The 59,016-nt window shown below is 38.4% G+C and overlaps 3 protein-coding genes across 3 annotated transcripts; all 3 read left to right on the top strand.

The window, feature by feature from the left end:
• The first annotated feature begins 4,369 nt into the window (after nucleotides 1-4,369).
• Nucleotides 4,370-8,007, top strand: LOC112180835. Its single transcript, XM_024319394.2, has 2 exons — nucleotides 4,370-5,869; nucleotides 7,532-8,007. Exons 1-2 carry the CDS (start codon nucleotides 4,445-4,447, stop codon nucleotides 7,835-7,837), a joined length of 1,731 nt encoding a protein of 576 aa, XP_024175162.1. The 5' UTR covers nucleotides 4,370-4,444; the 3' UTR covers nucleotides 7,838-8,007.
• A 43,813-nt stretch (nucleotides 8,008-51,820) lies between these two features.
• LOC112178113 lies at nucleotides 51,821-52,474 on the top strand. The gene has a single exon (XM_024316317.1). It carries the CDS (start codon nucleotides 51,821-51,823, stop codon nucleotides 52,472-52,474), a length of 654 nt encoding a protein of 217 aa, XP_024172085.1.
• A 308-nt stretch (nucleotides 52,475-52,782) lies between these two features.
• Nucleotides 52,783-54,434, top strand: LOC112177051 (UDP-glycosyltransferase 88F3). The gene has a single exon (XM_024315232.2). It carries the CDS (start codon nucleotides 52,866-52,868, stop codon nucleotides 54,297-54,299), a length of 1,434 nt encoding a protein of 477 aa, XP_024171000.1. The 5' UTR covers nucleotides 52,783-52,865; the 3' UTR covers nucleotides 54,300-54,434.
• The last annotated feature ends 4,582 nt before the right edge of the window (nucleotides 54,435-59,016 follow it).

Here is a 59,016-nt window from a genome sequence, read left to right as displayed (position 1 = left end):
CTCCAGAAAAATAAGAGTGGATTGTTTAGAAGTGTATTTTCATTCTACAGGTTTGGGTAGTCCTTTTTAGAAGAAGTTCGGCTAAATTTTGGTATAATTTCTTCTAAGATGGGCCCAGCAGGGCCACTTTGAATTTCAGGGTGAAATCTGGGGTGAGTCCTGTCAAAACTAGTAATAGAACACTGATAACTAATAGTTTTTCCATTCTACACCAATGATTATGCAAGCAACCCAAATCCAAATTCAAAATTAATGTTGATCTGAAACAAGTAGATACCAAATAAAAACAAAAACAAAAACAAAAACTAAAGTCTCTTGACAACTTGACATATGCACTATATTCAACAAAAGCTTCAATAGAGAAACTTGTATTTTGCGATGGCCCACACGCCCTGGGTTGCGCATGTAACGACGTCATTTGGATCTGAGTAGAGGTGGCAAACTGGCCGGGCAGGCCCGACCAGGCCCATTTTAAGCGGGCCTAGTTGTGCTTCGTGCCGTGTCTGAGCCGGCCCATTTATTATCGTGTCGGGCTCGTGCCGGCCCATTTACTTAAACATCAAGCCCGGTCCGGCCCATGGCCCGAGCCCATATCGTGTCGAGCCGGGTTAATAAACGGGCCGTGCTCGTGCCTACTCACTAAAAGCACGATTTTCAAATCTTAATTTGAACAAATAAAAATTAATTTTATTTAACTATTTAGAAGATTAAAATAAATTGTTTCTACAACGTTTTTCTTAATCTTAGCTTTTTAAGATTAGTTTTCTAATAATTTTTTATATTCCACCATAAGAAAGAAAGAAAGAAAAAAATAACTCAAAATATATTGTTTTTAGTATATTATTGTGAGATTAATCTTTATTAATATAATGAAGATTTAGTATCATATTATTCTTTAATTCCTTCATTCTATAGTTGTATTATAATGAGATTAGTCACACCTAATAATAAAAAATTATTAATTGAGAATATTGAGGCCGAACTTTATTTTTTATTTTTTTAATTCAAGTACGTTACCAAACTAGATTTTACATTGTCAAATAAAAAAAATAAAACTAGATTGAACGGTTGAGGCTAATTTTTTGGGCTTTTTTTCCCACCCTTTCAAATTACCGCTATCTATTTTGACATTAAGTACTCGGATGAGCAGAGCCGGCCCTGAGAATTCAGAGGCTCAAGACGAACTAATTCACAGAGCTTAGGAATCATAACATTTTAGTACATTTAACCATTTAATTTTTAACTAAGGAAGATAAAATGTTACTTAAAATAAGAATTTACAACATATGATCAAATGAGGTCAATCAATATACCCTACAAAAGAAAGGAAAAAAACACCAATATCCCGAACAAATATATATACTATGAGCAAACATATTCCAAACTAAAATTGAAATACGACTTGCATGTCTTATACTTTTATATGCGAAGGTGCTTATTGAACTTCCATAATCAATAAATAAATTAAAGCAAAACACAATCTTTCTTATTGTAACAACTTGATAAGGAAATAAATTGATTAAGACCATAAACTAGTTGGACCTCCAAATTTATTAGTTGGACCTCTATCTTTTTTCAAATAGTTATTGGATTTTGTCAACTCATATGAAAAGATAGATAAGGACACAGAGAGAAAGAGAAACAAAAAAAAAAATACTCTTCTTACATCCCATGACAAACTGACGACGTTTTTCTTTTTACTTTCAAAGTATATTCTCTCTTCAATCTCTCATCCTTGGATGAGAGAGATACCTTTGTAGAAATTTTTAAATTTTTATTGTTTTCGATTAAAGTCCCATGTTTTCATAAACATTTAACTTGATGCTCATCTTCTTTAACGTTAAACTCTAAAATAGCATTCAAATTATTGTAACCCTAAAATAACATTCTATGTTAATCACTATGGAATAAGTGAAGATGCACTAATCGAAAGTCAAATCATCTTGATTGAGCCTCAGTATGAGATATGGCTAAGAATTTTTCAGATTTCAGAGAAACTTATGCTCCAAATGTTTTGAGTAGATAAGATCATTTGATAGAGAAAATGGTCAATCATGTGTTCAGTCAAGTTTGAAATTGCTCCCTCTTACACAACGAATTGTTAATGAAGGGTGGAAACTTGAGTTTAAAGAAACATAACCATGAATTTGAAGCACTTTGGAGAACTTATTAATTTGTTATTTTTGGTCAATGAGTAGTAAAAGTATTGTGAGAAAGAGCAAAAATGGTGGAAGAATAAACTCTTGTACTGAGAACCTTAAACCAAAGATACCGGCCATGCCACCATAATTCATGAATAGATTTATGCACATGATTGACATTTTGAAGATGGAATTAGATAACTTTGGCCTTTATACTTGTACCAAGAAAAACTACTTATTTATTTCAACGTTAGAAAGGAATGGATGAATGCAATAGTAACATAAAATAGAACAAAAGATTGCTGCAGAATAAATTTAATTGTTTAAGGATATTTTAGTAAAATTAAGGAAGTGTGCTTAGCTATTTAAGTATTAAAAAAAGTGAGTTTGAGGTCTATTAAGTAGGAGAGGTCTAAATAGCAAATTTAGAGGTCCAACTAGAACCACCCTATTTAGCTAGGTAACTTAATTTTTTTTTCGAGGCCCATTAAAGTTGGAGGCCAAAGGCCTCGGCCTAGTTTGCCTAGTCTCAAGGCTGGGTCTGCGGATGAGTACCTCTTCAAGATTACTGGAAGTGAAGCAAGGTACTCAAGATCATAGTGTTTTATTTAGGCCCAATTTGGCCCGCTGGGATTATGGATTGTCAGCTTTTTTATTAAGTTAAGTTGGTTGAGGTAGAGGTCATCATGGGCTGGGCTAGGGCATGCTCTACCCTAAATTTTAGGGCTTACGGTCGGGCCGGGGCTTAAATATGCTAACCCTTACCAACCCGAAAGGCCCGAGCCACTAGAGTCGAAAGGGCTGGGTTGGGCTGGCCTTTCGAATAGGGCCGAAATGGGCCTTAATTTATTTAACAAAAAGAAATATATTATTTTTATCTTTTTATCTCAAAATGTGGCTCAATGGTTATATAGGTAATACAAAACTCATTATTTTTTGTTGATCATATTTAATATAAATATATATATTGGAATTAACTTATAAGTTATAACATTTATAAATATTAGTTAAAATGGTTATATTCAATTAACTATCTCTCTAAATCTCCCAAAATTAATTGTTGTTTAACAAAGGAAACAAAAATTAAAGAAAATAAAGCTTAGAAAAACCAATTACAAAAAAGAGATAAGTTGTATGTTATAGACTAAAAAGAAACATATTTAAAAAATAGAAAAAATAGAAAATTATTATGACTTAATTGGGCGGGCTTAAAGGGCTGGGCCGGACTTGGCCCTAACGGGGTCAAACAGGGCGGGCCGTAGGGTAGGGCCGGTCCGCCCTAATACAAGGGCAGGGTAGGGCTTCGGCCCTATAGGCCGGGTGGGCCTAGGGCGGGCTTAGGGCCGAAGGGTTAAATGATGAGGCCTAGGTTGAGGTGTTTGGTGAAGTAAGAAACTGCAGCTTATTTTTTCAAGTTCACAACTTTCAATGCAGAATATAGAAGTTGGCTAAACCGTGCTTTTCGAAGCAGCTAGTGGAGTTTAAAATATATATCAAAAGAGTCCTCATCTACTCATAATCTCATATGTTGTGCCTTTCTCAGTTCCTCTATTCCCTTTATCTCACCAAACACTCAATAACTTAAGTTCACAGCTGATTATTCTAACAGTACAACAGAAGTCGGTTTTATTTTTTATTTTTTTTTATAATCACAGCTGTACCAAACTCGACTTTAGTGAGTAAATTTAAAAAACTACATGTTGGTGGTTAAAGTAGAAATTGACAGGTGTTGGTGAGGTAGATTGGGATAAAGTCATAAACAAGTGTGAAAACATGCATGAAACCCATATCAACATGTGGCAGGAATTGGAACACAGCGGTGACGATGCGGTGGTGAAGATTAGATTAATCTTCCGTGTCGAAGAAACAGATTGGACTAGAAGAGATATACACCCAACAAAGAAAAAGGCACCGAGTATATCTTATCAAAGGAAAAGCCACCGAGTATATGGTAAATCAAGATAGACATCAGACATGCACCAGGAGAGCCAGGCATGGCCAATGGTTGAGCCACCCACCGAGCGCGACTCACACAAAAAGCCCTAGCCAATAACAAGGTCTTACTATCTTGACACGCAAGCTAGACTCTGACATGGCCATGCAGCTAAACATCTGTCCAATTCACACACGCGTGCGCGTCCGCCAACCAACACGTAGCAGACAAGTACACGCTAAGTACTACCTTGTACGACTATCAAAGGCTCACAGTTCTGCCTTTACATTCTTCACTGACCGCCGAGGTTCAGATTACACCTAGACTTCAAGTAGAGATATTACAGGGAGAAGAAATTTAGGAGAGAAAAATGATGAATGTTGTCGCTTTGTTCCTCGTTGTGACTTCACTAGTCAGCGCGGGAATTTGGTCCCCGAGCCCAGATCAACAGAACCAAAAGAAGCAAGGAGAGGAAGTCATAGTGAAAAACGGGCACAGATTGGTTGTTGTTGAGTACGAGGATCAACAAGGCCACAACCCCAACACCAAGGTCTCCATCTCGGCGGATCAAGATGGCCGCCGCAAATCCAGCTCCGCTATTTCCAACAATGACATTTCGACGCCTTCCAAGGTGACGAGGGCCTTGGACAATGCTATGGAGAACATCAAAGAAGCCGCCGCGTCGGTTATTCCAAATCGAGGCCAGGGACAAGGCCAAGGCCTTTCGAAATCGAAAACTGATGAAGATGGCCACCACTATAGTAGCCCGAAAGAGCTGATATGCGACGCGTATGGGAAATGCAAGCACAAGATTGCCGGTGCTTTGGAGACCAAGAAAGATATTTTGAAGGAGACTGCACATGAAGCCAAAGAGACAGCACACAAGGTTATAGAGATCAAGAAGGATATTGACAAGCGGACTGCACATGAAGTCAAGGAGACGGCTCAGAAGGTCGGAGAGGCGGTGGAAGATGCATACGACGCCGTTTCCGAGAGAGCTCAGGAGGTTGGAGAGCGTGCCAAGGAGGCTGCACACAAGGCCAAAGATACAGTAGGAGGTGCATATGGAAGAGCCAAGGATACAGTAGAAGATGCCTATCAGAGAGCCAAAGAGACGGTTTCGGATACAACACATGAGGTTGAAGAACGAGCCAAAGAGTCGGTGGACAAAGCAATGAACACAGCCAAGACAGCAAAGGAAATGGGAAAGACCTTAAGTGGCGACCTACAAAGAAATGTGTCCAAATTGAAAACAGCTCCGGAACATGTTAAAGAGAAAGCAAAAGAGGCCAAAGAGACAGTGGAGAATGCAGCAGAAAGAGCCAAAGAGACCATGGAGCACGCTGCTGATAAGGTTAAGGCCGGGGCAGAGGATATAAAGGATGTGACCGATTGGAGGCTGAATCGAGTGTTTAAGAAAGGAAGAGATATCTTGTATGGTGTGTTAAGGTCTATGGGGTCATTGTTTCCAGCGGTTGATCCTTTGTTATCCGGGCTGAGTTTGTTTGGGTTTGCCACTGCTTATGGCATGTCTATGTGGATAACATTTATTTCAAGCCATGTGTTGTCTCGGGTGCTTTCCCCGCACCAGTTTGGGATGGTGCAGAGCAAGATTTACAAGGTTTATTTCGCGGCGATGGCCAGTACTGTTGGGATGGCATTGTTGGGCCATCTATTGAACCATTGGAAGAAGTTGACAGGGAGGAATGTTGACGCCTTACAGAACTACAATCTTTTGCTTGCCGAGTTGATGGTTCTGTTCAATATGCTATACTTGGAGCCAAGATCCACTAAGGTAAGTAACCTTATCTAACTAATGCTGTTGCGCGCAGTTGTTTGCAAGTTGTCTTGTTTGTGTTTCTTTGTGCCAAAGCCGCCTAGTGAAGATGAACTATATATCAACTATTCAATTGTCAGCATTATAGTTCTTTTACTTCTACCTCCTACTGACTATTTGATGTTTGATAAAAATTTGTGTAAAACTTTTACCCTGATGAAAAGATTCCCCAGACATAAATGTATTTTTCCTAGCAGTAGTTGCATGTGGCCGTAATTCATTACATTAGACATCGTTCTCATAGGGCTTTTTAATTCATTACATTAGAAATTGTGCAAACTGAGTAAATATTATTTTTCCTTTGTTCTGGCTAAAAGAAAGCTGTATACTATGATTACTATCCAGGGCGTAACCGAGGCGTTTTTGAGAGACCCTTGTTAAGGCGTAAGCCGTGCATCATAAAGAATATACATATATTTCTATATATAACAATACTATTATAGATTGTTCTTTGGTATTCAGCCAAATTTTACAGCTGTGAACTTTATACTAGACACTTGTACGAGAGATTGTGTTCTTTTGATAGCGTCACTGGTACAAATATGGAGTCATCCCATAACCTTTATTTCATTTTGATTCACAGTGTATCTCCTTGAAAATCTGAAAACATCTTTAGTAGTACATGCAGCAAGAAATACTACACCCAAAATTCTGTATTTTCTGCTAGAAAGTATTACAGACAGATGCATTCAAGACTAAAACGAACTTTCTTAATGATGCTTTCAGTGATGCTATTTGTAATGCAGACAGTAACATCAATCAAAACACTGAAAAAGATCTTCTGAAAAATTGTGTGATAAATAGTAAGATGATGCTTTCAGTGTTGCTGTTTGTAATGCATACAGTAACATCAATCACAACAATGAAAAAGATCGCCTAATAAATAGTAAGCAAAAGAGAAACATAACATAAACACATTGAAGTAAGAAGATAAGCACTACCATTTCGAAGATATTCAGGAGGGGTATAAGCGTGATTAGTGCTCTAACTTTTTCCATCCCTACTATTTTTTATCGACCCAAAACATGCAAAATGACCATCGATAGTTCTATACTATATAGAAAACCTAGAAAGGATTGATTTTTCACTCGTTTACTTTAAGAATGACTCTTACAGGATAATATTGATTGTATTTAGGATGATAGAGTCCCTGATTTGTTGAGGCGCACTTTTTAATTCATTACTATCTACGGTGCTTAATCCTACTTCAAAGAAATACAAAATAAAAAGGTCCTAGAGCAAATCCTGCTTCAAAAAGATACAAAATAAAAAGGTCCTAGAGCAATGTATTTATTTTGAAGAAACTGAAAATACCGTATTGTGGTGAGCTCTGCATTCTTGTTGCGTCTGATTCCACTTTGTTTTAAGCTGTACCAACAACTAATAATATGACAACTATTTGACTTATATGCCCGATGGAACTTTGGAACCCTTTTAGAAAGGTATCATACTAGGATACCTCAGCATTGTAGGATTGCAGGATTCTGCGAGCTTGTTTCGAGTTTATTCAGTTCAGGTAGTTGAGGAGCTCTAGGTTTGGGAAGTTGTGCTTAGGTACATGAATATTATGTTTTATTATTCTCTCTCTGTATCCTCTGATTGCAAATACCATATACGCAGGTGATGTTTGAGAAACTGAAGTTGGAGAAAGAAGAAGGAAGAGGAAGAGAGCATGTTGGTGCCGAAACCAGCACCGAGGCTGAGCGGCATTCACTTACTGCTGAACCCTCAACAACAACTCCCTCAGAAGTCCCAGAAGGGAGGGAGCGTGAGGTAGTTCAGCCTCAGGTTGACAGACCTAACGAGGCACATCAGAGGCTCAAGAAGCTGAATTCCTACTCATCTATCCTCAACATCTTGTCATTAATGGCTCTTACTTGGCATCTAGTATACCTTGCTAAGCGACTGCAAAGTTCTTGCTGCTGACCGACAAGGATATTGTTCCTATCCTTGGATGTTGTTGAACAATGATAGTCTTTGTTTTCCCTCTTTTTCTTTGTGATGTTTTGTAAATTTGCTACTTTTCGGACCATAGCACGTCTACACGTGGATTTTTATACATGTAAATTAGTAGCAAGCAGCTAATGCTTTTACTCTGCCTTGTGTTCTTGCAGCAGGAACTTGTGTATCAGAGACGTTAGTTGCACGTTCTTCTTTTAGGTGCATCTGAAATCTTTTGAAAAAGCTATAGGTACCAGGAATGATTGCTCTTAACTTGGTTTTTTTCTTTTTTTTTGGTTTTTTTTTTTTTTTTGGTTTTTTATGTTTTTTGTTTTTATTTTGAGTAGTGCTACATACACTAAAAAATTATACAAAAATTTAATACCAAATGATGTGGCATCTTAAGTGGCATTTATTAAGTCATCGATTATCTTCAATTGAATAATTTCTAACATACAGCCTAACATAGACATAGATAAGATTTACAACAATACCAAACCAATGTCGCTCCTAATGCATCCCTTTTCTGTAAATCATTTGAATAGCTTAGTTGCAGTTGCTCTAGAAAAAAAACAACAACAAACAAATTAACAAATATAGATATAGATATATAGAGAGAAAGAGAGAGGAAGAGAGAGGCGTAAAGAAACAAAAAGAATAGCAGCAAGCAACAAAATCATGATCACGCGGCGTGCTTTAGTAATTCATTTGATATCATCATCATAGCCTCAAGATCGAACTCAACCATTTCCAAGATTTGCAACAAAACCATGATCCAATCCCTTTGTTTGAGCCCAAAAGTAATTTTAGCAAGATCCTTTAGTGGATTTAGCATAGCAGGCCGATACCTGCGGCCCAAAAATAAGTCTACGTACTTGGAATTGGGTTACAGCTTCGCCCATTCTGAAACCTATAAGGAAAACGAGCCCTTATTGGAGTCAGGTAGCGGAGATTGAATAGGAAACTTCAATCAATAATCCTTCTATGGCAAGGAACAGTCGAAACCCTAGGTATAAATACTAGGTTTCAAGGACTAATCAAGGACAACTCTCAAATCAATCAATCCCTCAGATTATCAAGCCTCCCCGGAGCAAACCTTCAACCTAGTTGAAACCCAGCGACCTTACTTCCAGTCCTAGTCTCTCCAAGAGTCGACTGTTAGTGCTACTGCCACCGATACTACCAGCGAAGCAAGGGTAACGCCCTCGCAACCACCGCGAAGCTAAAGTCACACTTTAGCAAAACCCTGTGCTTTCTCCAAACTTCCCAGTGATTGCTCTGCTCAACCTCCAATGTTGAGTATCGATTCGGTATCGCAAAGAGATCACAACCAAAGCCCTTATCCGTATGGCAAGAAGTCCTTTCTCGGAAGGCAGGAAAAGAGCCTTATGACGAGGTTGGTGCTCTCCTCGTCCACAACGCTTGATCAAGAAGTTAGGTCAAGGGATGCCCCGATGACTGCACCCCACGGTGCTGGCACGCTCGGGCATTCAAAAGAGACAGTTTGTACCATACTAGATTTCCGTGTCAAACACCCCTAACACAATAAAAGCAAAGGTTTAAGTCATGAAAGTTAACCATACAACCTGATTCACAGTTGTATCCTGCACCTAACTAGCATAGTGTCACTCGGAAGTGATGATGGAGATGGGATTAATTAGAATGAAACTAAAAAGATTGATCAAAAGACTCGCTTAATTCTCCAACTTCTAAACATACAAACAAAACAAACACTGAAATTGCACCATTGGCTGAATTTCTTTGGTGGGATATTGGAGTTGCCTCAAAGCACGCCATGATTTGCAAACAGTGGCATGAGGCTAATGAGCGAGGTGAAATTGAATCCGATGCTCTCCCTGTCAAGATACTATCAATTAAGACTTCCAATGAAAACCCTATAGGCAGTGCCTTGATCTCAGATTCTCATTGTGTTTGCAGAAAATCAAAAAATTTCTTTTATTTTAATTGATGATTTTTATTTTAAATAAAAAAGAATTTAATAGAAAGATATGCTGGAAATTATTAGGATTAAGATGATGATATGGCATATGCCACATTATTTGGTATATGTTTTTTGTATAATTTTTTAGTGTCGTAAGTATTTTCCTTTTGTTTTTGTTTTTGTATTTTCCTTCTAATCCTTGTTTGTCCTGAACTCCTAATACCAATATATGTCGACTCCTCTTTTCATGGATTCAAAAGAAGAGACAAACTAGTGTATTGGTGGGTATGAGATACCCTCATTTACAACTATTTGAACAAAAATTTACAAGTATTTGAACCAAAATTACAACATTGAAAACAAAAGTTACCATATTCATTTACACTATTTACATATAGTTAAACAAAAATATCGTAAGAGGTGTAATTACCATTATTAGAACTAAGATTACAACATTGACAACGAATTTGTTCAAAAGCTTGTAAAAATGTCGTAAGAGGTGTAATTACCATTATTAGAACTAAGATTACAACATTGACAACGAATTTGTTCAAAAACTTGTAAAATGTCGTAAGAGGTGTAATTATCATTATTAGAACTAAGATTACACAAAGTAGGACTCAAATTACAACTTTGACAACAAAATTTGTTCTCAATTTTGTAAATGTGGGTATGAGATACCCACCACTACACTAGAATTTCCCTCAAAAGAAGAAAGAAAAAAAAATTCAGTTTATTGGCACTTCATGGAAAAAAAAAAAAATTTGAAAGGAGTGCTTCAAAATGCATATGGCCCCTGTCAGAACATGCAATTTGAATCGTTTAATGGTGCTTTGGCCTTTGATCATTCTTACACAGAAGATTATCCGACATGGTGGACTAGGAGGCTCATAAGGACTATCACAGAAGGGATGAAAGGGCATACATATGAAGGGATTAAACGGCATACAGATAATTCATATAAAAATCAGCCATTCATTTTGAAACCCCATCCAAAGCAGAAGAAGTCGAGACATTCGTCCGATAAGGTCAACACTACCATTTTGATAACTATGCAATTCGTAGTTGAAAAAAATAAAATAAAATCAATTGCAAAGCAACCATTATAATATTTCATAGTAAATGCATTTTTTATTTATTAAGGTAATGAGAAACAGAGTTGTACATTCCAACACCGGGGAGTTTGCAACCTGTTCGGCGGCGCCTCTGAGTCGAGCGTGGCTCCTCCCCTCATCGACGAATGGTGGGTGTTGCCGAACGGGTCCTTGGGGTCTCAGGGCCTATCTTTGTCTTCGTTTTGTCGATCTGGGCTGGGTATAATTCTTCGCTTTTCTCAGACGATGGCGTTGGTGTGGATGATGGTTGATGGGCGTTCGGTGACGGCGCAGATGGCCAGAGGTCAGATCATGGCGGCGGCATGCCGTGGATCATATGGTGCTGGGTTCTTCTCTGTTCTGGGTCACTAGGCGGAGCCTGCTGTGGGGGTTTCGAGCTCTCAAGTTGACGATCTCAGATGCTGGCAGGGCACATGGATGACTTGTTGCTAGGATTGGGCATCTTCGGCGAGGTGAGTTTGAAGGGATAGAGTTGAGGTGGTGGTTTGCCGGAGGCGCATCTGGGGAAAGGGAAGAGGAGTATGGCGGCTCTGTTTTTATTTTGTTTAGAGGCTTGTTTCTGGTTATGTTTTTTGTTAGGTTTTTTTGGTCATTGGTATGTCCCTACTCTTTTGAGCTAGGGTTGGGTCAATTTGAGGTGCCATGGCTGTGGTGTTTTTCCTGGGGACAAATTGGATTATTTTCTGTTTTATCTTATGGTCAATGTGCCGACGAGCGATCCTTGCACGTGGTCTGGTATTTTTGGGACACGGTGTGGAAGAGGACATTGGTTTTTTTGGCGGTTATCTATGAGGTGGTATCGATATTCTCGGGATTTTCTGTAGCCCGAGAGGTTGGGCGATATAGGTGGTTAGGGGTTGGGCCATTTCGACTCATGAAAGTCATTCATGACGGACCGTAACTAGTTTAGATTTTAGGGAGGAGAGTGGGGAATTCTTGTCCACCACCGGTCATTCCCGTGTTATGTAACTTTGTTTCATTCAATAAAGGATCTTATTTTCAAAAAATGCAAAATCAAGCACAAAAATTGAAGTGATTTGTGGTCAGAGGGCCATCAATCATCTATAACCCAATTTTCTTCTTCTATAGAATTAAAAAAAAAATCTTCCACTCAATTTCAATTCTACCATCGATTGTAGAAACAAATAAAGTTCGGATGTTTCCCAACTTCTAAAGAAACAAAGAAAAATGGGAAGAGAGATAGAGAGAGGCAAAGATAGAAGAAGAAGAAGAAGAGGAAGAGGAAGAGAATTACCAAAGTAAAATAAAAAATAATTGAAAAATAGTTTTTTGTGTAAAATATTATTATAACCCCACAAAACATTGCACCATACGGGATCAATTTTAACAAAAAGTTACAAAAAATTAAACTGATGTATTAAATTGATTTGTTTTTAAAACTTTAGGTATCATTTTGATCACTTTTGAAAGTTGGGTATCAAGTTGATTCGTTTTTAAAAATTTAGGTATCATTTTGATCACTTTTAAAAATTTAGGTATCATTTTGATCACTTTTGAAAGTTAGGTATCATTTTGTCCGGTGCAAGAAAGTTTTGACCCTAGTGGTGGGTTTTACTCTTTTTTTAGAAGATCCAAGGACGACATCAGATGGGCTGAATCAAACTAAGTTATCTGTTTGAAGGAAAAAACAAATTCACTAATCAGTTTTATGACATTTCCTTGATGAAAATCTAAATTAGATCCTATATTAGAATTCAATGCTAAACTTTTAATTGAAAAAATGATAAAATTGGAGAATTCATTTATTTTGTTTTGGTCTGATAGAGAAGTCTATCTTCGATGAACTAGAAAGGACTAAATACACAAGGAAAGAAAAAAGTAAGAAAAGAATCACAAAAGAGAAGAATAGAAGAAAACGAATTAGAGATGAGAGAGAGGGAAATGCCTTTAGGGGATATTGGCGAAAGACTATTCTATACCCTATACCCTGTATATATTTCTCTCACAAATGGGGTGGGCTGCAGTACACCTCAGCCACCCCCCGGTTCCATGCCTGAGAAGATTTGTCTTTCAAATTTCACCATTTAGATCGATCAGATTGTAATTAAAGACTTAAAGGTTTGGGGTAGAGTACATTTGTCTTTTTTTTTCAACTAAAGAAAAGAATTTAAGCATTTCCTGATCATTAGAAAGAAAAAAAGACAAATATATAATAAGTTCAATTCCTGATAGACCATAGAACTTGAAATGGATTTAGACGATTTAATCAGAGATTATTGCGAAATAAGATTACTCTACGGGTTATTAAAAAAAAAAAGATTACTCTATGACATGTTGAACTCCAAAAACCAAGTGTCAACAACACAGTCAAGACTAAAGTGAATCATATGAGCATGGCCGGGATATACAATAGCAATGAAATACACATTAATAATTGACTACTATTAAACTGAACTCTCATCGTTTAAAATTATTATTGTAAGTGAATTAAGAAATAACTAGCACTATAATTAAAAAAATAAATAATAATAACTAGCACTCTTTTAAATGTCCCAAAATGAAAAAAGCCACCAAACTTGAGTGGCCCGATATAAAGTTTGTGTTTAAATAAGTAATGGTGTTAAAAGGAGAATCTCAAGCGGTTGTTATTGTCTTTTCTCTCACATGTGACACCATGACGAGGGTGATGCTTCTTGGGAGTTGGAGTCGGATATGAGAGCGAAGTACCCACAGTTGTTTGTTGATGAGCAAGCGTGAATTTCGGGACGAAATTCCTTTAAGGAGGGTAGACTGTGATGACCTGGATTTCTGTTATTTAATTTTGGTAATTAATAATGGACCAGTTGTACGAATAATTGTTATTATGCTTTATTCATAGGTTGTATGTGAAGAGTATTGGTTTTCGTACGTGTAATTATTCGAATTTCACAGTTTAGGGGGTCGTGTGAAGTTTGACTTTTTATACGTTGGGATTCTTGGAAAACTTCCTTCACAAAAGTTGTAGAGCGCGTCGATACGAGTTCGTGGACATGTGGTTCGCATCAATCGGAGTTTGTATGAGAAAGTTATGGCTATCGGAAGAAGTTTCCATTTTAGTATAAATAGAGAAAATCAGAAAAAGGAATTCATAATTTTCATTTCCTTTTCCGGAAACCATCTTTCCTATCTCTTCTCTCTCGGTCGACTCCTTCAGAATCAAAGTTCCGCCTGACCCGACCCAAACCCGGCTATCCGACCCGGCCGGAACTCGCAGCTCCGGTGGTCTCTAGCCGTGAAACTTCGTCAGCTGGTTCGCCTCCTCTATCTAGTCGTCTTTGTGGCATCCTCTAGCAGCGATATCCACTGTGTACGGCGCAGCAAGGCGGCACAGTTGGTGTTTTCAGACCTGGCCGGAAAACACAGCTCCAGCGACTTCGTGGCTTCATGCTTCCTTGGTTGAGTTCAAAGAAGGCTCCCTGATCGATCCATGGTATTTGTTTTGATCGATTTACGTGGAAATAGGTCCAACTCAGTTTGAGCAAAAATCCAAAGCTTGTGAGGTAGTTTTCGACCCTTTATGCTTGTTTTCTGACTTCGAGCTTGTTATGAAAATTCACAAGCATGCTTAGATGAACAGCTTTGATGTTGGGAGTTTTGTGAAATATTGAGTTTTGGCAGGCGGCATTCTGGTGGCTTTCCGGCCATGTAGGTGAACCGTTTTTGATATTATATATGTTCTACTCGTTGATACGAGCGTTTCGATATATAATATGCAAATTTTGGAGTTCGTATGGAATTGTTATGATTTTTGCAGTTTCATACCGATCGATTTATTCGATCCGTGAGGATTCGAGCGTCCGATCGACTTGTGGTTTGGTCACATCGATCATGGAAGTATTCTGGAGACTTTGGGAGGCCTCGGATGTGGTTTTGCTTCGATTGGCACCACTTTGGGGATTTTATTTCAAAACAGGGGTTTCAGACTTAAATCAAAGGTGAATCGTTACTAAGTTGAACCGTAAGTGATTAGGTACTTGACGAAGTACATTGGACGGTTATTTTGTGGATTGGCGGCTTTGTGCTATATTGAAGACGCAGCGGGAGTTTCGAGATAAGTAATCTCACAAGGTTCATTTACGAACAGAGTTACCAGTATTGTTTTGGCGTTATTGATTTAACTGCAAACTATAGTTGATATTAGTAGACATTCCTAAGCGAATGACTACATATATATATATATTTACGTGAAATATATATATATCCTTGTAGATGATTGTGATGAATAATATGCATGATGGTGTTCATATTATTATTGAATGTGACTTTTCAGGAAACAATATTGTGGAAAAAGATGTTTTCTATTGTTTGAAAAGTATTGAGCCTGATGTTACATTTTTGAGTCAAGCGTGACTCATTTTAGATGTATTGGTCTTTGTACCAAGGGTCACAGATGGTGAGCAGGGATTAGGAAATCTGAAACTAGATGTTTGTAACGTTTTTAGGTCTGGTGCGACTTACTTAACGTTTGACTTTAAGACCAGATAGGGTCTAAAAAGATTATATGTCACAGATGGTGACAGGTCGCAGATGGTGATCTTGATGTTTGATTTTATGACCAGACGGGGTCTGAATATCACATGTTACAGATGGTGACAGGGCACAGATGGTGACAGGTCGCAGATGGTGACCAAGGCAGGAAATAGGTAATCACGTTCGTGGCCGGACGAGTGGTTACAATTTCAATGGAGCTATAGTATGTCTACCATTATAGATTATAGGGTTAACGGTCGAGGTTGCTGGAGACTCATAAGTATGTAGTTTAAAGGAGAGTTCTGAGAGTATTATTCTTTTATTGTCTAGATGAGGCTTGAATTGCTTCTTGATGGTTAAGTTAGCAAATAGAGCATTGTCACAGCGGTGACTTATGTTGTCCTTTTAGTGGAAAGGATATGTAATGCTAGAAGGAATCATGGTTGCATGGTTTCCTTAAGCTAATGTGTGTGAGTTGTTGATTGATGTTCATGAGTTACTCATATGAGCTTTCATAAGCTTACCGGGTTTTGTTGTGTGGAAACCTGGTGCACCATTCTATGGTGTAGGGGTTAATCCTGCAGGTCAGGGTAATCGTGGCTGAAGCTGAGGTAGCTTGTTGGCAGCTGACCGGGTAGGAAGCAAATTTTGTTGGCTTTGCCATTGTTCTGACTTCCGCTATGTAGTAAGCTTTGAGGAGCATTTACGTTTTATTTTGTGATGACAATTTAATTCGTAAGTTTTGTAATATATGACTCTGTAGAGCGGGTCAATATTTGAAATTGTGGGTTCAGGGCATCAATATGTACTTGCTGTAAAGGGAAGATGTCTCCATGTACTTTGTATTGATGGCTGAACGATCGCGCATGTATAATTATGGGATTATATATCGATTTTTATTTGTGTTAAAAACAGGGGCGTGACAGTTTCCACACTCTAGAAATTGCTAAACTGGGAGAAGTATCATTACTTCTACTAGGATAAGAGTTTCACTATTGTTTGGGAAATTAGTTGGACACATCGCAAACAAGTTTCTTCCTTTGACATTGCTGAACTAGAAAATGAAAAAGCTTCCTCAAAACTCCAAATTGATTGATGAATGAGGTGCCAAGAGCGAAATTTGAAATTATTTCCACACTGTCACAATATGGTGCACAATTAGTTCCATGCTAGATCCCAATATTAAGAAGTAATGATAGAAAAGAGTACTTCAAGGAGAGTTCTACTTTCAGACCAAAAACCAAAAAGGAGAGCTACTTATTGAGCTAAATCTTGTTATAGTAATTATGTTGGGTGTTGCTAAATGTACCCATCAAATTTCTTAATGTACCTAGCATTTCAATATTTTGCTTCACATTTTCAATATCACCCTTTATTTATTTATTTTTTAAGAAAATATCACCCTTTATTTTGAAAAATTGGAAAAGAAAAAAAACTCGCCTGAATTTCCCTAAATTGTCTTTATCTCCACTTCTTGTTTTTCTGCCCAAGCCTTCTGAGCTTTGGCGGTCATAGAATACCCTACATAATTGAATTTTGATAGTCATATGATTGAAGAAAAACATATATGTGTTTCCCTATTTACATTATGGAATTTCTTCTTCTTCTTCTTCTTCTTCTTCTTTCTTTTGGCTGAAATTGATCTTTTTCTTCTTTTAAATACTGAAAACATAAGGGATTTACCAATCCCGTTGTTCATTAGTTGGACATGTAAATTATATCAATATGAATGATTACTAGTTGGGAAACGTTAATCAACATATATATCATATGAAAGTAAAACTGAGATGGAAGAGAATCAATTAAAGTTGTTGGCTCCAAAACATGAAAGGAAGAGAGACCGAGGGAAGATCGAAGAAGAAAACAAAAAATAGCGGAAGAGGAAGAAAACCGTTGTCGGTGTGTGGCAAGTGCAGTTTTTTGTTGTTTGTCTTTTTTTCTTTTCCTAATATTAACATAAGGGGTAATATTGGAAATAAGAACCACAATTTATATTGCTGGGTGTAATTAGATATTTGCTGGGTACATTTAGAAAGAACAATTATGTTTGATGGCTCACTTCCAGGTCTATTTGGGATTGTATTGTTTGGATGTGTTTTTTTGGTAGTACCTATGTTTACCTCATGTGTTAAAAGGCCACCAAGGTCCTCTAGTCTAAATCCGGTATTGAATTAACATTTCCAACTCTAAATTGGATCTTAAGGCATCATATAACATCCTTATTTGCCTACCAGACAACTTAGAGAATAGAGAGGCTACACTTGCTACAAACCTCACTGGCCTTTGAGTCAATCAAGGTGTTAGGTCAAGCAATTCGGCTCCCAGGCCATGTCATTCATAATCTCCTACAGTTCACAATACTAACAACGTACCTAACTTGTATTTAAAAGGAGTTCAAGTCTGTGCTCATTCTATAATCTTGTAGAAAAACACAAACTGATGGTGCAATTTTTCTTTGTTTTGAATTGTATTGGAACCTTTACATGAATGAGTAAATATATAGACAAAAAAAAAGAAAAAAAGAGAGAAAGAAGACTAAGAGGATTCACACTACGAAGGAAAAAGAAAGAAGACTAAGAGGATTCACACTACTTGAATCCTACCAAACTGAATACAATAGAAGAAAGTTAATAAGAAAGAACAGCATGCTTAGACTTGCCTCACCATTTAAACTCCATTGAATGAGAAATGACTATTTGTGCCATGCTACAGCAGCACCACCATGCTTGCTTTGCAATAATAAAGGATTCACCACATGCCCAAACGTAAATTGCAAGATAAACATATCTTTCACCATATCACCAAATCTTCAATACTCCCCCTTAAGCTGGGTCAAGAGTGTTGATTGAACCAAGATTGCTAAGAATCTTTTGAAAATGAGCAGTAGGAAGAGATTTAGTAAAAATGTCAGCCAACTGATCCTCACTTTTGGTGTAATGAGTTCCAATCACTTTGGATTGAACTTGAGCTCTGATGAAGTAGCAATCAACCTCAATATGTTTAGTATGCTTATGAAACAAAGGATTTGAGGTGCATTGTAGCTTGGTTATCATAGAAAAGTGACACAGGTTGATTACTGGAGAATCCTAAGTCAGAAAGGAGACCATTAAGCCAAATCAACTCACAAGCAGAAGAGGCCATAGCACGATATTCAGCCTTATCACTTGATCTAGCAATTACACTTTGTTTCTTACTTCTCCATGTTACAAGGTTGCCACCAACAAAAGTACAAAAACCAGTTGTGCTTTTTCAATCAAGTGCATTTCTTGCCCAGTCAGCATCAGCATATATCCCACGATGTTTGTATTACCATTATTTTTTAGCATGATACCTCTTCCAACTGAATCCTTAAGATATCTAGGGATGCGCTTGACAATGTTCAAGTGAGCAATAGTAGGAGCATGCATAAATTGACCAACACTACTCACATCATAAGAGATATCAGGTCGAGTAATGGTGAGGTAAATGAGTTTTCTGACTAACCTTTGGCAGTAACTCAAGTTCAGAAGAGATTCGCTCTTGCTATCCAATTGAAGCTTACTATCAAGAGGAGTACGAGCTAGTTTTCAATCCATGATTTTTGCTTCTTGCAGAAGATCAAGCACATATTTCCTTTGGTTCAGGAAAAGACCTTTGTGAGCAAAAGCCATCTCGATACAAAGAAAGTATTTGAGAGAGCCAAGATCCATTATAACAAACTTGGTTTGAAGTGCTTGTTTAAGAGACTTGATCTCATCTGCATTGTCACCAGTGATGATTAAATCACCTACATAAATGAGAACAACAAGTTTTCTATGAGTGCCATGGAGAACAAAGAGTGAAGAATCAACATTGCTTCTGTGAAATCTAACTTCTTCAAGAACATAATTGAGTTTAACATACCAAACTCGTGGAGACTGCTTTAAGCCATAGATGGCTTTGTTAAGCTTGCACACCATTTCAGGATCATTGGATTGGGGATGACATGGGGGAAACTTCATGTACACTTCCTCTTCTAGTTCTCCATGCAAAAAATGCATTTTTGACATCCATTTGGTGTAATGACCAAGCCTGGTTAGCAGCAACAGACAACAATACCCTAACATTATTCATTTTTACAACTGTTGTAAAGGTTTCATTGTAATCCACTTCATAGGTTTGAGTAAATCCCTGAGCAATTGATCGAGCCTTGTGTCTCTCAATGGTTCCATTGAAATGAAATTTGGTTTTGTAAATCCATCTACTTCCCACTGCTTTCTTTTCTTTGGAAAGCTTGACAACACTCCAAGTTTCATTGTCATTAGAGCTTGGAGTTCTTCTTCCATGGCTGTTTCCAAACTTCATGTTAACTAGCTTTTTGGAAACTTTGAGGCTCATAGGCATCATCAAGTGCAGCAAGGTAGGTAGAATTTGCTATGACAACTTTTGGTAGTTGATAAAATCAGTTATGGGATACTTGGATCCGTAGACAACATAGTTAAGGAGCCTTGCAGGAGGATTTCTCTCTCGAATTGGATTTCTTCTCGGAGGCAGTTGAGGGATAGGCTCAGGTTGGTCATTTGGAACATGTGGCACTTCTTGTGCATGAGTTTTTTTTTTCTAACTCATGATCATGAGGAGGAAAATGATGAATATTATGAGGCTTCTGATCAGGAGTAAGAACAAGCACAGTTGGGCACCTTTCAATATCAGTAGTAGTATTAGGAAGAGGGAACACATCATGGAATGACTCCCCCTGACCATTAACATTGAGTTTCCTTGTGAAATAAGGAATACACTCCTCAAACTTCACATCCCTTGATATAATGACTTTCCTACTGACTGGATTATAACATTTATACCCCTTTTGTGTAGTTGAATACCCCAAAAAAATGCATCTTACAGCTCTAGGATCAAGCTTGTCTCGATGAATAGTTTGAATGTGAATATAGCAAACATAACCAAACACTTTTAAGTGAGATAGGTCAATTTTCTTGCCTTTCAAAACTTCATAAGGAGACTTGGAATTCAATACTCGACTTGGCAATCTGTTGATGAGGTAAGTTGCAGAGACCACTCCTTGTGACCAGAACTTCTTTGGTACATTTGCATGAAACATTATGGCTCTAGTTTTCTCAAGTAAATCTCTGTTTTTTCTTTCCGCAATCCCATTTTGTTGTGGTGTACCAACACAACTTGTTTGATGCACAATGCCATTTGAGTTCAAGAATTGAGACATATATTCAGAGCCATTGTTAGATCTTAAAACTTGAATTTTAGATGAAAATTGAGTGTTAACAAGACTGTGAAATTTTTTGAACACATTAACAACTTCACTCTTGTATTGCAAAAGATACAACCAAGTAATCCTTGTAAAATCATCCACAAATGTTACAAAATATCTATATCCATCGAAGGATTCTAGAATAGGACCAAATATTTGAGTGTATAATTTCAAATGGACTACTAGCTCTAGACATAGAGGAATTAAAAGATAATCTAGAAAATTTGGATAATTGACACACTTCACAATGATTGTTGTCATGGTTCAAATTTGGAAACAAAATAGATAACACTTTCTTTGAAGGATGAGCTAAGTGTTGATGCCAAAGATGGTGATCTTGAGAAATACTCGAACTTACTTGAAAGACCTTGGAAAGGAAAGGAAAGGAAGGAATATACAAAGCTTCAGACTTGATGTGGTTTGAAAACAATTTTATTTTTCCTTTTCCTAACACAAAAGCACTTTTGCCATTAGCAACAGATACTTGAGAAGACAATTTTTCAAAATCATGCAAGTTTGTAATTTGGGTTGTCATGTGATCTGTGGCTCCATAATCTATAATCCAATAATCATGCTCAATACCTATATTAAGTGTAGTGTTGAAGGCTTTCAAAATACCTGGAATATCACTTTGATTTACATTGTCAGCTTCTGCAAGAAAGCCTGCAAACTTGCCAATTAAGGCCATGTGGTTTTCAGCTTCACTTGTATTTGTATCCTACTTTTTTTTTTTTTCTGCTTCTGTTGAAGGTAAACAGCAAACTCATGGATGAGAGATGTTGAATTTGAAGTGAAATCCAGCATCCCATCTAAGGTAGAAGAGGAAGAAAGGTTGGCCTTGTGAGGATCGGTACTCCAGTTCTTCAGGGTGCCTTGGTTTTCCTTAGAAAACTTTAGCTTCAATTCTGGATGAAGTATCTAGCACCTATCCTTTCTGGATGCTTTCCCTTTTAGACTATTTCCTCAAATTGCTTATGATTTGAAACTTAAGCCCTTGTATCTGCAATGCTGGTCTTGACTTCCAAGTTCATCACTTTCCTTCGAAGTTCCTCTTTGAACAGTGCCACACACACTTTTGAAGGAAGGCAGCTCAGAGTTCATAAGCTTCTCAAGTCTTCATATTCTGAGCTCAGATTAGCAAGAAGATGGAAAATCTTGTCTTCTTCAGCCCTCTTCAATAGGACATTAGCATCTATGGTGTGAGGTCGATATACATCTAACTCATTCCACATACTTGTTGGGCTTCCAAGGTATTCAACAAAGGACTTTTCCTCTTGTTGGAGACCAGCAATGTCTTTCTTGAGTTGAAAAACATGAGCTGAGTTGTTTTGGTTTCCATACATCTCCTTGACATGCTTCCAGAGATGCATGGATGATTCCGAGTAGTTGAAAATTTCAGCAATCTTAGGCTCCATAGAGTTGAGCAACCAGGACATAACAAGCTGATCTTTGCAAAGCCAGGCATCATAAGTGGTGGAGTTGATTTCAGGCATTGGTATAACTCCATTGACATAACCCAACTTTGATCTTCCTCCAAGTGCCAAAGTGACAGCTCTAAACCAAGGAAGATAATTGTATTCAGTTAATAAAACTAAACTCAAAAGTTGATTGTGATTTCCCTCAACATCAAAAGCACCTGACATATTGGGATTGGTATTAGTACTGAGAGGATTAACATTATCAGCACAAGAAGAAATTTCATCAGCCATCTATAACTTGAAGAACAGAAAACAATCCACAAGAAAAGAAGCAAAGAAACAGAAAACAAGATACTAATGTTCCTGCTCTGAAACCATGTAGAAAAACACAAACTGATAGTGCAATTTTTCTTTGTATTAAATTGTATTGGACCCTTTACATGAATGAGTAAATATATAGACAAACAAAAGAGAAAGAAGACTAAGAGGATTCACACTACAAAGGAAAAAGAAAGAAGACTAAGAGCTTGAATCCTACCTAAACTGATTACAATAGAAGAAAGTCAATAAGAAAAGACACCATGTTTAGACTTGCTTCACCATGCTTTAAACTCCACTGAATGAGAAATGACTATTTGTGCTATGCTGCAGCAGCACCACCATGCTTGCTTTGCAATAATAGTGGATTCACCACATGCACAAACGTAAATTGCAAGATAAACATATCTTCACCATATCACCATATCTTGACCATATCACCAAATCTTCAATAAATCTATATTTACAGTTTTCGTATATGACTAACCAACCTTCTCCTATCTTGCATTTTGAATTTTCTTGGGATTCCAATAACCACATCTGCAAAAGAATTTTTCATCTCTTAATTAGAATCAATAACGATCTATAGAAAAGTACTTCCTCCTGTTCAGGCCAAATTTTCTATTACAAATGATGAATTGCATAAGAAGAGACTAAAAAGACTTGTTGTTATATGATATATCTCACACATATAACCAAAGAAAGTTTATGTGGTGATAATTGTTATTCAATTCATTCATAAGCCATGTGACCTACACCTAGAGGTTGCTTTATCTTAGGTCTCATCATTTGGCTCGTGGATCAAATGGGTCGATGGAGGACTGTAAGCCTGATGGGTAAAAACCCGAAACCTGGTCCGACCCACATAAAAGCCCGCAAAAGGCCTGCCACGGTGGGTAGAGGGCCGGGCTTGGTTTAGGGGTTTGAAGCCCGGCCCGTAAAGCCCACCAAGCTAGGCCTGTAAAAGCCCGTTAGGCTCGACCTGTAAAAGCCCATAATGTATTATATAATAATATAGTTCATTACTTAATTAGATACATATACATATGTGTATATATATATATATTGTATATTTTTAGAAGTAGCTGTTTCCTTCATCAGGCAAGACTGGGAATCTAACTCCTACAACCGTTTCCTTAATTATATATATATATATATATATGTATATTGTAAAAGTAAAATTGAGATTGAAATTGGTCTACTCATTTCATTTCATAGTCCCTTTATATAGGGAGAGAATTACAACGGAAATATCAATTACAATGATAACATTAAATGCTGATTGGTCTGTAATCCTTGCTGATTGATGGTAATCGCTAATTTCTTGATTCCCTCTCCATCAATCACTTTGATGAAGGCACATAATGTGTTTTTCCTTTAACACTTCCCCTTGTGCCAAGTCAAAGACGAAATGGTGCATGAGTTGTTGCCTCACTAAAAACCTTGCCAAGTAACAATAAAAACCACGTGGGACAAAAAATACACCTTGGTCGATGGAAAAGAGCACAACGCACCTTTTACATTTGAGTATGACATGTGTGTGTTAGACTCCCCCTAACGTCTACACGACCCCCTGATACTTACATTAATCAGGGGAGCTTGGAAAGTCTTCGCATTCCTATGCTTTTCACATGTTTCTCAAATATGGCCTTAGGCAATGATTTGGTGAACAAATCTGCCACATTCTCCTCAAACATTACTTGATTCACTTGAATCTTGAGAAGGGCCTGTTGTTGCTGATTGTAGAAAAACTTTGGCGATATGTGTTTTGTATTATCACCCTTGATATATCCTAGCTTCATCTATTTGATGCAAGCTGCATTATCTTCATAAATGCAAGTAGGCTCTTCAGCGGTAAAACTCAAACCACTAGTCCCTCGAATGTGTGTAATGATATCTCTTAACCATATACACTCACGAATCGCCTCATGTAGAGCAATGATCTCAGAGTGGTTCGAGGAGGTAGCCACAAGGGTTGCTTGGTTGATCTCCAAGATATCGCCATGTTGCCAATGGAAAATACATAACTCGTTTGGAAACGACCTTTATGTGGGTCAGAGAGATACCCAGTATCAACAAAACCAATCAAAACGTCTTTTGGCTATTCAGTGTAGTGAGTGGCGCTTTCGCCATCAACGTTTCCTTTAGGGATTGCAGTTCCATCTGCGGTCCCTCTTGTCTCTCTGTAGGGAAAGAACAGTCTCAAGTCAATGGTTCCTTTTAGGTATCAAAAAATGTTCTTGATACCATTCTAGTGACGCTGCGTTGGCGCTGAGCTAAATCTAGCTAATAAGTTCACTGAGAATGCAATGTCTGGTCGAGTATATTGGGCTAGGTACAATAATGCGCCTATTGTACTTAAACAGGGAATTTCAGCACCTAACACCTCTTCGTCATCTTCCTTTGGACGAAATGGATCTTTCTTTGCATCCAAACTTCGACCCATCATGGGAGTGCTAGCAGGATGCACTTTGTCCATGTTAAATCGCCTGAGCATCTTTTGGACATACGCAGATTGGTGGATTAGTATTCCACAAACTCGGTGTTCTAGTTCAAGGCCTAGACAGAATCGAGTTTTCCCAAGATCTTTCACCTCAAATTCAGATTTCAAGTAGCTTGCGGTTTCTCTCATTTCATTAAAAGTACCTATTATGTTCATATCATCGACATATATAACTACAATTGCAAATCCGGAACTTCTTTTCTTTATGAATATTCAGGGGCACAATTCATCATTCTTATATCCTTTCTAATCAAGTAGTCACTTAGACGGGTACACCACATCCACCCAGATTGTTTTAATCCGTAAAGTGAGCGTTTCAACCTAATTGCAAACGCACTCCGTGGTTTAGAGTCACTTGACTTGGGTAATGTAAGGTCATCAGGCACTTTCATATAAATATATATATATATATATATATATATATCTCTGAATCAAGATCCCTATAGAGATATGCAGTAACCACATCCATGAGCTGCATTTCCAGTCCTTCGGAAACTACTAAGCTAACTAAGTAGCGGAACGTTATAACGTCCATTACGGGAGAGTATGTCTCCTCGTAGTCAATTCCAGGGCATTGTGAGAAACCTTGCGCCACAAGGCGAGCCTTGTACCTCAGGACTTCATTCTCCTCATTACGCTTTCTGACAAAGACCCATTTATGTCCTACAGTCTTTACACTTGGTGAGTTTAGCACTACCGGACCAAATACCTGTTTCTTTGCCAGAGAATCTAGTTCTACCTGGATTGCTTCATTCCATTTAGGCCAATCTGCTCTTTGTTGACATTCTTCAACAGAGCGTGGTTCGATATCATTGTGCTCGATGATTTCTTGAGCAACGGTGTATGCAAATACATCATCAATGTGTATGGAAGATCTTTCTATCAACTCATACGCACTCTTATAATCCATTGAGATTTCTTTGTTCTCTGGAATCATTTCAAACATCGGAGAGTCCTCCAGTATTGATTCATGGAAATAACTATAATCAGAGACAATCTCATGAGAGGGATTCTCTACATTGATGATTAATGGATCAGTTTGTGCCTTACTCGCCCTCTTCTTCCTTGGGTGAGTATCAATCGAACCAAGTGGCCTCCCCCTCTTCCTTTGGGGAGCCACGACCTCAACCACACCACCACTAAGTGCAGTTGCAGTGCCTCTATCTGAGACACCATTCGCCTTGTTGGGGACTTCTAACCTTGCAGGCACATTTGCAGCTGGTATATGTGATCTCGTTACTTTTGCGATATCAGTAAATGCATCAGGCATTGAATTTGCTACGTTCTGAAGATCGATTATTCTTTTCACTTCACTTTCACTTTGTGAAGTGCGGGGATAGAAATGAGACAGAGTGGGGACAAACCACTACAATTCATGTCGTTCCCTTGAATAATCCTTTTTCTTATCTCCCCCTAACGATGGGAAGACTGTCTCATCAAAGTGACAATCCGCAAATCTAGCGGTAAAGAGATCGCCTATCAAGGGTTCCAAGTAGCGGATAATTGTTGGGGATTCGTATCCAACATAAATACTTAATCGTCTCTGAGGACCCATTTTGATGCGCTGTGGGGTCGCAATAGGCACATATACTGCGCAACCAAATATGCGTAAGTGTGAAATGTCAAGCTCATATCCAATTACCAACTGGTACGCAGAAAATGGTTGGCTAGTAGTGGGTCTGAAACGAATAAGTAAAGCTGTGTGCAATATTGCATAACCCCATGCAGATATAGGCAGGTTGTTGCGCATAACCAGTGGCCTAGCCACCATCTGTAGCCTTTTGATGGTGGCTTCTACAAGACCATTTTGTGTATGCACATAGGGTACATGATGCTCTATATTGATCCTAATAGACATGCAATAAGCATCAAATGCTTTTGATGTAAACTCTCCGGCGTTATCAAGCCTTATAGACATGATAGGGTGATCAGGGTGGTGAGCCCTTAAAAATATAATCTGTGCTTGGAGTTTTGCAAATGCAGCATTTCTTATGGACAATAAAACGACATGTGACCAGTGTGTCGACGTATCCACCAGAACCATAAAGTACTTGAATTGTCCGCATTCTGGATGGATAGGTCCACATATATATACTTGTATCCTTTGTAAGAATGGAATGTTTTGTTTTGTATCTTTAGCATAGGAAGGTCTCGATCCTGTTTTTTGCTAAAGAGCAGGCTTTGCAAATCGAGTGATGTGCTTTTGAAATAGTCAATGAGGCATAATGGGATGGAGCTAGTGTTTCTGGTACCTCAGAAGGCAATGACTACATTTGAGCAGTACTAGGACCGACATCTTGCAATGTGGCGGATTTTTGTCCCATTTTATTTTTCACTCGAAAAAATGGATGTCTGTGCGAGTTCTTTAAAATACGGATCATCATGTCATGACCGGGGTGCCCTAGGCGGTCATGCCAAAGCCTGTATGTGTCAGTGTCCCACATTTCATTGTTGGTGACAGCATATGATTCAATGATCCGAATCGTAGTGAGGTACAATCCACTAGATTGACTCATAAGTTTCTCTAAAATGCGTTTCCTTCCACATTCATTAGAGGTAATATAAAGGTATTCAGTTCCATTCTCACAGTGTGTTTCTACATGATAACCGTTGGCACGAATATCTTTGAAACTTAACAAGGTTCGATTAGCTCTTGGTGCATACAGAGCGTCTTTGACTTTAAATATATCTCATATTCTTTAGGGTATTTCTATTTTAGTAGAATGATAATCTTTTCATTCTAATAATTTTTCTTGTTCTAGATGTATTGCTTTACATCTTTATAGTATTATTTCGAACCCTGTAAATATGCGTATAGTAAATAAAAGTCGAACGAATTCATTGCTTCAGATTAAAATTTGAAATTTATTAATAAGCCAACGATAATCAAATCAAGGCCTTGATTAAATCTAATTTATCAACTTTTTTCCTGTTTGACTGAAGGGTTTTTTGGTACCCTTTGCACCTTGTTTCCATGACCACTAGGGCCAACACCACCATCTCTGCGCCATACATTGGGAGGGCCTCCACGGCCCATACCACGAGCCCCACGTCCCTTGCCACATGGTGCATTGTTGCCACGTGGGTAGGGATTAACACGTTCGAACCCCTATACATTAGGGTTCTTTCCACCTTTCATTTTTCCATAATTAGCCTCGGGAATTTTCTTTGTCCCAATGGGCCTGGCATTGTTGTTCAAGAGAACCTCATTATGCTTCTCAGCCACTTGCAGTAGGTTGATCAGCTTATTGAAAATTGTGATTCTTATGTTGTCATACTCCAGCCTATACTGGTTCGCTAGTATAAGTGCTGAAGTGGGAAAAATGGAAAGAGTCTTCTGGATCATATCATCTTCTGTGAGTTCCTTTACACAGAAATTTAGATGTGCCTTTAGGCGCAACATGTCCTTGTTGAAGTCATTGACCCTTTTGTAGTCAAGTAAGTGGATTTCATTCCACTGAACGGTCAGTTCTGGGAATTCTGGGAGCAAAGTATCGTGAATGTTCCCAAAATGTCCCTTAAGGGCATCTCATAGTTCTTTGGGTGTCTTCAATTGAAGGTACTCCAGTATAGGCCAGGATCAATATGTCGCCTCTGAAACATTAAGGCATTTGCTTTCACCTTATTAGATTGTACATCGTCTTTGGGGTTGGTAATGGTGGTAGTGTAGGCTTTTGCCACAAAGGCAGTTTCTACATCAGAAACCAACGATGGTACTTAAGTCCTTCTGAAACATTAAAGAGGGAAGATATAAATTACGCAGTCATAAAGACATCCACGTAAATTATTTTTCAAAAATGTGAATTAGATTTCAAGACCAAGATTCATAATGGTCACATTTTTTTGATGATATGTGAAAATGCTTTATCACGGTAAGTGTGTATGTATAATGCGCATGAATTTTCATTATCATAGCAAAGCGGATTGTATATGTTGCATTCTAAAAATAACCATAGCGCATTTAAACATAGCATATATCAAAATAAACTACATGGCATGCTCAAATTTCATAAATATACAACAAATTATATACTACACATAATAATAGCAAGAATATATCATGCATAAATAAAATATAAACAATAGCATAATACAAAGCATGCGTAGCATAATTTATATAAGCGTAAATAACATAAAAGCACGCTCAAAATTTCATAATAAACCATAAACAATAAAATATATAATCATGCTTTAAAGATAATTATATAAAACATAAATAACAAGGCATGCTTCAAATGATCAAAATTATCTAACTAAACATGCTCAATAACAAAATATAATAAAAGCATAAACAATAAAGTATAGGAAAATTCTACAATCTGTTAACGTATGACATGCATACAATTGCCCTAAAAGTGGTAAAATGAGTCCTCAAAATAGTAATATTAGTCCTCAAAGTAGTAACATGAGTCCTTAAAGTGGAAAATTTTCTTAGTTACCACATAAGTCCTCGAAATAGTAATATTAGTCCTCAAAGTGGTAAATTTTCTTAGTTTACCATATGAATCCTGAAAATAGTAATATTAGTCCTCAAAGTGATAACATGAGTCCTTAGAGGGGCAAAAATAGCTGATGTATGAGAAATGTTAACATACCATAGCTTTCCCCTAAAGTATAAAGCATATTTTAAAATAGAAAAGATAAATAAAATTCACATGCTTGGTTAAAAAATAAAAATAAAGAAAACATACTTGATTTCGAGAAAATAAAACAATCCTAGCGCACGCTCGTGTTGATGCAGACGTGCATAGTGATGTTTTTGGGCTTGAAAAAACTGGGCCACTTCCTCTCTTTTAAGCAGTGGGCCTTGTTCTTTTTTTTTCTCTCTTTTTTTCTGGGCCGCAAGGCCTGTTTCTTTTTTTGTATTTTTTATTCTGGGCCGCAAGGCCTGCTTCTTTGGTTTTTTTTTTGTTGTTGTTGGGCTGGGTCCTTTTCTTTGGGCCGGGTCACACCTTTTTTACTTTTTTTTCTTTCTTTTTTCTCTCTTCTTCCTCCTTCGCGTCCTCTTCTTTCTTCACGTGTTCTGTTGTTTTTCTTGCAGAGCTGCTGCTGATGGGTGAGGGACGCTGGCAGAAGCAGTAAGATACAACAAGCTAGCGGGTCTGTTGGCGGTGGGGTGTGCGCAGGTGGAAGAGCACTGGGATCTGCGCAGCCGTGCGCTGCGCTGGGCTGATGACGGGAACTGGTGGGCTGACGCCGATCTGGAGGCTGCGACGATGGAGAGCGCCGACGAGCAGTGGCCTTCTTTGGTCGTGCGAGGCTAGGCGAGGTGGGCAGCGAACAGTGCGAGACTAGGCGAGAGTTGGGCCGTGCATACAGGTGCAGCAGCACCGTTGCAGGTGAGAAGGCAGGGTGTGCAAGGTGCAGGCTGCTGCAGGCAGGGAGGGTCGCAGGCCAGTCTGGGGAAGCAGAGGTGAGGGCAGGCTGATGTGCGGCTGGGGAGAGCAGGAATTTTTTTTTTTCTTTTTTAGGGTGGCGTCCAAGAAAAAGTTTTTCTTCTAGGATTTTTTTTTTTGAAATTAAGGTTTTTTGTCTTTGGCTATTTGCTCTGAGCTTACTGATAACGTGTAAAAGTAAAATTGTGATTGAAATTGGTCTACTCATTTCATTTCATAGCCCCTTTATACAGGGAGAGAATTACAACGGAAATATAAATTGCAATGATAATATTAAATGCTTATTGGTCTGTAATCCTTGCTGATTGATGGTAATCACTAATTTCTTGATTCCTTCTCCGTCAATCACTTTGACGAAGACACATAATGTGTTTTTCCTTTAACATATATATATATATATATATATATATATATATATAAAGGCAAGACTAAAGACCTAAACTCCTAAACTATTGCTGTTGTGGGTAGTCTTTTTATGTGTCTGGTTGTTGTCAACCACAACATTCATTATGTTAAATTAAAAAGGAACGCCGCGATAGAATTCAGTGAATGTAATCTTCTGTGACTAAAGTTTTTGTTGCTATTAATGTAATGTAATAGTTACTGTTTATAAAAAGGAAAGAAAATATTAGATTGATACAAGTGACTTTGAAGATTTTCTTTATAAACTACAGCCCGGCCCGGCCAGGAAAAAACGAGGGCTACTCAGCCCAGCCCGAAAAAGCCCGCAAAGATCACTTTATATGGACGGGTTTGGCCTCTATTATTTACATAAAAGCCCGGCCCGGCTCGTTGACGACCGCTACTTTATCTTATCATATCAGAGTAACTTGGGTATTTTTCCCAGGCACAACAATATTAAGTTTTTTCTAGCCATACTCACTTAAAAGCTGGAAGCCTTCTCAGATGGTCTACCTCAAGATACTGGATTTTTTTTTTTTTTGAATAAACATCATCATATAGATTTTTATTGATAAAAAGTCAGACCAGAATGGCCATTACATACATTTTCACTGCTATCTATAGACAAACAAGAAGCTATGGTAGTACCACGACGGTACATATGATAGGTCCACTCACTAGACATGTCTTGTTCACTTATTTAAGTTACCCTATTCAACTATGATCTAGTTTTGCATAGTAATAGGCTAAAGTTTAAACAAAACTATATCAGAACTCCCTTCCCATGAGGGAAGGAACTCTCAACCAACCTAAAAGATTTTTTAGACCCAAAAATTGAAGCCTAGAAACCAACATGGCTCCCGACCCAGATAGAGACCCAAAAAGCCCATTCAGCCTCAAGCCAAGGTGAACTGCCTGAAAATGCCAAAACGACGGCGCCGCCATATGAGGTACCCACTGCAGAGCCCATTATGTTATGGAACTCCATCTAAGCCGAGCTCTAGCAGACATCTTTCCACTTTATACTGATCATTGGAGAATGGAGACAGAATAGAGCCGCCTGGGCAGGAGACTCGACAAGTCGGATCAAATGATAGAGAAGCATGCAGCCCTGTCACCTCCTCTGTCGAACTCAACCAAAACTGGGCTTGGGTTTGAGCCCACGATGATTTGGGCACTCAGGGCACCCAGTAGCCTCACACCATCAACAACTCCGGCCTCCTCTCCAATTCCGGCCAAGACAACCCTTCCAACAAAGACGCCGACACCGGTAATATCAAACTGAATGTTGCGCCCCCGCCCTCCGACTTTGACGACAGCATGAGAAGAGCGTAGTCCTTCTTCATAATCGCCAAGAGTAGCGTTGCAACCCTGTTGATGTATCCTTGTGCAACACCACCGCCCTATCGCACCTTAGTCCTCCTGACCCAAGCTTCCATCCAGTCTAGGTTATCACTATCAACACCAGTTCGAAGAGGAGGATTACAAGATCGTGAAAAATAAAGGGATTCATCCTTATCACAACGAGGCCTATCCATCTTCGGTAGAACAAGATAGAGATTTCTTGGTAGTTCAACATGACCAAAGCCGTTGTGCTTGTCATCGCCGCCCGCAAGCCGCGTTAGGGTGAGCGGAAAGAGAAGTGCCGTTCAAATAATTCATAGGTAATTGGTTTTTTTTTTGTAACAAATGATGAATATTTTACTAGTGATCGAAACTAAGAGAGCAAGACAATGAACATTTTATTAGACACAAACTAGCATTTATCTAAACATGCTTTGCATGCGTATTTCGTTTTAGAGAGAAAAAAAAAATAGATAAAAACGGTTATTGCAGAGAGAAGCTAGTGCGAGAGAAAAGTGGAATTTGTGGGATTTATTTTGTGTATTTTTGTTAATAAAAATATAATTTTTAATTGTCATATTGGCCCTTCTGATTTAATTAATTCTCAAAGTATTTTAATTATTTAGGGTAATTTCTGTCAAAATTTTTGATTTTGGCGAACAAAGCTCATTCTCTTAATAATAGTATAGATTAAGAAAATATATGGTAATATGTCATCCACATGAGTTTTACTTTTTTTTTATTTTTTATTCTGGACAATAATGTAACTTCCCACTCCATTCCTAATGTCAGTGCGATTTGAACCCATGACCTCCATGGTGTTAGTTAGGCTAAAACAACCGGATACCGGATATTCAAAGAGGAAAATTTGGCATCCTCTAGAACCTAAAACAATCGGAGTTTCTGGATCCAATACAGAAGTTGAATGGAGAGCTACTGGACATGGAATTCCTAAGCTTTTAGCTCAAGTCTTCAATTGTTAATGAAATGATCGACTTGGTAATTGTTAGAGAAAAACAAATGATCCAATCCAATAATAAAATGATTGCTTTCAGTATTGCTCATAATCTAGAATAGGATCAAACACATTATTGATATTGACAGATATTTCATCAAAGGAGAAGTTTAATGAAAGGATTGAGTTTATCCATGGAATAGTTGACAGATGTATTTATCAAGGGGTCTATGTCAGGAGTGGAGCCACGTGGGGACCCACTGGGTCCCATGCCCCACTGATTTTTATATTCTTTTTAAAGTTTCTTTATATGAAAACATTAATAAGTTATTGGGAGTTTGCAAGTTTCACTATCAGCCAAATTGGCGCAGTGGGAAGTTGTCCATGACTTGTGCAATTGGTCCCAGGTTCGAATCACACATGGTGGGTAGGTTGCTTTTTAATTTTATTTTTTCCTTTCTTTTTAAGAACATTAACACAATTTTTTAAGAATTTTAAAGTTAAAATATAAATTATGTCTTCATAATGCAAAAAATTGTCTGATATCTAAAGCAATAAATTTTATTAATAAAATATGTAATTTAAAAAATATTAATCTTACCATAATTTTATCTAATTTATTATTTTTTATTATAGTTTTAGTATATATTTTAAATTCTATTTTTTTTTTCTCTAAAATTTCTAAGTGCCCCAGTCGATATGAAATTCTGACTCCGCCACTGGTCTCTGTAGTTGGTGTTTTTCTTTTAATATAAAGCAAGTTGGAACTAACTTGAGAGGTGCAACTAGAATATGATATTGGTGCATACCTAACTACACTAGAGAGGGCCATTTTTATCATGTCCAAATACTCGAAAATTTAAATATGTGAGGTGGAGTGGAAAACAATCTTCCTTTTGTATTCGTCTATAAATTTGTGCTTTAAATGCCCGAATAGAATTGCAGATATGGTTTCCTAAGGCTTGAATTCTCGTGAAAGCTGAAAATACAGTAGAATAGTTAAAAGACTAGCCATTGTTACTTCATCAAACACATATTGCCTTAATAAACAAACTAACCTCCGTATATCCAGAAATCAAGGACTCTCACTTGACTTTGGCATTTCCATCAAACAACTTGCGTGCACTTTAGGATTCGCCCCACTTTGCAATAAAAATTAGAAGATCGATCAGCAAAAGCAGATAGAGCTTAAAAGAGAAAGAATTCCATGGATTGAAGACCAAGTTTTATATAGGAGTACGTACTGGACCCCAAGAGGGGGCTTTGTTTCTAGGGCAACATGGTTCTTCATCATGGCAGTTAAGGAAATTTTATTCACACATTGCTAAATACTATATACAGATCGCCTATTTAATACACCACCAAATAAGTTTTTATTTTAACATTTTACTAGAAACACAACCCCAAACTTTCTAAACTACCCTCATTCATAGTACACCATTCCTATTCACTAATACACATCCCATATTTTTTTAATAACAACTTAACTTGGAAAGAAAGAAAAAAACTCAATAAGAACAAATAGATTAGATGTCAAAGATGGAGAACTGAGACCTCAATTAAGGGTTGAGAAACATCGATATAGGAATCCATTATGTTGTTGTCGATTTTATTTGGAATTATGGATGTTCATAGATCAATGTTATTAAATGTTTCTAATTAAGGTTCTAAGTTTGCAGCTTCATTCATGTAGAGGAGAAGAAAACACTAAAGTAGAATAGAATATTCTAACTATAATTTATTTTATTTTAATATAGATCTTGTGGTAATTTAATGTGTCCATAAATTATGATGTCGAGTGTCTGAAAAAAAAAAAAAAAAGATGTGTATTTAGTATTTTGAGGTGTGTGAATAAAATTTCTTAAAAGCGTATGACCACTTGAAGATAGAATGATTAATTTTAATAAAACAAGAAACCTAGCTAAATAATCAATGAATCTATAACCAACACCAACACCAACTACCAAATAGTAAGGAAAATGTTGGTTTTTTCTTTTTCTTTGTATTATTATTTATATCATCAGAGTGAGTAAGTGGAAGATAGAAACGCTAACTTTTATGGGCCAATATTCCCACTAGAAACAATGGGTATTAAATGTTGGAAATAGTTTTGCATCAATGTACATTTGTATCAAACTAGTTTACCTTTATTTGGATTTGTTCATGGTATATTAATGTATCAATACATCAAGTAGAAAAGTTTGATTCAGAGGTAGACATGTTCCATGCATTCATAGGGTAATGTGAAACTGTATTTTACCTCCGTAATGAATATATATATATATATTATGTGTGTGTGTGTGTGTACTCTAATCCATCATTTCTTTGTTTGCATTTGTTATATCAAGCGTTCCATTAGTTGGTGAACTTTTTTTTTTTTTTTGGAATCCTTTTTCAAAACAAAAAAGGGTCAATGGCCCAAGGCTTTCAAATCCTCTGTTCCCAACATTATGTCTCTTTCCTTGTCTCTCCATTAGTATGCTGACACTTGTCCTTCCACTCCAACTAAGATAACAACCCTCCTACTCTATTAACTCTATAAATCTATAATTTCTAAAATAAGAATCTAATTGAAAAAAAAAAAAAAAGCAGGATGAAAGACTTCTTCCCCAACATGAAAGCACAAAGTCATACTCGCTGAGAAAAAAAATTTGGACGATTTTGGTTTTGAATTTTGATTCAATTTGCTCACCGTTATAGTTCTGATCTTCTTTTGGATTCAACTATTTATGAGGTGAGTTGATTTTCTTTTTTGTTCTTTTTTTTTTGGCAATGGGTATTTGGACCAGGGGAAGGCAGCCCCACCAGCCTAAGAATATTATGAACCACCCGTGGCCATCAAGAACCCAGCTGACATCTGGTTCCAGCGCTAATTACCCTGTGAGAGTAGTCAGACCTCGCTAGCCGTAGGTTTTCCACCTTGAAAGCCTGTAAACATTCAACCTCGTGATGACCCAAAATCTCTGGAAGCTGACCAGCGTTACAGGGGTCCTGCAGGGCTCTAGTATTTAGCAACTTATCAATGAGGAACTTGTGAATGTTGGATTGTTGGGGCTCAAACTTTAGAAGCAAGTGCCTTGTCATTCATGTCAACTCTCGTTGACTTTCTTTTTTGTTTTATATTGACCATTTTGGTTTTGTTTGGATTGAGTTATATAGAAGAAAGGGAAGGAGATAAGAAATCAGACACACATTATTTCCTTCCATGACCAAAACCAATGACCAAAATATCGAAGATCATTGAAATATCGATAGTTCAAAAAAAAAATTCAAAAAAAATTTAAAAAAAATATCGAATATCAATGGAAATTTTACCAAAATTTTGGATAAAAGTTGTATGGTCAACTAAAAATATAGTACTATTTGGTCTAGTGGCATAAGTCTCCCCTTTGTAAGTGGGAGGTTGTGAGTTTGACTCACAAAAAGACTAGTTATTGATATGATAAAAAAAAAACTAAAAATATAGTAAAAATAACATATTGGAAGGATGTTAAAATTAATATCGATTGTAAGTATATTTGGATATTTCCATTCAACACATAGTCTCCCAGAGCTACTAGGAGATCTGAGTTCGCAAAAGTTTCTCCTACTTTCCCGATGCTCCATGGAGATTGAAGGATCATATCCGAAGGCCAAGAATCAGATTCACTGATCTCATGTTAAAGGTAGTTTGCATTGCATTCATAGCTGCATGAATCATGGATTTAGATTGCTATGCTTTTCTTTAAATTGATTTGGAGATCTTATCTGTATTAAAAACATTTTCAAAACTCATATCAGATCAAGATTGTGATTGCATATAGTTTTTTTTTGAAAATAAAGTGCTTGTGCGGCTACCCTTAAGCCTTGATTAATGAAACTGAATACAAGGGGGGAACTTTGAGCCTAAATCCCTTATTACAATAAGCATCTAGAGAATTTCCCGAGATAATATCAGGAGTCTTTATAAAATACATGTATTCTAACAAGCACCAATTAGCAAGGAGTGCACTACTAGCTACTCCAATTGCTTTGACATAGCGGTGATATACCAGAAAGATAACTCGATTACAACGAAGCATAATTACTAAAATCACAGCTTTCCCACTATGTTGCCACCAGAAAATAATTCCGACGACACTTAGTTTCATTTTGACACTAGGAGGTTGAGCCCATTTAATTGATCGTCGCCTCGTTAGGCCAAACAAGATACTTAGAATGCACGCACATGCATATAGTTAGCGAAGATTGATTGCATATCGAAATCAGTTTTGAAAATCTTTCCTTGTTTATCTTATTCTGTGGTTAAAGAGATTTGAGAAAGGGGGAGTCTTGTCCTCCTATAAAAGGTTTTGAAACTGATTTCAGAGATTAGGGTTTTTGATCTAAGTGTTGTCATTGTGTGTTGCATAGTCCTCACAAACTGTTTCCTGCAAAAACTCTCTGTGTTAAAGGAAAAACATATTATGTGCCTTCGTCAAAGCGACTGACGGAGAGAGAATCAAGGAATCAGCGATTACCATCAATCAACACGATTACGGATCAATCAGCATTTAATGTCATCATTGTAATTGATCTTTCCGTTGTAATTCTCTCCCTATATAAAGGGGTTATGAAATGAAATGAGTAGACCAATTCAAATTCCATTTTTACTTTTACACGTTATCAGCACGCTCAGAGCCAATAGCCAGGAAAAAATAAACCTTAGTTTTCTAGTTTCTTTCTTTCTCCCGTTGAAAAAAAAAAAAAAAAAAACTGTTCTTCTTCTGTGCCGCCACCAATTCCAAAAAAAAAAAAAAATTCCGTGCAGCAGCCTCTACACCCTTGCAGAGCCCACCCCCGCTTGCACCCAGCCTCACAAAAGCCCCGGCACCCTTGCCTTGCCTGCTGCTGCAAATCCCAGACTCATGCCTTACTCGCCCCACCTGCAGATCCTAGCGCAGCCCAGCCTCTGCGCTTAAGCCGATCCCAGCGGCCTCACCTCGGCCTACACTGCCTCCCAAAGCACTGTAGCCTAGTCGCACGCCCTCGCTGCTCAGCTGCACTACCTGCTGCACACCTGTTAGCATTAAAGCCACCCTCAAGTGCAAGAAGTACAAGTTATAGAATAGGGGATTAAATAAGGATGTCGAACCCATGAGGATTGGTAAATCCTTTCCTAGCTAGGGAAAAGCTAAGGAAAAACTAGAAGAATATGCAAATGTACAATCACAAACAAAGGCTCACAAGTGAACCAAAGTTCATGCTGAGTATGTGCAAGATGGTGTGTAGAGATTTGATTTTGATTTTGAGATTGGTTTCTATTCAAATTGAAACAATGAAAGTAAGTAATATAAACTAAGCTAAACAAAACAAGTTGTTATCAAATGGATGGGAGTTAGGGCATCGGGTTTCACCTTTTGCCTCCCTTCCCAGCATTAAAGCAATTGAATATGAATGATGCAAAGCTAATTGTCCAACTACCCTCTTAGCATCTGGATAGGACTACTAAGGCTTAAACCCCTTTCATTTTATTAACTCTAACCGGATAAGTTTAGAGCTAACTACCTAGACACAAATTCAATTACCGGATAGGTCTCAATCCTTTGCCCCTAAATGCATAAAACTTAGAGTTTAGGTAACCAAGCAAGTAAACCAATCCTATCTCTAGATGATTTTAGCTCACAACCCTCACATGCGCACATGGTGTGCTTTCATGCTCCCTTTTTGTCTAAAGGTAATCAATCTCTAGGAAAAATTTCATGTCATGGCAAACACATAACTCAAATTGATTAGGTCTAAGTAATGCATTCAACTATTGACTTAGCATGTGAGAATGACAACATGAATTTGTATCAATTTATAAACAAAAGCATCAATACAAGCAAGTTTGGCTAGGGCTTTCAACCCTAGCCCCAACTAGTTCACTACTCACACATAGCTAGATACACAAGCTTCAACATTCTATTAAACACCAAATACATAAAGAGATAGAGAGTAAAGGGTGACTATTGATGATGCCGGAAGAGGTGGTGGAGATGGGTCTCCAATAACATGATGTGGTGGTAGTCACCTCCTTCTCCTTGCTCCAAGCTCTTGATATTGATAAGAATAGTGAAATTTGGGATCTCTAAGATGAGTTGTGGTGTTGAGTGGTGGAGAAAATGGAGGTTTTAGAGGTGGAGATGGTGGTTTTAGTGGTGGAAATGGCGGTGTCTTCTCTAGAGAGAAAATGGATCTTGGATAGGATGAAGATGATTGAATGGAGTCAAGAATTGCTGAATAATTCATCTTTGGCCTCTCTTTGATCAGCTATGTGTGTCATCTTTGGTCCCAAAGTGTGCAAGAGATGCTTTTACACCATTGTCCCCCAAATGGTCCCAAATTGGCAAGGTGACAAAAGGACAAGGTGTAGGGAGATATTTGAATTTCAAGTGATTGGAGATTCTCAAAACCATGGTCCTCCTTTGCTGGAGAAAGGACCCTCCATGAGTGGCGGCTCGCCGGAAAAGTCGATTTGCCATTTTCTTCCAATCTCCACATTTCAAGCCTCAAATAGTCATTTTATTCTCAATGCAAGGTTTCCTACAAATAAAAGGAAATTGATTAAAAAGGGTAAAATAGCATGGAAGACAAATCATTTTCATAATTATGGGGCACAATTGCACAAGTAATTTGTGACTCAACAACACCATCCATCTGCAATCCAGAAGGAAGGAGAAGAGAGAACCAGAAGGAAGAAAGAAGACGTGAAGAAGAAGAGAAAAAAAAACTCAACCCAATTCAATTCAAAAAAAAAAAGGCCAAAGAAAAGGCCCTCGGCCCAGAGAAAGAAAAAGGGAATCAGGCCCTGTGGCCAAGAAAAAGAAAAAAACAAGGCCTTGTGGCCCATTACTGAAAAAAACAACAAAAAGAGGAAGCGGCCTAGTTTTTCTCAAGCCCAAAAACATCGCTACGTACGCCTGCATCAACACGCGCGTGCGCTAGGATTGTTTTATTTTCTCCAAACCAAGTATGTTCTTTTTTATTTATTTAATTTCATACTATGGTATATTTAATTGTTTATAATTAGAACTTTTGAGCATGTTTAGTTAGATAATTTTGATCTTTTTAAGCATGTCTTTTTATTTATGTTTTACATGATTATGCTTAAGCATGTTTTAATTATGCTGTGGTTTATACTTTATTTTGAACATGCCATATATATATATATATTTGTTATATATTATTTATGTAATTTTGAGCATGTTTTATGAATTTTATTTGCGCTTATATAATTATTCCTAAGCATGCCTTTATATTATTTTATTGTTTATATTTTATTTTATGCATGATATCTTATTGCTATTATTATGTGTAGCATATATTTTGTTGTATATTTGTGAATTTTGAGCATGCCATGTACTTTATTTTTATATATGCTATGTTTTATTTATTATTACATGTGTTATGGTTAATTTTAGAATGCAACATATAAATTCCGTTTTGCCATGATAATGAAAATTCATGCGCATTATCCATACACACTTACTGTGATAAAAAATTTCACATAGCATCAAAAGAAAAAATGTGACCATTACGAATCTTGGTCTTGAAATCAAATTCATATTTCTGGAAAATAATTTACGTGGATATCTTTATGACTGCGTAATTTATATCTTCTCTCTTGTTTATGTAGATGGTTAATCTAACTCGACCTGAATGTGATATTTTGGACTCAGAAGGAATTGAGTACCATAGTTGGGTTTCAGATGTAGAAACTACTTTTGTGGCAAAAGACTACATTGCCACCATCAAAACTCTCGCAGACCCCAAAGACAATGGACAGTCTGACAAGGTAAAAGCAAATGCCTTGATGTTTGTTAGGCGACATATTGATCCTAGCCTACGCTGGGAGTACCTTCAGTTGAAGACACCCAAAGAACTGTGGGACTCCCTTAAGGGACGTTTTGGGAACATTCATGACACTTTGCTCCCAGATATGGCCGTTTAGTGGAATGGAATCCGCTTGCTTGACTACAAAATGGTCAATGACTTCAACAAGGACATGTTGCGCTTAAAGGTACGTCTCAATTTATGTGGAAGGGAAATCACAGAAGATGATATGATCGAAAAGAATCTTTTCACATTTCCTACTTCAGCGCTTATACTAGCGAACCAGTATATGACAACAAAAGAATCACAACATTCAATAAGCTGATCAGCCTACTGCAAGTGGCTGAGAGGCATAATGAGGTTCCCTTGAACAACAATGTCAGGCCCACTGGGACAAAGCAAATTCCCGAGGCTAATTATGGCAAAGAAAAAGGTGGAAAGAACCCCAAAGCAAAGGGAGTTGGACATGCTAATCCCTACCCACATGGCAACAATGCACCACGTGGCAAGCGACGTGGGGTCGTGATATGGGCCGTGGAGGCCCTCTCAATGTATGGTGCATAGATGGTGGTGCTGGCCCTAGTGATCATGGAAACAAGGTGCTAGGGCACCTAAGAACCCTTCTGTCAAACAAGAAAGAGTTGATAAATTAGATTTCTGAACAAGACATTGATATGATTATCGTTGGCTTATTAATAAATTCCAAATTTTATTCTGAACACTAAATTTATTCAAATTTATTTACTATACACATATTTACATGGTTCGAAATAGCACTATAAAGATGTAAAGCAATACATCTAGCTAGAAAAAGAAAAAAAAAATTTGAATGAAAAGATTATCATTCTACCTAAAATAGAAATACTCTAAAGAATATAAGATATATTTCATGTCACAGACGCACTGTATGCACCAAGAGCTAATCGGACCTTGTTAAGTTTTAAAGATATTCGTGCCAACGGTTATCATGTAAAACACACTGTGAGAATGGAACTGAATACCTTTATATTACCTCTAATAAATGTGGAAGGAAACGCATTTTAGATAAACTTATGAGTTAATCTAGTGGACTGTACCTCACTACTATTCGGATCATTGAATCGTATGCTGTCACCAACAATGAAATGTGGGACACTGACTCATACAGGCTTTCGCATGACCACCTAGGGCACCCCGGTCATGACATGATGATCCATATTTTAAAGAACTCACACGGACATCCATTTTTTCGAGTCAAAAATAAAATGGGAGAAAAATCCGCCACACTGCAAGGTGTCGGTCCTAGTACTGCTCAAATGTAGCCATTACCTTCTAAAGTACCAGAAGCGCTACCTCCCTCCCATTATGCCTCATTGACTATTTCAAAGGCACATCACTCGTTTTGCAAAGCCTGCTCTTTAGCAAAAAAAGGATCGAGACCTTCCTATGCTAAAGATACAAAACAAAACATTCCATTCTTACAAAGGATATAAGAAGATATCTGGATGGACCTATCCATCCAGAATGTAGACCATTCAAGTACTTTATAGTTCTGGTGGATGCTTCGACACGTTGGTCACATGTCGTTTTATTGTCCACAAGAAATGCTTCATTTGCAAAACTCCTAGCACAGATTATACGTTTAAGGGCTCACCACCTTGATCACCCTATCAAGTCTATAAGGCTTGATAACGCTTGAGAGTTTACATTAAAAGCATTTGATGAATATTGCGTGTCTATTGGGATCAATAGCACAGATTATACATTTAAGGGCTCACCACCCTGATCACCCTATCAAGTCTATAAGGCTTGATAACGCTTGAGAGTTTACATCAAAAGAATTTGATGAATATTGCATGTTTAAGGGCTCACCACCCTGTACCCCATGTGCATACACAAAATGGTCTCGCAGAAGCCACCATCAAAAGGCTACAGATGGTGGCTAGGGCATTGGTTATGCGCACCAACCTGCGTGGGTTTATGCAATATTGCACGCAACTTTACTTATTCATTTCAGACCCACTGCTAGCCAACCATTTTCTGCGCACCAGTTGGTAACTGGATATGAGCCTAACATTTCACACTTACGTATATTTGGTTGTGTAGTATATGTGCCTATTGTGCCCCTACAGCGCATCAAAATGGGTCCTCAGAGACGATTAAGTATCTATTTTGGATACAAATCCCCAACAATTATCCGCTACTTGGAACCCTTGACAGGCGATCTCTTTACTACTAGATTTGCAGATTGTCCCTTTAATGGGACAGTCTTCCCATCATTAGGGGGAGATAGGAAAAAGGATTTTCCAAGGGAACGACAGGAATTGTCGTGGTTTGTCCCCACTCTATCTCATTTTGATCCCTGCACTTCACAAAGTGAAAGTGAAATGAAAAGAATAATCGATCTTCAGAACGTAGCAGATTCGCTGCCTGATGCGTTTACTGATATCGCAAAAGTGACGAGATCACATATACCAGCTGCAAATGTGCCGGCAAGGTTAGAAGTCCCCAACTAGGGGCACGGTGCCACAGATAAAGGCACTGCAATCACACTTAGTAGAGGTGTGGTTGAGGCCATGGCTCCCTAAAAGAAGAGGGGGAGGCCACTTGGTTCGATTGACACTCACCTAAGGAAGAAGAGGGCGAGTAAGGCACAAACTGATCCATTAATCATCATTGTAGAGAATCCCTCTCATGGGATTGTCTCTGATTATAGTTATATCTATGAATCAATACTGGAGGACGCTCCGATGTTTGAAATGATTCCAGAGAACAAAAAAATCTCAATGGATTATGAGAGTGTGTATGAGTTGATAGAAAGATCTTCCATACACATTGACGATGTATTTGCATACACTGTTGCTCAAGAAATCATAGAGCACGATGATATCGAACCGTGCTCTGTTGCAGAATGTCAACAAAGAGCAGATTGGCCTAAGTGGAAAGAAGTAATCCAGGCAGAATTAGATTCTCTGACAAAGAGACAGGTATTTGGTCTGGTAGTGCTAACCCCACCAATGTAAAGCCTGTCGGACATAAATGGGTCTTTGTTAGAAAGTGTATTGAGAAGAATGAAGTCCTGAGGTACAAGGCTCGCCTTGTCGCTCAAGGTTTCTCACAACGCCCTGGAATTGACTATGAGGAGACATACTCTCCCGTAATGGACGTTATAACGTTCCGCTACTTAGTTAGCTTGGTCGTTTCTGAAGGACTGGAAATGTAGCTCATGGATGTGGTTACTGCATATCTCTATGGAGATCTTGATTCAGAGATATATATATATATATATATATATATTTATGAAAGTGCTTGATGACCTTACATTACCCAAGTCAAGTGACTCTAAACCACGGAGTGCGTTTGCAAATAAGTTGAAACACTCACTTTACGGATTGAAATAATCTGGGTGGATGTGGTATACCCGTCTAAGTGACTTACTTGATTAGGAAGAGATATAAGAACGATGAATTATGCCCCTGCATATTCATAAATAAAACAAGTTCCGGATTTGCAGCTGTAGCTATATATGTCGATGATATGAACATAATAGGTACTCTTGATGAAATAAGAGAAACCACGAGCCACTTGAAATCGGAATTTGAGATGAAGGATCTTAGGAAATCTCGATTTTGTTTAGGCCTTGAACTAGAACACCTAGTTTGTGGAATACTAATCGACCAGTATGCGTATGTCCAAAAGTCAGGCGATTTAACGTAGACAAAGCACATCCTGCTAGCACTCCTATGATCGGTCGAAGTTTGAATGCAAGCAAAGATCCATTTCGTCCAAAGGAAGATGACAAAGAGGTGTTGGGAGATAAAATTCCCTATCTAAGTACAATAGGCGCATTATTGTACTTAGCCCAATGTACTATACCAGACATTATATTCTCAGTGAACTTGTTAGCTAGATTTAGCTCAAGGCCAACGCAGTGTCACTGGAATGGTATCAAGAACATTTTTCGATACCTAAAAGGAACCATTGACTTGGGACTGTTCTTTCCCTACAGAGAGACAAGAGGGACCGCAGATGGAACTGCAATCCCTAAAGGAAATGTTGATGGCGAAAGCGCCACTCACTACACCGAAACGCCAAATGATGTTTTGGTTGGTTTTACTGATGCTGGGTACCTCTCTGACCCACATAAAGGTCGTTCCCAAACTGGTTATGTATTTACCATTGGGAGCATGACGATATCTTGGAGATCAACCAAGCAAACCCTTGTGGCCACCTCCTCGAACCACTCAGAGATCATTGCTCTACATGAGGCGGTTCGTGAACGTATATGGTTAAGAGCTATCATTACACATATTCGAGGGACTAGTGATTTGAGTTCTACCACTGAAGAGTCTACTTGCATTTATGAAGATAATGCAGCTTGCATCGAACAGATGAAGCTAGGTTATATCAAGGGTGATAACACAAAACACATATCACCAAAGTTTTTCTACAATTAGCAACAATAGGCTCTCCTCAAGATTCAAGTGAATCAAGTTAGGTCTGAGAAGAATGTGGCAGATTTGTTCACCAAATCATTGGCCAAGGCCACATTTGAGAAACATATGGAAAGCATAAGAATGCGAAGACTTTCCAAGCTCCCTTGATTAATGCAAGTATCAGGGGGAGGTGTAGACTTCAGGACGAGTCTAACACACACATGTCATCCTCAAATGTAGAAGGTGCATTGTGCTCTTTTCCTTCGACCAAGGTGTATTTTTTGTCCCACATGGTTTTTATCGTTACTTGGCAAAGTTTTTAGTGAGGCAACAACTCATTCACCATTTTGTCTTTGACTTGGCACAAGGGGGAGTGTTAAAGGAAAAACATATTATGTGCCTTCGTCAAAGCGACTGACGAAGAGGGAATCAAGGAATCAGCGATTACCATCAATCAGCACGATTACGGATCAATCAACATTTAATGTTATCATTGTAATTGATCTTTCCGTTGTAATTCTCTCCATATATAAAGGGGGCTATGAAATGAAATGAGTAGACCAATTCCAATTCCATTTTTACTTTTACACTTTGATTGTTATTTACTTTGCTTGTTCACTGTATTCATCTCATACATCATACTTGAGATCAGTGAGTTCCTGATCAAGGAGCAGAAAGGAAGATCGATCGAGTAAAGTCTACATTAAGTCATCTGAGTGTGTAGTGTAGGTCTTTCAATTGTAGACAAGTTAGCTTGAAGCTAGTAAAGTGATTGTGCTCAATATCACTACTTGTAAACTGTATTCTTTTCCCTAAATAGTGGATTTGATTATCGTGTAGGCTACGTTACAAGCCTTGCAGTGAAGTTTCCTCAGTGGAGAGGTTTTGTCACGGCCCGAACCCGGGTCAATTTAAAAAAAAATATTTCCCGAAATCCGGGGTGTCAATAAAAATACAAATAAACGAATAGAAAATAAAATTGACACTTTGTTAATGGAATTTACTTCTCATTTCGATATAAGGATAAATCCAACTCAAGATCACTAAGAGTACTCACTTCCGGAATAATGATCTTACATATACAAAACTCCAACTAACTCTAATTGCTTTTGATCACTAATCTTCATAGTTCTTGTGTTTAATAACCTGCAAGACTGTTAAGGGATGAGCTCAACATGTGGCTCAGTAGGGAGCTATTTCTCTCCACACAAAAGATAACCAAACAAATATCATATGGTATGCATGAATGCATGTTTTATTCCCATTAATTCACATAGCAGAATAAACTGAGCCTACATGTCCCATACCATGTATTTTACCACGAAGGTGACTCAGAATACCCAACTGTATGACCTAACCCCCACCCAAAGTCAATCCCCCTAACCCTCTTTTGCTAGTCATCTTGTCCATGCCCCTTTCGCCAGTCTCGAATTACCCTTTCAATCCTATACTAATTGCGCATTAACAATGGGCATACCTGGGATCTGGTACCTGTTGAGGTTATGGACTCAACTATGCAAAAGATAGATTTCAAACTTTCTTATACTGATAACATTGCACATATCACCATCGCCACCCTTATACTTATTATGTACTCAATGGATGATGCATCAATTGATAATATATACTTCGCAATGTAATTGCATCAAATAGTCATTCATTCCATAACAAACATGTCAGGCAACATATATGCATACAATATAGTTGAGTAGAGGTTCCCCAGATCCCCCTACCTAGATTCCAAGCTATTATTGTATAGAGACATATTCCTGCATAAAAAGTAAATATCCAAGTACAATTCACATTTCCTATGCATAAGCACATAATTTATTTTAAACACAAAGTTATGATTATGCCTTAAGAACATACTTCAATATCGAGCTTATGTCTTGAGAAAATGGTACCTAAAATGTCAGGCCATTTTGGATTTCACTTGAAGTGCTAAATAACTAACCAAAACGTCTTGCAGATTTATTGTGAAGGAAAAATGATTTCACAATGATATAAGTATCTGATATGAATTCAATAAATGGTGTCACATGTTTTGGTTAAAAATAGAAGAATCTCTATGTTCAGTTTGTGGTCGACCTAAACAAGTTTGAATAAAGGAACCTATCGAAACGAAATGGAACAAACAGAAACATAATGAAAATTGTAGAATTTCCTGTGGAAGACCCTCAACTTCGAAAAATCATAACTTACTCTAGAAAAATCTTTTTCATGAGATTTCAATTATGAAATGATCTTTGAGAGGTCTACTGAAAATTTTATGAAGACACCAACTTCAAATACCCAGCCGAAATGTACAGTTTTTAGTAAAAAGGAAACTGGGTCAAAAACAACAGATTGCAGACCTCTGTTTTTAGCCTCAAAATTAACCACTGAATCTTACATGAAATTAGATGAAACTATACAGATATTAAGCCTGAAATATAAGTTTTCAACACATGTAAATAGTTTCTAAAATGAAGATCTAGATCAAAGGATATGGTTGCTCAAAGTTAACTAATGATTATAATGCAGAAACTTGTTCTAGCTTTCTCCAATGCCTACAAACTAATGTTTGAGGTTACTGCTCAGTCTAAGGTTGTTAAACTGATGCATATAGGTTCTTTGATCACTCTAACCTCTTGTTGTTAAGATAAAATAAGAATTCTAACCCAAACAGCAACCTAAGAATTGCTCAGGACACCCATTCTTATGGAACCAGTTCTCTAATCATCTTGATTTGTTTCTATGCTTACATTCTGTTTGAAAATCATTTAGGTTACTAATTATGCAGAAGCTTAAACCAATTTAGACAAGAACTAAGCTAAACATAAGAACAAGAACAATTGAAATAGCTTATAGGACTGAATTCACCTTAATTTGAATCCCATTCAGAATATCAATCAAACTACTCTTGTTAATTCCTCATTCCTTCACTTCAGGCTTCTATTTTCTTTTCCGATCCTTCTATCTTAATCTCTCTCTTTTGTTTTCTTCTTTTCTTTCATGCTCCTATTCCTCAGATACATACTCTTCTTTCTTTCTTTTTCCTTTCCTTTATTTTCTTCTAATCTCCTCTATTCTATCTTGATCTCTCCCTTTTGTTTCCTTTATGTTTATTTCTTTCTTTCTATTTTACTACAGCCCTTCTCTCTATCTCCCTCACTCTCAAGTTCTTTCTGTTCTATTGCTCATTGTATTGTGGGTATGAATCAAGTAGATAGATGCTATTTATACTAGTCAGGTTCTTGGCCATCAAGCAAAACAATCATAATTAAATCTGCATAAAGATATGTTTGTCCATACCTATCACTTAATGATTTGATCACCAAGCATTCAATAGATATAATTGTGCAGTTCTATCTCTTAATAGAAACCTTCATCAGTAAGTATTGCAGAGATAGGTATGAAAGCTCTCATCCCTTCATAACTTAATGACCAAGGTTAAATATAAAAACATATGTGAAGAAGATAAGCTTTATTTCTATAATCTGGGGATGTCCAAGTGATAGCAGTAGACTAGAAGTTCTATGATGGATAAATAGAGCTTGAGCTATAAATTAAGTGATGCCACCTCCAGCTACTAGTTAGCTTAGTTTACAAATTCATCAACACTTATAATTCCCAACTTTGCATAATCACTCAAATAGAATACTTACTCACACTTGGATAATGACTAATAAGAGATTCATCATGCCAATATTCAATCTTTCATTGAGCTACCAACAGTAGGATCATATCACTCTTTTAGATTAGGGAATGCCGGCCACCTCCAATTCTACTCATACTATCAAGATCTAATTACTTTAGACTATAAACTCAACAATAGGTCATATAATATCAAGGTAGATACATGGCTCCGAAAGATTAATTTATTGCTCAAATATTAAGCTGTAGCTGCACTCTAGTTCTTCATATATATATATATATATATATATATATATATAAAGGTCGTTACACTAGTGTGGGGGGAAATGTATAAATTCCTAATGACTATGTCTAGCGTATGTGTACAAGAATACCATAATCTTAACTATATTACCTAAGCACAACATCTAAATTTATCAATGCAATATAAGTTAAATTTATCAATGCAATATAAGTTCACAATCACAACAATCCAACTATATTGTCATCGAATTAATATTTGAAATTAGAATTTACATACTTGTATATAGGGCTGGGTTCGGTACGGTACCGGGCCTTCAAGTCTAAAACCACCTACCGTACCAAAGCTTATTGGTACACAAAATGAAGTACCATTACCGGTACCAAGACTTCGGTTACCAACTTCTCGGTATCGGTTGGTATTGGTTGGTTGGGCCTCCAACCGAGTTTAAGATTGGGCCACGATATGGCCAGAGCCCAAGAATTGAACCTGCTAGGCAAGGCAAGCCCAGATCTTGCAGAGTCAACCCCAACCCGACACCACCACCACCACTGCCATCCCTCCACCACCACCCATATCGTGCCGACTCCACTGCCATCCCTCCGCCACCGCCTAGATCGCGCCGACTCCCCCAAACTGAAGGTCGAGATCCGTTTCAATCTCCTCCGACCCCAAACCAGCAACCAAGTTCCAAATCCCAACCCCTCTAGGTCTGCAAGATCCGAAACCCCACCCCTCAGCGCCCCTGAACTCTCCTTCCTCCTCCCATCTACCATTGTCGCCTACGGCCACAGCCCGTCCGACGACAGCGGGAGTGACAGCAACAAAGTTTGAGGGCTGATGAGCTTGGATTCGAGAGAGAGACTGAGGTGAAAGAAGAAAGAGAAGAAATGACCTTGAAAGAAGAAAAAGATAAGAATCAGAAGGGATGGGAAAGAAGAAGAAGAAGCGACAGAAGAGACAGGAAAAGAAAGAAAAAGAAGAAAGAAGAAAGAAGAAAGAGAAGAGAGAAGAGAGAAGAGTCATCCAAAAAGAAGAGAGAAGAATAAAAAACTAAAAAGAAGAAGATAAGAAGAGAGACAGAAGAGACGGGGAAAAGAAAGAAAAAGAAGAAAGAAGAAAGAAGAAAGAGAAGAGAGAAGACTTAGAAGAGAGAAGAAGAGTCCAAAAGAAGAAGACCAAAGAATAAAAAATTAAAAAAATATGAGTATGATACATGTATTCGGTACGGTACGGTATACCATGTATATGTGAAAATTGAAACCATTACCGTACCGTGTATGTGGAGTCGGTACGGTTATACCGTACCAAGACTTCGGTTACCAAGTTTTCGGCTACCAATTCACTTGGCTCGGCTCGGATGCGGTTAGTACGGTTTGGTTCGGGAGAATTTGCCAGCCCTACTTGTATATGAGGACTAAATAGTGAACTGGTATTCATCTTTCTTCATAAACAAGTATATATAAGGAACAACACATATATATGTATACAAATTTGTAAATAAAAATATTTATTAAAATTTTGGGTTGTCACAGGTTTACACTGCGTTAACAAATCTTGTGTTGTTTGATCCAATTATCTATATAGTTCCATCAAGTGTTTTCATTGATGCTTGTAAAAAATAGAAATTTCGAGGAAATGTTGAAGATATCTTAGATATTTTAGTCCTTGACCAAAACAAAATGTCAAAAACTACCAAGGGTGTGTCTTGTAACGTTTTATGAAACTATTTTAGCCCTTAGGGTGTGTCCTGTAACTGTTTTATGAAACTATTTTTGTAATACTGAATTGTAGAATGAAAACAGGGAATTAAACTACAAGTTTTTAAGATCTAAATACATGTTCGGTACAGAGTATTGTGAAGGAGATCCCCCAATTTTGTTTATAAAATATACCATATGAAATTGCAAGCTTTTGAATCTTTAGTTCAAAAAGATAATTCAATCAAATGTCCCAACCTTAGTTGTTAATTCCTCTAACCCGTGAGATAATCCAATTATATTGAAGCATAAATACGAAGCTTTCACCCTAAATCATCCGTATAAATTAGATCTGACACATGAAAGAGGGATTTTCTAAATCCTTCGTTCTTCTCTACTGCATGATTCTGTAAGTTTCAATTGATTGAAAAAGACGGGGAAGAAGAAAATTAAAACAGTAGATAAAGTAGATGAGATCATGAGAAGAGATGATAAGTTTCAATGGAAATTGTGGGAGAGAAAGATCGATAGAGAGGAGAAGAGTTTGTGGATCTATGTGCTTAAAAGTAAAAAAAATAAATCACATTCTCTAATTGCAAGGTGGGTTGTTTTCAGGAAACAATGAAAACGTCAAAAAGTCATTTCCCATATTTATTCGTAGTTCCTAAATTATTTGCTAAATTTTTTTTTTCCTGATTTTCAAATTTAATGCACCGAACGCAAATTACTTAAAGTTTTAAATTCGTAAAATAAAAACAGTATCACAAAATAATACCGAACGGACCTTTAACTAATTTGAGCTGACCCATGATAAAAGTTCATCATTTTTTTACGCTTAAAAAAGTCGTAATAATTTCATATTAGCAAGCCATTGGCACAGTTGGATACAAACCAGATAAGGAACAAATCACCACCTTGGAAGCTTGGCTACTGGAAATATCTCAAAAAGCTGCCCTCTTGTCTGGTGAGTCAGATTACATGTTGAATTTTGTCTTCATTCACTTATGAGAAATATGGAAACACAGGTGTGAGGTTGTTATGAATCATGGCCAACCAAACCCTTTCATCACAATTGAGAATATTCAACGGAGCATCTCTGAATGGTCAAACAAGTCAAGCTTGTTGACCAAAAGTCAACAAGGTGTGATTAATCAAGAACCCCGCCCTGGTTGGCAACCCCCCAACCCCCAACCCCCCCCCCCCCCCCCCTTTGTAAAAGTTAATGTGGATGGAGCATGGGATGAAGAAAGTCATCATAGCGGGGTTGGAATCATTATCAGAAATCACAGGGGACACTCTATTGCTGGAGCAAGCATCCACGGAAGCCACAACTCTGCCATTGAAGTGGAGGCTGAGGCAGTGGTTAAAGGCCTCCAGCTCGCTGCACACATGAATCTTCAGAAGATCATTGTTGAAGGGGACTGCAATGAAGTCCTAACTGCCCTCAACAATTCATCCTGCCATCCAAACTGGAGAATATCCCCTAGTATCGACAAGATCTCTCATTTAAAAACTTTGTTTGTCGGGATCAATTGGAATTGGATCCCTCGTGAAGCTAACCGTGTTGCGGATGTAGCGGCTAAGCTTGCCAAATTGAGGTTGCGCTCTCATAAATGGGCCAACAGGCCTCCAACCTCTATTGTCTCCATTCTCAGAAGTGACGACGGTCTTCCAGGACCTCCCTGTAGCTAGTTATGAGGATGTGTCCTCTTCTTTTGGCTCTCTGTTGTAGTTTGGATTTCCCTGTTTGTAGTTTCTGTTTCCCATTGTTCCTTTCCCTTGCCCGTGTGGCCTAATGAAATATCATTATTGACAAAAAAAAAAAAAGCTATTGGCACATACTTGTAGTAAATTCTGATTCCTCGTCTATTTGCTCCATTTGAGACGATAGTGAAATCCAGCGAATCGTTGACCAAAAAGAAAAAAAATTCGCATCCAGCATTAGCTAAACAATCCCCACGTGACTTACCTACAACGCAAAATCTGAAATTCTCACCTCTAATTCTGCAAGGCTATAATTAAACAAACCGACACCATAGTTCTCCATGACTCCATCCTCAAACAGTTTCAGAGTTGAGAAAAAATGGAAAACACCATAGTCCTCTATGCAGCTCCAGGAATGGGGCACATGATCTCCATGGTCGAGCTAGGCAAGCTGATCCTCAAGCACTACTCCCACAAATTCTCCGTCACCGTGCTCTACACCACCGGAAGCATGGTCGACACACCAAGCATCCCCGCCTACATCGACCGCATCACCCAGTCCCATCCCTCCATTTCCTTCCGCCGCTTCCCACGCGCCTCCCCAACTAACCACCATGACCAAACTCGCAGCCTGGCAGCCGTGATGTTCGATTTCATCCGTCAGAATGACCCGAACGTCCGCTGTGCGCTACAAGAACTCTCCAAGACGTTTCGAGTTCGGGCGTTTATCATCGACCTGTTCTGCACCTCCGCAATGGCCATAGCCAAGGAGCTCAACATCCCCACTTTCTATTTCTTCACTTCGGGCGCGGCGGCTCTCGGGGCTTTCTTGTATTTCCCGACGATCCATGCACGAGTGAACGAGAGCTTCAAGGATATGACCGACACTGTTTTTGAGTTTCCGGGATTGGGGACTCCGTTGCGTGCTGTCCACATGCCTGAGCCGATGCTCGACCGGAATGATCCGGCTTATTTGGATATGGTCTATTTCTGCTCTCATCTTGCTCTATCAGATGGAATCATAGCCAACACTTTTGAAGAGCTCGAGACTCCAACAGCTATTAAGGCCATTTCTGAAGGTCGATGTGTTCCTGATGCGCCCACTCCTCCTGTCTATTATATTGGACCGTTGATCGATGAAGAAAAGACATCTAGCTCTGCGCATTCCGAGGAGGACTGCTTGTTGTGGCTCGATAAGCAGCCGAGTCGAAGTGTGGTGTATCTCTGTTTCGGAAGCAGGGGATCGTTCTCGGAAGCCCAAGTGAGAGAAATTGCAAGTGGGTTGGAGAGGAGCGGTCAGAGGTTCTTGTGGGTGGTGAAAAAGCCACCTGTTGACAACACCAAACAGAGTCATGGCGTGGATGATTTCAATTTGGAAGCTCTTTTGCCGGAAGGCTTCTTAGAGAGGACTATAGACAGGGGCCTGGTGGTGAAGTCGTGGGCGCCGCAGGTGCCGGTGCTGAACAAGGAAGCCGTGGGCGGGTTCGTGACGCACTGTGGATGGAACTCGGTGCTAGAATCGGTGATTGCCGGGGTGCCTATGGTGGCGTGGCCGCTCTATGCAGAGCAGCATCTGAACAGGAGTGTTCTGGTGAATGACATGAAAATGGCTATTGATGTGGAGCAGAGAGAGGAAGATGGGTTCGTGACCGGCGATGAAGTGGAGAGAAGAGTTAGGGAGTTGATGGAGTCGAAAAAAGGAAGAGAGCTCAGAGAGAGGAGTTTGAAAATTGGGGAGATGGCTTTGGGTGCTCTGGGAGAGCTTGGTTCCTCCAGAAGAGCTCTTGCCAACTTTGTTAACGCCATTGAATGATTTGTTTCTCTTTCTCTAATTTTTTTTGTATGAATAGGAATGTCAATGTGATTTTGGATTTTCTGTTTTTGGAAGTAATGTATATGTAATTTTTGATGATGAGCATGAATAGAAAGAATATTTGGTTGTGCAATATATAACATTTTATGTTGCAAGTTCTGATGCAAAAGTGGAATTTAGGATTAGTCATCCTGCCAAAAGTGGCTGTGACTACATAGAGCTGATAATAGCGATTGGATACGTGGTGACTCTGTATGTGAACCTCAAGAGTTGGTTTACATATTGGGTGGAGCAATCTGGAGTCTGATTCCAATTTCTGATGAAGAAAGACATTGAAACCAAAGAAGATTGCTGGGAAAATTAAGTTTAGTCAGAGCTCGGCGACGCCATGGGATGAAAATTTCAGTGGCAGTGATGATGCCAATCAATGATGTGAAATACGGATCCATTAAGAGAAGCTATTATGTAAGGCACAAGCACGATTAGTTTCAATGTAAGAGCAAAACAGAGCCGTAATAGTTTGCAACTATTTTCCATCCAAACTTTCCGACACTAGAGAAACCTCACCTACAATTCAAACTCAGAGAACAAAGACGTGGCATTACTCAACAAAATAAGCCATCAAATTTCAACCACAACCTTCTACACACCTTTAATGGTAAGGGTTTTGATGAAAGAAACTGACATGTTGGTGACTGAAACCGATAAAATAGAATTCAAAAATTAAAGATACAGTTGCTTCGTGCTGCCAAATCCTAATTCTAGATTTTGAAGCTGAAGAAAGAAGCCTGAGCAAGGAAAACAAGCCTCAATATAATCTATCTTATTCAGGACCAGGTATGGAGAGTGATAGGGATTGAAAGAAACATGGTAGAATCAAACATAGGAGATTTATGGGGAAAGTTTATAATAAGAGGACATAATTTTTTTTTTGAAATGGGCTGGTGCGACTGCCCTCAAGTTTTGATTAATGAAATTGCAAAATACAAGAGGGGGACGTAGAGCCTGAACCCCATATTACAATACGCATAGAGAGAATATCCTGAAATAATACCAAAATTCTCCATTGAAACTATGTATTCTAACAAGCACCAATTAGCAAAGAGTGCACAAATGGCTACTCTATTTGCTTTCACATAACGGTGACATACCGGAAAGATAACTCTATCACGAAGAAGCATCATTGCAAATAACACAACTTTCCCACTATGTTGCCGCACGGAAGTAAATCCGGCGACACTCAATTTCATCCTACCACTAAGAGGTTGCGTCCATTTAATCAAGAAAATAGCTCGCTGCCTCGCTAGGCCAGACAAGGCACACAGAGTGCGCATACCGAGACTAAGCCCACATTGCCCTATCATAGAGAAATAGGTAGTTATTACCGGCATAAAGCCGCAATCTACTAAAAAACAATAATAAAATAAAGCAATAAAGCTAATAACAGGCCAAAAAAGGCCCAAAGACCTATTCCAGGCCCAATCTCCGTCCCAGCCAACAGAAAAATTACAGCAGCCCATTAACCCAGCCCAGTATCGCCCATGACCTTCTGCCACCGTCACATCGTCGTCACCTTTGCACCACCACCACCGTCGCACCTCCGCATTCTCACCACCACCCTCCTTGCTCCTAGCAGATCCACCCCCCACAGTCCCGCCTAGCCTCATCTAAGCCAACGCTTCCAGACCATCAGAACCCACCACCACAGCAACCCAAACCCACCACCTAACTCGCACCCAAACCAACGACAAACACTGGTAGTGCAAACCCATCCAACCAACCCTCGAATCACGCAAGCCAGAGAAATTCCGATCTAACGCATTCGAGCCCCGATCCAGCCTCCCGCCAATTGATCGGTATTGAGCGCCGGTAAGGGAGACCCACCGTAACCTTCGTCGTTTGAGAGAACATTGGGAGGAACTCACACTCCTAAGGCATTACAATAGTTGTTTATGTACAAGTGTTGTGTCTTAAAAAATAAACCCTTGTAACCCAAAGCAGAGAAGCGATCAATAACAGTGATGAGCAGACAATATCTAGATAAAGAAACCAGCTCTAGTTGCTAATCCAGGAGAAGTATCATTACTTCTACTAGGATATGAGTTTCGCTTTTGTTCGGAAAATTAGTTAAACACATCACAAACAGATTTCTCCTTTGACATTGTTGATCTGGAAAAGAAAAAAGCTTCCTCACAACTCCGAATTCATTGATGTATAAGATGCCAAGAGCGAAATTTGAAATTATTTCCACACTCTCACAATAAGGTGCACAATCAGTTCCATGCTAGATCCCAATAGTAAGAAGTGATGATAGAAAAGAGTACTTCATGGAGAGTTCTAGCTACTTTCAGACCAAAAACGATAAAGGAGAGTTCTACTTAAGCTAAATCTTGTTATAGTAATTATGTTTACTGGCTCACTTCTAGGTCTTTTTGGGAGTGTACTGTTTGGATGTGTTTCTTTGGTAGTACCTATCCTTATGTGTTAGTACGCCACTAAAGTCCTCTAATCTAAGAGAAAAATTCAGTCACCGTCCCCAAACTATGCTGCCAAGGCCAATTTGATACCCGAACTCTCAAAAGTATCAATGTGATACCCAAACACGTAATTTGACATCAACGTAATACTTCCGTCAAAAATCTCTAACGGCTCCATTTGTTTGCTGACGTGGCAAGCACATGGGTCCCAAAAAAAAGTTAAATGACAAATTTACCCTTTTCTTTTGTGAATTAATTTTTTTTTTTAAATATTACTTTCATTATTACTGCCGGAGCCGGTAAAGCAGATCGATCCAGTTTTCTTCAGGGATCCGATCTAGTTTTCTATTTTCTAGACTTTCAATCTCTCTCCCCATCCCAAGCGAAAGTAGACTGTGGTCATATAAAATCATCATACATTCATGTCCATAACATTTGCTCGGCTTCATTCATATAGGTACCATGCTCCTCCTCTTCTTGTCCACGAATCCTTACCAACTCCAGCTCTGCAGCAGAACATCTCACTAGTCATTGTCTCCATACCTTTCCATGACCTAAAAATCAACAGAACCAGAGGTAGCAAGACTTCCATAACGCCATAGACACAGACACCCTTCACTGCAAAAAACCGCAAAACTGAAATTCACACTGTCATCTCCTTCAACCTTAGGAAACGGAAGCCGCAGTCTCCGAAACTCCTCCATCTTCAAATCAAAGACAACAATGGGATCCTTCTCGTCATCAAACTCGATATTGTAGTCCTCAATTACCCAATGCAGCTTTTCGTTTACAATAACACCTTGATACCTAAATTACCCAATCCGGACATCAACGCACTCCAATCCGGTGAGCACCAATCTTAGATTGCAAAAAAAAAAGAGAGGAAAAAATAACAACAACGACAACACCAACTCCTCAAATCCCCCAGCGTAGCATCAGCGCAGAGCAACACCTCTTGTCCACCGTTTGTTAGCATCATTGTCGACAGGGATGCTCAGACTTTATTCGGATTCATTTCTTCGGCGACCCAGCATTCTGTTTCTCTCCTTGCTTAATTACCTTTCACATCGAACAATACATAATTGTGGCTATCTCGGCAAATCTATGCTCGAACTTGAACACGTTCTTTCACCGGTCTTCTTTTTGGGAGAAACGTCGTTCACCAGAAGTTGGAGCCCAATAGCAAGACGTCGCAGTCGGGTCTGGTTAAAGGAGAGGCGAGCTTTATGGTGGAAGTACGGTCTCCGAAGGGAAGCCAGTCCAGTTCTAGGGAAGCGAGCTACAAGGAAAGAGGAAGACCATAAGCGAGCTTGACGGCCAAGTGTTCTGCCCCGCCGGTATCTGCAGACCGCCATCACCGCGCCATGGGTGAGCGTTACATCTGCCGAACAGTACCCTCCCTAGATCGAATTCAAGGAACCCCACCTAGATCGGTTTCGGTGGAGATTGAAAGGAGGAGTGAGCAGGTTAGGGTTTGGTTCATATAGGCCGATTCGAAGTGGGATTGAGCGAATTTGGAGGATCATCTCATCAGGGGATGAAGTCCGACATTGAATTGCCTCTCTCTCTCTCTCTTAGGTGATTTGGGGAAAATGACAGTCGAGAGAGTATGTAGTTGCACCGATCTAGTTTTTTTTTTTTAATTAGCTCTAGTGAAAGACCATTCTGCCCTTGACAAAAATATCACATGGGACCCACGTGCTTGCCACGTCAGCAAACAAACGGAGCTGTTAGAGATTTTTGACGGAAGTATCACATTGATGTCAAAATACGTGTTTGGGTACCACATTGATACTTTTGAGAGTTCGAGTATCAAATTGGCCTTGACAGCATGGTTTGGAGACGGTGACTGAATTTTTCTCCTAATCTAAATATGGTATTGAGTTAACATCTCGAACTCTAAATTTTGATCTTAAGGCATCATATTGTATCCTTATTTTCCTACCAGACAACTTAGAGAATAGAGATCGAGGATACACTTGCTACCAACCCCACTGGCCTCCGAGTCAATCAAGGTGTTAGGCCAAGCAATTCGGCTCCCAGACCCTGTCAGTCATAATGAAGAGAGTCTTATTTTCCCTAGTAGTATTCATACTCCTACAGTTCACAATACTAACAATCTAACTTGTATTCAAAAGGAGTTCAGGCCTGTCCTCATTCTATATCTACAGTTTCCGTATATGACTAACCAACCTTCTTCTATCCTGCAATTTGAAATCTCTTGGGATTACAGTAACCAC

Source organism: Rosa chinensis, chromosome 7, assembly GCF_002994745.2.
Source record: "Rosa chinensis cultivar Old Blush chromosome 7, RchiOBHm-V2, whole genome shotgun sequence".
NCBI lineage: Eukaryota > Viridiplantae > Streptophyta > Magnoliopsida > Rosales > Rosaceae > Rosa > Rosa chinensis.
The sequence above is the reverse complement of the archived record's forward strand: the minus strand, read 5'-3'. Positions and strand labels throughout refer to the sequence as shown.

Bases quoted from the DNA above. Each gene is read 5' to 3' on its own strand.
- LOC112180835 (XM_024319394.2), top strand. From the start codon at position 4,445: ATGATGAATGTTGTCGCTTTGTTCCTCGTTGTGACTTCACTAGTCAGC. The intron at 5,870-7,531 runs GTAAGTAACCTT...CCATATACGCAG, and splicing joins TGGAGCCAAGATCCACTAAG to GTGATGTTTGAGAAACTGAA.
- LOC112178113 (XM_024316317.1), top strand. From the start codon at position 51,821: ATGAATCATGGCCAACCAAACCCTTTCATCACAATTGAGAATATTCAA.
- LOC112177051 (XM_024315232.2), top strand. From the start codon at position 52,866: ATGGAAAACACCATAGTCCTCTATGCAGCTCCAGGAATGGGGCACATG.